The 72089-nt window shown below is 42.4% G+C and overlaps 1 long non-coding RNA gene across 1 annotated transcript; it reads left to right on the forward strand.

The window, feature by feature from the left end:
- The first annotated feature begins 18491 nt into the window (after positions 1–18491).
- On the forward strand, positions 18492–20335 carry LOC147349780 (uncharacterized). The gene is made up of 2 exons (XR_015150486.1): positions 18492–19054; positions 19576–20335. It is a non-coding gene; the product is annotated as an uncharacterized LOC147349780 (long non-coding RNA).
- Positions 20336–72089: the final 51754 nt, after the last annotated feature.

Raw genomic sequence — 72089 nt, forward strand, 5'->3', positions numbered from 1 at the left:
GGTTGCCATTTTCTTCTCCGGAGGATCTTCCCGATCCAGGGATCAAACCCGTCTCCAGTTTGTCCTGCATTGGCAGGTGGGTTCTTTACCACTAGTGCCACCTGGGATGCTTCTGTGGTAAACGCCTACATGCTAACTCATTCCTATTGTCTCTCTATAGGTAGCACTGCAGAGAGTAGCTTTAGAGGGTGCGTTAGAACCCTCCAGTCTCCACTCCCCACAAACACACGAATAAAATGCCTTCTAAACAACAAGAGTATCCTTGTAGAGGAAATAAACCTCTGAACAAGTCTCCATACAGCTCCCAACCCACCTGCACACCCAGCCAATAGACTGCAGGACCTAACTGTCCTACTCCACTCTGTGTTTGGATTCTGAAGTCTCTATTAGTTTCTCTCCACTCTTAATTATGAAGTCGGTTTATATTTCCTTCCAGGGGACACAGCTGTATTCTTTGATCAGAGTCCCCTTTGGTCTATCAATACTTGTTTTTCTCATAAGTTCCCTTCATTTCAGATAATGAGAGGAAAACGTGGGTTTGAAGGATGGGATTTCAGGAATGCATTTGAAGGGGCCTTGAAGGGATGGCAAAGAAGGTACAAAGATTTTTCAGGAAAAGCACAGAGTGAAGGATACAAAAAAGGGTAGGTGAGAATGTGGGATGGATTGATAGACATATTGAGGTGCACATAAGCAGACAGGGTGGGTAGATAAGGCTCTGAAGGGGGTTTAGACCAGGTGAAGGGAGGAGAGGAGGGTGCCTATGACACAAAGCAGGAGTTTAGCCTTTAATATTCAGGGAGACGTGGGAAGGTCCAGGATGCATCCAACGTTTGCTGGGCTTCTCCAACAGAGCTCCGAAGGGTCTGAAGCTTGCAGTGAGCCTGTTCAGGTAGTGACAATCCATGGTGGTGATTGAATTCAATAAGGACCAGAGCTGGATTGACAGGCTTTGGGAGGCCGAGGCCTGAAGTTTCAGATCCCACAGGATGCACTCTCAGGAATTCAGACTTGTGTAAGAAAGCCAAGAGCATTTGTTGACCCTTGTCATTCAAACCTGAAGAAGTCCTCCGTCAATAGACTCAGCTGGAAGCAGGGCCACAAGCTGCCTCCTAGGAGGTGTTCTGTCACTCTGTCTGAATTTCTGCATTTCTTTTGACCCCTTTGCTTCTGAGTCTGTAATATCCATCTCAGAAAGTTTTCATGGTCCACGATGGCCACCACTGCACCTCCAACCTCCCCACCTTCAGAACCACCTTCATCACCTCCGGGGCCACTTCCGTCATCTTCCAGCAGCACCTACCACGACTTCCCCTCCAACCTCCCCACCTTCAGAACCACCTTCATCACCTCCGGGGCCACTTCCATCATCTTCCAGCAGCACCTACCACGACTTCCCCTCCAACCTTCCCACCTTCAGAACCACCTTCAGCACCTCCAGGGCCACTTCCATCATCTTCCAGCAGCACCTACCACGACTTCCCCTCCAACCTCCCCACCTTCAGAACCACCTTCAGCACCTCCAGGGCCACTTCCATCATCTTCCAGCAGCATCTACCACGACTTCCCCTCCATGGCTTCCTCCATCTCCACCTCTACCTTCATCACCACCTCCACCACCATCACGTTCATTTCCATGACCTTCACCTTCATCAACTCTCCCTCTGCCACCATCAAAACCTCCATTACCAACTTCCCCTTCACCTCCACATCTCCACCTCTTTCCCATATCTGTAATGCATTCCAACTAGATGCCAAGCACTGCTCAAGATGATGTAGGTCTAGCAAAGAACAAAGGAGATAAAAATATCTGCCCACACAGAACTTACCCAGTAAGGAAGCATAGTCCATGTTCTTGTAATTCCAACAAGGAAGTCACATGGATTCAAGTGGATGAAGTCAAGTATTTTAAGCGGTGATGGGTGTGTTCTTTGGGAGTCAAGGCTTGACTATTTGGTTTACATTATCCTTTATCTTTATTTATTTCTCCCTTTCTCTGCTTCCCTATCTCTGGCCCCGTTTCCCCACATCTGTCATTGCTTGGGGAGTTTTCATTGGCACAAGACATCTAACAGCTGAGTTGGCCGCCTTTGTTGTCACAATTCTTTGCCCAGCAGAACAGGAGGAAGCTACACCTGACAGGACTCCTTCCAAAGGATTCAGCATCAATTCCACCCGAGCATCCTCCCCAGAAAAGAGGACCAAATATTCCTGCTGCCCCACAAATGTTCTACCTAAAGATGCTGTCAGGCCTCTCTGCTTCTCCCCCGAGACCCTGGCCCACGATGACTTTTCTCTCTCAGAGGAGGATTTCTGTGAGAAGAGAAATCAGTGACCTTATTTACTTGAAAAAAGAGAGAGAGTCTCAGGTAATGGCAGATTTATCACATAAGTGAGCAAGCGATAAAAAGTCAGATGTCTTACACTCATTTTGTTTCATCTAATATCAAAGGCTTCCCTTGTAGCTCAGTTGGTAAAGAATCTGCCTGCAATGCAGGAGACCCAGGTTTGATCCCTGGGTCGGGAAGATCCCCTGGAGAAGGAAATGGCAACCCACTCCGGTATTCTTGCCTGGAAAATCTCATGGACACAGGAGCCTGGAGGGCTGCAGCCCATGGGGTTGCAAAGAGTCAGGCACGACTGAGTGACTTACACTTTCTGACTTACTAAGTATCAAAGGAGAAAAATTGACATAACATTTTTCATAAAACTTTAGATTTTTTTTCCCTCTGATTAAGTGGTATCCTTTGCTCATGGAGGTAACTGAGTACCCAAATAGTGATGTAGTTTAATGCAAATAAGTGACCTCCTAAGAATATATGGATTGGGACCCAGAAGCTGTCTTAGGAAGCACCAGATCTAGGCCCCTTATTTTATACATGGCTAATTTGCGCCCAGGTAGCCGAGTGGTAAAGAGTCGGCCTGCCAGCACAGAAGCAGCAAGAGAGGAGGGTTCAATCCCTGGATCAGGAAGATCCCCTGGAGGAGGAAATGGCAACCCACTCCAGTATTCTTGCCTGGAGAGTTCTGTGGACAGGAGCCTGGCGAGCAACAGTCCATGAGGTCACAAAGAGTCAGACACTCCTGAGCCACTGAGCAAACTGAGGTAGAGAGAACATGGTCCCGTGATGGAAATGGTGATCAGCAGATGTCAGAGTTTGGATGATGTTGACTCCTGGTCTCCATGCTCTTCTATTAGTACAGTGAGGTGCTGGAGCGAAGTTGGCTAAAAGTGATCTTTGCCATCCATTCTGGGTCCCCTGACCACAAGCAGACTGAAGAGGGCAGCTCACATTTTCCCAGCCAGAGCGGGATCTTTGCCAGAGCCTGGAGACCAAGTTCTCCGTGTGTGCACAGTCAGACTTCCCTGAAAACTGCCAAGTGTGGGCACCTTAGAGCCAGACGGCCTGAGGATGAGCACCTTAGAGCCAGATGGCCTGAGGATGAGCAGTCCGCTTGCGCCTCTCCAAACCAGCCTTCTATCAGAAGAGTCCCGCAGAAAGGAAAGGTCTCTCCAGGCAAATGCAGAACCCCCCTGGAAGTTCAACAACCTTTCTAGAGGATAATTAACAATCAGGGGGTCCCTCTTGCTCGACTCCTGCTTGACCTATATAAGCATTGCCCAGTTGTGTGTTCTTAGGCCACTTTGCCTGATGTTTTGGAATTTGTTCCCAGCTCCGATGCCTGACAGGTGACAATCTGGCTGCAACCTACCTGGTAAGACATGCACTTAACCTCTGACCTTTAATTTTCTAGCCGCAGGCCACAGTTATATCCACTCCTAACTACTTCAGAGGTCTCCAGAGAAAAATATGATGAAATCAGCTTGCACTTTACCTAGGAGTGAGGCGCTTGAAATGAAAGCATTTTGTAATTCAGAGTGTTCGAGTTTTGCGCCTTCTCAAGAAGCTTGCTTGGTGAAAAAGTATCACCTCATTCTCGGGCTAATTCTGGGCTTATCGCATATTCAGTGTTCCATAAAGGTTGACTTGAAAGCTTTCATTTAAAACCCAATTCATATGAATTAGTGTACTACTCAAAATGTCAGGCTGCTAACAGGACATACATAGCAACTGGAAATTGAAATAAGTGCATTTTAATAGAGCTCAAAATTAGAATTTCCTCTCTCTGTTTGACATAGTATCACAATTATAATTGAGGGTAATTTTTTTTTTCCTGTTGGCATTTAATGACTTTCCATCCAGAATTATCAATCCACTTGAATTTGTTGTACCATTTTTCAGATGTAAAATGCAAAAAAGAGAGAAACATAAAGCTCTTTAATTGTGATAGTGGTATGTAAGATTGTATCACCTAACAGAGGAAAAAACAAGTGGATCTAGGATTATTCACTTGATAATTCTTCTACCAAATACCAAGTGAAGTCTTACCTAATTATGGTACAGCATAAGTTATTTTCTCAAGTTTTTATTTTATTTGTGAAAAGTTTTATTTCACTTTTTAAAATTTCTAAAATGTGGTCTAGTTAGTTATTGACAAGCTACTTGGAGAAGTTTCCAGAAATATTAAGTCCCTCCTATAAAGTGAATGCAAGGTTTAAGAGAGCTTGGCTCACTTCAATATCGGTTTTTCAGAGAGTTGTGGAAATATCAGAGAAATTGCTTGTTCTTCAATTTAGCCTTTTTTGAACACGAGTCTGGCTAGAGGGTCTCAAACATAAAATAGGACACAAGTCAGAAATGCTGTCCAAAAAATTAGGGATCATCTCACTCAGAGTGATGGGGAAGTCAGATTATTTAGTCTGTAATTACAGTCCTGCTCAAATTTTAATAGGCAAGTAGAAATTCTTTATTACAGATTTTCTAGCAGTAAAGGAATAATCAGTGAAAGAATAAATACTCAACGTATAGGTCTCCACATACTTTCAGGGTGTTACTATTTCTCTTTATATCCAGAAGAGGGCAGTCAGGTTACACGATTGAGAAGTAATCACCATTACCCCAGAAAGTGAGATTTTTTTTTCAATAAATTTCAGTGATCTGAATTAAGTTTTCCTTTAATGCTTTTAAAGGGTATTTAGAATTACCCGAAGATGTTCCGCTTTTTATTAAGAACCTTACCACCTTCGTGAGATGGATACTTTCACAAAAGGGGTGAAATGCTGGTACATATTTATGTGTACGTTCTGCTGCTGCGTGAATTTCTTTCTTTTTTTTTCTGTTCCTATCGGCCATCTTCAGTGTTCGACTGGGGGAGGGGGCGAATCTTACACTGTAGACGGTTTTTCTACTTTATAACTTTGTGACGTTTTATAGGTAAAAAAGAAACACATTGCACAAGGAAAAGAGCCCTCATCAGCACTTTGGCTGCAATTCAAGAAAAGAGAGAGAATTAGAAAATAGAGGATTCGCAGCCATTGAAAAACAGGTATCTGCCCAGGAAGTTCGAATCCAAAACATTTCTAGCAGCATTTACTTGCTTTGAAGAAAGAGATAATTACACTTTTACTGGAGCTTTGCGTTAAACAATGTTGGAAGAATGTAACACTTTTCTCCCTCTATACTTTTTATAGAAATATCTTCTGTAAGCTTCTAAGTGGAAGTAAGCTAGAGCTGAAGACAAAATATCACAAATATTTCTGCCACCTTTTTGTCTTCTTCATTAACAATAATGCCAAAGCCTAAGAAGCCATTAATTTTACCAAAGATAGATATATTTGTGAAGAAAGTGTGAATATTTAAGTATCTATGTAATACATTTATTTAAAATAAAATTGATATGAAATAATTTAGTTATAAATATATAAAATATATTCATTTAAAATAAATCCTTAAAATTTATGTACATAAAAGCATATATATGTCATTTGTTATTCAGCTGCTAAGTCATACCTGACTCTTGGCAACCCCATGGACTGCAGCACACCAGGCTTCCCTGTCCTTCATTCACTGTCTCCCTGAGTTTGCTCAAATTCATGTCCATTGAATTGGTGTTGTTATCTAACCATCTCATCCTCTGCCACCCTCTTCTTTTGCCTTCAATCTTTCCCAGCATGAATTCATTTTAAAGGGCAGTCTTAATTAAAATGTAAGAAAGAGTTGGTTTTAGGGAACTAATGTCAAAGAAATATAGCTGCAGTAATTAACTGCAATTTTGAGTATTTGTTTTTGTCTATGTTTTAAATGTTCGCTCTGTACTAATGGTGCTTCTAATGCTATTTTTAGATGATTGTGCATGAAACCAATGCTATTATCTGATGCAGAAAGTGTTCGCTTGTGTGTGAATCTGTAAGGGTGTTTGTGTGTGCATGCTCTCAGTTGTGTCTGATTTCACAACTCCATGGACTATAGCCCACCAGGTTCCCCTGTTCATGGAATTTTCCAGGCAAAATTACTGGAGTGGGTTGCCATTTCCTCCTCCAGGGGATCTTCCCTACTTAGAGATCGAACCCGAGCCTCTTGTGTCTCCTGAATTGCAGGTGGATTTTTTATCAACTGCACCACTGATACATGCTGTATGTATATGTTATACATACAGCATGGTGGTGTGTTAGTTTCTATCGGCCACCTGCCTATAAGAGAGCTTTCTCAGTGGCTGTGAAATTCACCAGTCCTGCACACGCTCCTCTGAGGCTTGAGGATTAACTGGGAATCCAGGTGATTTTCTACCTGATCCATGCCCCCACTCCCTCTGCCTCCATTCCTGGAGATTCTGCCTTCAAAAAGAGCTGCCTCTGAAAGTGACCTTGCATGGAGCATGCTGATTGGCTCATGCGGAAAGGCCTTTCCCAGAAGAGGTGCTGTACCATGCCAAGTTTTGCTGCTGCAAAGATGGGTATGGAATCGGGGTGGGAAGGAGGGGAGAAAGGAGGAAGCGGCTTGCCAAGTCGCTCGGGCTACTTATAAACAAACTTTGGCTTTGTTTCTCAAACCCTTTCTGATCGGACACACACTGTGTCCGGGACTCCATTTATGTTCTGTGTAAACCTTGGGGAGAGCTGCTTTTAAGAGACTGATTTGGTTTAGAAGATGATTTCCATCAGCCACTTTAAAAAGATACGTACTATTTCAGTACAAAGCTGAAGCCCAGTTAGAGCTGTGCTAGGGATTAAGAAGGCATGTATTTTAATGCGTTATGAATAGGAGTAGCTGATAAAAGAGGCTCTTGTTACCCCTGCTACATTTAAATGTGAAAAGCGGCTGCTTCTAATGGGCCAGGGGTAGGGGAGAGGAGAAGAGATATATTATTTTCATAGGGATTTAATCTTCAGGCTACATTGAAACCATAGAATACCACTGGCCATTCACTTATCGGCCGCTCTCATCGCACCAGATCTGTAAGATTGTGAAGAGGCAGGAAGAGAAGGACCGGGAGGCAGAGAAAGGGACTGTGTGTTGCGATGAGGTTGGCATTTTCATCTCCATGTATGTTTTGAACCTCAGATCAAAACGCACGCGCGGTAGAGTATTTTCTCTTTCTCTCTTATAAGCATTAACCCTTTCAACTTCTCAAATGCCAGCCAATTAAAGAGTCCAGTGCGACTAAGCTGCCTTCAGAGCATGGGCTTAGCAATGGCCCCCGAGAATAAGATGACCACAGAGATCTCATTAGGAATATGGACTGTGTATGTGTGTGTGTGTGCCCAAGGGTGGCTGTGTGTGTGTGTGTGTGTGTGCCCAAGGGTGGCTGTGTGTGTGTGTGTGTGTATGTGTAACATGAAAAAGACTGCTCATGCTTCAGAGACAGCTGATTTCAGGTAGAATCCAAGAGATGTCATGAATGCAGCAGAGAAAGGATCTTTCTGTAAGTTTTATTGCCACAGGAAGTTGATGGTATAAATAAAGCCTAGGACTGTTAAACTAGCACATCTTTGCCAAATGCTCTCAGTGTTGGGAGAAATATGACTCAAGAATGTATATCCTTTGAATGGATGAACGAGCAAACGGGCATCATTTTCTCCCTCTTCAGGTTATCATTTATAACTTGCTTTTGTTTATTCTGATGTTGGGTTTAGTGAAATTGGTCATTTAATTGTTTCTGTATGTTTGACACCTGAGGTTCCTAACAGTAATTCCTGAAAAACTGAGGATTTTGCTCCCAAATACTGTGAAGAAATCTTTTTGATAAGAATTAGACCCATTCCCTACATCCACTTACTTTTTCCCATTTTTCTCAATGTTACCACTCTCAAGAAGTTAAAGGATTAAAAACCAAGTCTGGTAGGAATAAATCGGTGGTTCTTGCCTAGTTTATAATTAAGGGTAATTCACGTGTAGAAGACGGTTTGGCAGCTCTAGCCCCCTTACTCAGAAACTTGCATCAGAATGGAACCAATGAGTCGGCTGAAGCCAAAGCACAGCCTCACCGCCCTTGCAGAAGTTTTGCAGGCGGACAGGCTGCAGTCTGCTCTTTCACAGACCGAGAGGACGAGGAAAGAAGAGGAAGGGAAATTTTCCAGCTGCCCTACCACGCATCAGAAAGCCAGGAACGGGCAGCAAAATGCTTCCAGCTCCCAAGCACAGTCAGTCCTGCTGCCCAGAGACACATGGCACACCTCTCCCACTGCCCAGCTGGTACTTTTCATCCAGCAGGAGATGTCCCCAGCCTGGGAGTTCCTGCACTCGGGGCTCCTAGTGATGGAGTTCCTGGCAGCCTGGCAGAGCGGCCTGGCTTGCTGCAGAAAGCTTCCTTGGCCGATTGATCACAGCAAATGTATGAGCCCGACCAATAAGAGGCTTGCTCAAGTGTGATGGGATTCAATCAATATTTTGATTTCCTGAACCAACATCCCTCCACATAAAAAATAAATAAATAAAAGCAAGAGACCAGCCGCATCAGGGACCGCTGCAAAGCAAGTGGAAGAGGGAGGCGGAGAGAACGCTGGAGCCAGCATCACGGGGCCGGGAGAAGTTGAGGAATCGCGACAGCGGCCAATGTGAGCTCAGGGAAAGTTGCCGCTCCCTGGAGGAGCTGCGTCTGCTTCTCTGCCGGCTGCCTTAGCCCCACATCTCTGCTTCTGAGACCTCTGGCTGGCTTTCTTACCCTTTTTCTCCCATCCCTATCCCCACCCCCTCCTTCTTCCTTTTTTTTTTTTTTTCCAAAAAACTTGGCTACGGAACATTAGGTTTGATGAAGGGAAAGCGATTTAACATCTTTTAACTGAGAGGTTGATTTTCATTTGAGACCAAATGGCTCATTTTTACCTTTTTCGCTCCTGGAAGAGTAAAAAGTGAGAGGTCAGTCTTGTGTCACCATGGCAACCCACACAGCTCGGGCCAGGAGCAGATGAAGGCAGGTGATAATGGCAGGGAAGTTTCTCCCCCTGACTTGGCTCCCCCACCCCCATTCGAGGATGTGCCTGGATGTATGAAAACAATGATGTCTTTTTAAAAGGGTAAGTATTCAAATATTGCTTCTAAATGGTCTGGCCCAGAGCACTGACCTCATGCAGGTCTGTGTGGGGTTTTGTTTGCTTGGGATGGAGCCCATCCTAACTAACCCTCATCTGTAGCCAGAGGATCTTGAATTACACCAGAAAGATCATGTGAGCCCCACCCTGAGGGAATCTGTCTTTCAGTCAGCATCCACCCACTGTGTTCCGGTAGTCCAAAGCCTTCATAAAGAGAGAATGGGCTTGTGGATGCAGTGAGGGAAGGAAAAAGCGGGACGAACAGAGAAAGTAGCATCGACATATATACACTACCATGTGTAAATAGGTCGCTGGTGAGACACTCCTGTGTAACACAGGGAGCCCAGCCTGGCTCTGTGATGACCCAGAAGGGTTTGGGGGGAAGGGAGAGAGGCTCAAGAAGGAGGGGAGATGTGTATAGTAACAGCTGATTTGCGATGTTGTACGGCAGAAACCAACACAACATTGTAAAGCAATTTTCCTCCAATTAAAAAAAAAAAAAAAAAAAACAGAGAGAGAGAGAGAATCTGGTCCTGATATTGAAATCTGGTGTCCAGGACCCCAAACTTGAGCGCATGACACCTTTCACCTTTTCCAAGCTTGTTTGCAAAGAACTTCTTGATCCTATCCCACTCCATGAATGTCAAAGAGGAAAGAGGAAAAAGGAAATCCAAATGACAAATGTGCTAGGAAGGCCAGAGTAAACCCTGCAGGGGTAGCCTGGGCCAGGGCAGGAAGGAATTTCCATGACCTTGGAGCACGGCGACTCAAACCTCCAGCGCATTTCTCCCACGGCCCTTTACCCCACACACTTGCTGGTAAACAGGGAAACCATGAACTTGCCATGACAGAGGGCGCATGGGTGCCAGGCACTGGGTTAGGTGCTGTAGTACCTTATTGCCTCTGATCCTTTCAGGGATCTTCCTGAGGTGGACAGTTTGATCTCTGTTTTACAGATTAAGAAAATAAAGCTCAGGAGGGCTAAGTGATGTGCCCAGGTGAACTTTCCAGCCACGCCCCAGGTGAACTTTCTCTTCAGACTTGTTAATATCATCCAGATGCATGAATAATAAATTCACTTCCAAAGACAGGAGTTTGTGCTTTTTCTCTGTAGTTTGTTCATTTAGTTGCAATGAAACTATCTGCAGCCTGCTGAGTTTTCAGTACAATTCTAGATGCTTGAAAAATATAGCAAGATACAGACACTATTCTCCTAGAAACTGGGGTGGAGTGGCTTGAATTCCAGCAGAGTGAACTTGGATAAGAAATTCAGCAGGTCTGAGCTTTGACTTTCTGTCCTGTGAAATGACATTAATATTTATCTCAAGGGCTGAGTGAGCGTTCAAAGAGCTGCTTAAAAGAGTTCCAGGTTCATGCAAGTGTGTGTTTGTGCCAAATTGCTTCAGTGGTGTCTGACTCCATGCAACCCCATGGACTGTAGCCCACCAGGCTCCTCTGTCTGTGGAGTTCTCCGGGTAACCCCTGGACTGTGTTGCCACGCCCTCCTCCAGGGGATCTTCCCACATCTCTTACGTCTCCTGCTTTGGTACGCGGGTTCTTTACCATTAGTGCCACCTGGGAAGCCCTCATGCAAGTGAATGTTCAGTAAATACTAACTTTTATCCTCTTTTCATTCCTGGCCTCCTCCTCGCCACTGCCATGGTGTTCTCCTCTGTGCCTGGGGTCAGCCCGTTGGCCTCCCTGCTCTCTGGCCAATGGCTCTTTTTTCTAAGCTGCATCAGCTTCTGGGCAGTCAGATCCCCTTATTAAAGCCCTAGTCCTCTCCAGCGGGCTGGAGAAAGGCTTGCAGGGCAGCAGGGATGGGAGCAAACAGAAGAGGGTGACCTGCTTTCTAGAGACTTTATGGAAGCTGTCCCAAAGGAAGAGACGGGCTGGTAACTTTGCTCTCTCCACCTCACCTCTCATCAGCCCTGGGTGTCACCTACAAGCCCAGGGTGGTCCCTTGCTCACCCTCTGCACAGGCTCAGACTTGAAGCTCATCCATGCTGCCCTGCACAGGGCGAGGTCTAAAGCCAGCTCCGACTTAACTGGGCTTTATACATCCAAATTGGAGCTGGTCTTGAAGGACCTGACAAAATTGCATGGACTAAAAGGCAAAGGCTCCATTTAAGAAAAACGAAAAGCACAATGGATCACTAATTTCACTTTAATAGGGTGCAAGCTAATTAAGGAAGCAAAGAGAATGCAAAAATACATAGGCTTGGTTCCATTCTAAGGTGATGCTAAGGGTACTTGACATCAAGAAAATAATATATTGCACTGGCACAAAGACTCTCGCTTGAGTTTCAGAACCCAGTGATAAGCCAGATGCCGCCTTGATGTTGTAATACTCAGAGTCCAATTCTTGGTTTCCCTGCCCTCCCTTTTCCCTTCCCCCTTGACTCTCTGCTCCGTTTCCCCTCTGCCCTCCTGCTCACCCCAAACCCCACCTCTCTCTCCCTAATTCTTCTCCCCCATTTAGGGAGGTGTGTGCAAGGCATAAGTGCTGTGAATCACATGAGAAATCAGTCTTTTAGGAGTTTAAAACCTAAGAGGAAAAGTAGAACTGGCACCTACATATGCTGAGACATAGCGCAGGGAAAGTGAAATTCAAGCATCGTGATGGTTTGCCTTGGGGTTTCAGCTTAATCATCACTTTCCCCATGAGGCCTTCTTTGATCTCTTACTAGACCTAGGCCTTCATAGCTCTTTATTACCTTTTGATGCTGGGTTTTTATTTGGATTATTTGTTTACTGTCTGCTCCTTCTATCCTGTATTCTGAGGATATAAGTCCTCAGAGGGCAGGTGTCACCACAAGGCTTCCTCAGGAAGAGATGGAAACTTGGGTCTTGGAGGGAAAGTCGGTGTTTTAAGGAAGGGAGCACAGAGTGAAAATACCTAGGAGTAGGAATAGGGAGGTCTCTGTCTGGCAGGGCATAACATGAAGGAGACTTTAGGCTGGTGCCAGGGATGTCCCTGTGGGCTCAAATACTGGAGTTCCATGTGTGGGGGATGCAGAGGTCAGGTGGGTGAGAATTCGGATTAGGGAGAATAAAGCTCCATGTCATGTTTTTGAAGCCAAAGGAATGTATTGAGACGATAAATGTTTTAAAACTGAAGGAGAGCTAAAACAATTTGTCATGGAATATTATTCATCCGTTTAACAAATGCTGGTTGAACGCCAGCCATATACCAGCCACCATTCAAGGCTCGGAGGATAGGCCATGAGCAGACAGGCCCAGGCAAGAGATGGAGCTGGTAATCTATTGATGAGAAACAGGCAGTACACACACAATGAAGCCAATGGGCAGCAAATCAGCAAACAGTGTGGCCATTTCAGATAATGAGTAGGCAAGAGTTGCAGGAGATGTGCAGAGCGACAGGTACAGAGGGTGGTGGGCCTTCTCAGCAGCAATGAGGCACGTGAAGTTTATCTCCATTTAAAGGGGAGTGGTTGGGGGTGTTACACAGAGGAGGGACATGATGCAATTTACCAAAAAAAGATCCTTTGGAGGGGTCGAGGGGAAAGACAGAGGTGGGAAGCCAACTGAGGGAAATGGTCCAGGCCAGAGACTGAGGGGTATGGATGCATGCAGATGTGTGGGATGAGGATTAGCTCTAGATAAGATAAAACACCACTCAAGATAAAAGCAGCACCATTCAGGATATAAGTGGAAAAAAGAATCATGAAAGATGCCTCAATTTGGGGCAAGTGTTATTGAGTGGATTGTGGTATCAATTTATTAGATTGGCAGACTTGAAAGAAGTACATTTTTAGTGGAGTGACTTGAGACTTCTGTACGAATATGTGAAATCTGGCTGTAAAAACTACCTACAAAGACTTCATCATATAACACATAAGAGTTATTTTTATTATGTGTGCTCAGCTGTGTCCAGCTCTTTGCAACTCCATGAACTGTAGTCCACCAGGATCCTCTGTCCATGAAATTTTCCAGGCAAGAGTACTGAACTGGGTTGCCATTTCCTACTCCAGGGGATCTTCCCCCACCCAGGGATCAAATATGTATCTTTTGCGTCTCCTGCAGTGGGAGGTGGATTCTTCACCACTGAGACACCTGGCAAGCCTTTCCTTTTTTTTTTTTTTGTAAAAAGGTACAAAATGAAATTACCTATGAAGTATCTCTTCAATAATATTATATATTAATAGAAAAGATAAAGGGAACATTATTAAAGGATATTATTCTTATTTTTGTAGGTGACTATAGCAAATACCGGAGAAGGCAATGGCACCCCACTCCAGTACTCTTGCCTGGAAAATCCCATGGACGGAGAAGCCTGGTAGGCTGCAGTCCATGGGGTCGCTGAGGGTCAGACACGACTGAGCAACTTCACTTTCACTTTTCACTTTCATGCATTGGAGAAGGAAATGGCAACCCACTCCAGTGTTCTTGCCTGGAGAATCCCAGCGACAGGGGAGCCTGGTGGGTTGCCGTCTATGGGGTCGCACAAGCGACTTAGCAGCAGCAGCAGCATAGCAAACACACTCTTCAGTACATTCTCTGTACTCACATTTTTTTTTTTTTACATTAAGCAGTATTAATTTTATGAGGCAAAAAAATGTTTGTCATCACAGAAGATAATTTAGCTTCACTATCTGACTTTTAATTGGTTTCATTTGGCTTTAGACCCTTTTTTAGGGAATATATTGACAAAACAAACCTGAAAGATACAGAAAGAGACAGTGAGTAGTTATACTATATAATGAATGAGTCACATATCAGAGAGATGTTGTGAAAGCTACTACTGGAGAGACCTGAAGTCAGCATGATGCTCTAGAGAAACAACAGAGGCTAGTAAGGCTATAAGTTCTGTCACCACTATCATCCGTAAACGTGCTACCCACCAGGGAAATCTTGAATAAGGCAGAATCAGGATCTCCTGGAATAGAACCACATGACCCCATGGCTATTTGAGCAAGGATGCACTGATAGTTGATACAGGGCTCCTGAAGCTGAGCTCACAGCCTTCTTAACAGTGCTCCAGGCAGCCATTATTACTTGGATCCATAAGGGAGCATGTCTGGCTCACTCACCTAGAGCCAGACATCTTGGAATGAGAAGTCAAGTGGGCCTTAGAAAGGATCACTATGAACAAAGCTAGTGGAGGTGATAGAATTACAGTTCAGCTATTCCAAATCCTGAGAGATAATGCTGTGTAAGTGCTGCACTCAATATGCCAGCAAATTTGGAAAACTCAGCAGTGGCTACAGGACTGGAAAACGTCAGTTTTCATTCCAATCCCAAAGAAAGGCAATGCCAAAGAATGCTCAAACTACCGCACAGTTTCACTCATCTCACACACTAGTAAAGTAATGCTCAAAATTCTCCAAGCCAGGCTTCAGCAATATGTGAACCGTGAACTTCCAGATGTTCAAGCTGGTTTTAGAAAAGCAGAGCAACGAGAGACCAAATTGCCAACATCCGCTGGATCATGCAAAAAGCAAGAGAGTTCCAGAAAAACATCTATTTCTGCTTTATTGATTACGCCAAAGCGTTTGACTGTGTGGATCACAATCAACTGTGGAAAATTCTGAAAGAGATGGGAATCCCAGACCACCTGACCTGCCTCTTGAGAAACCTATATGCAGGTCAGGAAGCAACAGTTAGAACTGGACATGGAACAACAGACTGGTTCCAAATAGGAAAAGGAGTATGTCAAGGCTGTATACTGTGACCCTGCTTATTTAACTTATATGCAGAGTACATCATGAGAAACGCTGGGCTGGAAGAAGCACAAGCTGGAATCAAGATTGCCGGGAGAAATATCAACAACCTCAGATATGCAGATGATACCACCCTTATGGCAGAAAGTGAAGAGGAACTCAAAAGCCTCTTGATGAAAGTAAAAGAGGAGAGTGAAAAAATTGGCTTAAAGCTCAACATTCAGAAAACAAAGATCATGGCATCTGGTCCCATCACTTCATAGGAAATAGATGGGGAAATAGTGGAAACAGTGTCAGACTTTATTTTTGGGGGCTCCAAAATCATTGCAGATGGTGATTGCAGCCATGAAATTAAAAGACGCTTACTCCTTGGAAGGAAAGTTATGACCAACCTAGATAGCATATTGAAAAGCAGAGACATTACTTTGCCAGCAAAGGTCTGTCTATTCAAGGCTATGGTTTTTCCTGTGGTCATGTGTGGATGTGAGAGTTGGACTGTCAAGAAGGCTGAGCACTGAAGAATTGATGCTTTTGAACTGTGGTGTTGGAGAAGACTCTTGGGAGTCCCTTGGACTACAAGGAGATCCAACCAGTCCATTCTAAAGGAGATCAGCCCTGGGATTTCTTTGGAAGGAATGATGCTAAAGCTGAAACTCCAGTACTTTGGCCACCTCTTGCGAAGAGTTGACTTACTGGAAAAGATTCTGATGCTGGGAGGGATTGGGGGCAGGAGGAGAAGGGGATGACAGAGGATGAGATGGCTGGGTGACATCACCGACTCGATGGACGTGAGTCTGAGTGAACTCCGTTAGTTGGTGATGGACAGGGAGGCCTGGCGTGCTGCGATTCATGGAGTCTCAAAGAGTCGGACATGACTGAGCAACTGAATTGAACTGAACTAAGAAGGCATTTGGTCTTCCCAGGTGGCATTGTGGTAAAGAGTCCACCTGCCAGTGCAGGAGGCATAGGAGATGTGGGCTCAATTCCTGGGTTGTGAAGTTAGCCTGGAGTAGGAAATGGCAAGCCACTCCAGTATTCTTACCTGAAAATTCCATGGACAAGAGGAGCCTAGCAGGCTGAATTCCATGGAGTTGCAAAGAGTCAGACATGACTGAGCACACCCACACACAAGACGGCATTTATCTATCATTACTAAAGTTGGGAAACCACTGTTCTTGTTAACAAGCCTTAGTTTTCTTCCATTTGAGATATTAGAGTCACACTAGCAAAATACCTTACCTTTCCTGTTTCCTGCAGCAGCTTATATATCCTATTTTATCATATCTGTTCTCAGGGACTTAATTCCTTCTAACACAAAAGGCTTGTTTTTCAGATGGGAATGGAAACACTAAAGAACAGTGCCCTGTAAATGACGTAGGGTGATGGTAGATGAAAACAAGAGATGCCAGTTTTGGCTAGCTAAAAATAGACTGCTTTCAGGAAGGCTTTGGCAATTATTTTTATTCAAATAAATCTAGCTGAAGGACTTTTCAAAACTCTATGGGAAACAGCAGAGTAGAGTTGAGGGAGCTGGGAGAACAGAGTCAAAACCTGGTTCTATTCTTCTGCTTCTTGAAGAAACATGGAAGATGAGTTTTTGTTTTGTTTTGTTTTGTTTTGTTTTTTGAGCTTCAGAGTATGGGAAGTAAGTTGGGGCTGCCACTACCCAGGTTATCTATCTTACAGTGTTAATAGGAGGATCAAATGAAACAGGTTGTAATAAAGGACTTTGTAAGCCCTATGAAGTAAATATAAATGTGACATGTGGTCAGAGCTTTAGGCAACAATGGCTATTATTGGGAATCTCAAAACTTGTGATACAAAATGGTGGGCTGTCAAAGAATAAGTACTGATAAATTGTTTCTTCTTTCTTTCTTCCCGTACTCCTTCTTATTCTGTCTTAGTTTAATTTCCAAGTTAAATTGTTTGATTATTGTTGTGGGATAGTACCAGTTTTTATACCTCATTAGAGCATTTTGTTGTGACCAATCTAGATAGCATATTGAAAAGCAGAGACATTACTTTGCCAACAAAGGTTCGTCTAGTCAAGGCTATGGTTTTTCCTGTGGTCATATATGGATGTGAGAGTTGGACTGTGAAGAAAGCTGAGCACCGAAGAATTGATGTTTTGAACTGTGGTGTTGGAGAAGACTCTTGAGAGTCCCTTGGACTGCGGGGAGATCCAACCAGTCCATTCTAAAGGAGATCAGCCCTGGGATTTCTTTGGAAGGAATGATGCTAAAGCTGAAACTCCAGTACTTTGGCCACCTCATGTGAAGAGTTGACTCATTGGAAAAGACTCTGATGCTGGGAGGGACTGGGGGCAGGAGGAGAAGGGGACGACAGAGGATGAGATGGCTGGATGGCATCACGGACTCGATGGATGTGAGTTTGAGTGAACTCCAGGAGATGGTGATGGACAGGGAGGCCTGGCGTGCTGCGATTCATGGGGTCACACAGAGTCAGACACGACTGAGTGACTGAACTGAACTGAAAGCATTTTGTAAGCTGATGAATAAGAGATGTTCAATCCCAAAACTTCATTGGAAGGACTGATCCTGAAGCTCCAATTCTTTGGCCACCTGATGAGAAGAGATGACTCACTGGGAAAGACTCTGATTCTGGGAAAGATTAAGGGTAAGAGGAGAAGGGAGTGACAGAGGATGAGATGGTTGGATGGCATTACTGACTCAGTGGACATGAGTTTGAGCAAACTCTGGGAAATAATGAAGGACAAGGAAGCTGGTGTGCTGCAGTTCATGGGATCACAAAGAGTTCAACACAACTTAGCAACTGAACAAAAACAAACCCCAAATCTAGGTCAGGAAAACCAATGATCTTCAAGTGCTACCTTCTTTTTAAACTCTTCCTAATTGACTTAAAAATCTTATTTCTTCCTTTTTTGACTTTCCATAGCAATTAAAAAAAAAAAATCTGTACTTGGTATATTCTTATTTTACCTTTTCCGAAACTTCCTTCCCATTTGATTTTTGGTTGTTTGAAAAGAGAAAACCATCTATCTCATTTTTCTATATCTTTACTGCCAGACACATAATGGGATTATGTGTCAAATTAGTCAATTGAGTTCATTTTTAAGAACAGTTGTCAAGAACCTGAAATCTGCTCAGTTCTGTTCTAGTAGAGTGGAAATAGTGTCTCTGAGGTTACACAGAGATCTTTTCAGAAATAGAGCATTCATAAGAAGAAGTTTGAGAGTTTCCTGAATTCCATAGGAAATTAGTTTTTAGTTTTAGAAAACTAAACCATAATTTAATTTTCAGTTTCTCAAAAATAAAATATGAAAGGCTATGGATTAATCACCTCCTCTATATCAAGCCAAAGACGACACTCAGCGCAAAACTGGTCAAAGGGAAACTTGCTACCTTCTGTCTCCACCAAGCCCATCTTAATAGTTCCAGGTTTGGAATGACCTTCCAGGAGATATTAGGGTTTGACCTGACCCTCTCTGTGCTTCTGTGCTGGGTACTTTGGGGACATTGGTTTGGAACCAGCCTTTCTTTCTGACTTCGGCCTTTCTGTGTCCTTCTCAGAGCCTCAGTGTCCTTGTGTCCATGGTTTGTTCAGCTACCCTGGAGCCAGGAGAGGACAATAGGAGAAACAGCAACTAACCTAGAGTTGCTTATCAGACTGATCAAGGGACTCTTAAGCTAGTCATCTTTCCCACATTCCCCCATTAGATTCCAGACAGCGCTAAGGAGCTGGCTGACCTTTCACAGCATAGTTTATTATGCTTCCCGTCCCCTCTCCTCCTCCCAATTCCTGGGAGATTTGGGGACTGTGCCTCTGCCCCGCAGTGCTCTCCTCTGCCATCACCCTTGCCCCATGAAAGGGCAATGGCCTTAGTCCTGAGTTTGGAAAATCAGGAAGCCAAGTCTTATTCTCATGTCTCTTCCTCTTTTCTCCAGAGCCAATCGCATGCCAAGCATATGCAAGATGCTCAATATATGTTTGCTGAAAAAATAAATCCTTGCAACCAAAGGTAATCTCTTCTTTCTCTCACACTGTCATGCTTCCCCGTTCTGCCTCTTTCTTAAATCTTAGACATTTAAAACAGATTATCAGACTTTTGTCTGCCTGGTATCAGAATCCTGTCTTCTACATACACATGGAGAGAAAGTTGCCTGGGAGTAGATTCCAGGTCTATTTACTTTTAAAAATAAATAATTAATTATTGGCTGCATTGAGACTCTGTTGCAGCTCTTGGTTGCAACACAGGCTCTTTGCTATTGCACGGGGGCTTTTCTCTAGTTGCCACAAGCCGGGGCTACCCTCTAGCTCTGGTGCGAGGGCTTCTCGTTGTGATGGCTTCTCTTATGGAGCATGGGCTCTAGGGCATGTAGGGTTCAGGAGTTGTGGCTCACAGGCCTGCTAACCTCATAGCATGTGGGATGTTCCTGGACCAGGGATCAAACCCATGTCTCCTGCATTGGCAGGCATATTCTCAACCACTGGACCACTATTTACTTTTTAACATGAAAATCTTAACCTTTTCCCCAACAGATCATTATGAAGCTTTCCACACACATCAGAAGTATAGAGAAGCCTGAGACAGTGGAAAATAAGACAGACGCAGCATTCTAGCCCTCAAGGACTATAAAATCTGCTAGAAGAGACCTGGCTGCAGTAGAAAATGAAAGTTCCGAGAGTGAGATGAAGTTAGGAATCTGCTGGAGAACCAAGTCTTGCCTTCGTTCATTCAATATTTCCACAGAGCCTGTGTGTGTGTGCTCAGCTGCTTCAGTGTTGTCCAACTCTTTGCAGCAGGCTCCTCTGTCCATGGGATTCTCCAGGCAAGAATACTGGGGTGGGTTGCCATGCCCTCCTCCAAGGAATTCTCCCGACCCAGGCATCAAACCCACATCTCCTGTGTCTCCTGCATTGCAGAAGGATTTTTTATCCCCTGAACAACTCAGGAAGCCCACCAAAGATCCTGCTGCTGCTGCTGCTAGGTCGCTTCAGTCGTGTCCGACTCTGTGCGACCCCATAGACGGCAGTCCACCAGGCTCTGCCGTCGCTGGGATTCTCCAGGCAAGAACATTGGAGTGGGTTGCCATTTCCTTCTCCAATCAAAGATCCTATGTTTAGCCAATCATGGGTGCTTTCCGGAAAGTACGGCATAGTCTCTGACTTTCTGGTGTGTACAATAGAGAAGAGATAGGTAGCTATGTCCGCGTTACTTAATGATATGTAAAATATTTTAATCCTGAACACATGCAACTGTTGTGCTAAAATACCAAAATTAAAAAAAAAAAAAAAAGAATGAAGAAAGATATCTGAGTTTTTACAGAAACAATGGATTTGCCTTGGAGACCTGAAGGGCCAGACGGTGAATGCTAGTGGGTCTTATTAAAGGTGTTAAGACATGATCCTTTGAGGAAGGGGGAGACACTGATGATTTCTAAGAGGGGAAACAACATGATCAGATTTGTGTTTTGGATCGATGGCTCTGGTGCAGAGATGGATGGGGTCGGGGAGAGAAAGTCACAGCAGTTATAGCAGTTTGAAGGTGGTTCCAATTGTCCAGGCTTCCAAAACACGTTTGTTGTTAAATAAACAAATGTCAGAAGACCCCACTGTGCACTGGGTCCCCTGAGGGTGGAGTCATGCGAGTCGTGTGGAATTTACGTCTTTGCCCTGGTTCCCCCTTTGTGCCTGGTGTCCCACAGAGGAAGTCCCTGAAGGCCAATAAGCTTCATGCCCAGAGGCACTCTATTAGTGGCCTTTTCCAAAGAGAAAATGTAGTTCAACATTCCAGGATGATTAGATAAATTTGTAAATATAATCAAAACATGTTTCTCTTTGGTTTCCAAGATAGAATCAGAAAAATAATGCTCAAGGGGGAAAAAAAATCTGTTCTTTTTTCTGCTTCTGGGCCAATGAACTTAGAATCAAAACACCAGAGGGAAATTATGCAGCCATTTTCATTCCCCAAGGCCTTGAGCCATGAAAAAGCACAGATATATCAGGCCAGACTGGCCACATAGGTTACAATTAGGAACACCCTTGGCTGTTAGAAAAAGGCGGTAATCTTCTTCCACTCTGAGAGCTAGAAAACATTCCTGAAGAGACTTGACAAGTCAGGTATCTTGAGAATTGTCTTACTTTTCAAGACATACACTGCTTTGAAGCTGATTCCAACTTGTTAGAATGATTCTAGGTTCACCTTGATGCAGATTAGAATACTTAGAATGACCTGGCTCCCTCAGGCTTCTGTAAACCATGATTTCTTGACACTGATGCCAAAAACTTGGCCTCTGTGCATAGGTGCTGAACCAAATTTCAGACACAGAGCTTTGAGTGAAGTAGAAAACAATAGCTTTATTGTTTTGCCAGGCAAAGGGGGACACAGTGGACTTGCGCCTCCCATATTCACGTGTTGCAACCTGGGGGGCTTTGATGAGGAGTTTAACAGCAATGGCTCAAGGGTGGGGTTGAGAGTTGTTGATAAGGATCAGGGTGTGTCCTGGGCCCACACTCCTTTAATCTGGCCTTAGATGGTCTCCTGATGCTTCTCTGCTTCTCAAGGTTATCAAACTGTGACCTTCTCTGTAATGAAGACCGTTTCTTCAAGTAGCCAACATCTTCCCTTTGTTGGGAGTTTTAATTTTGCCATGTGTAGCCCTTGAGGTGAAACTAAGACCCTGCCCCAAAGCTGCCTTATTGTTTCCTTACTGCTCCTACCTTGCTCTGCATCCCCTCACTTCCCTGATCACCCGGTGTTTGAACCTGCCCTTTGGAACTCAGAGAGGGTCAGGAAACTGGGGACACAGAAAGGCTTTTGTGCCCAGGAGCCCCATAGTGTCCTGCTTAGTTGCAACATCAAAAGTCAAAGGGCCCTGATTGTGACCTTGACACCTGGAGGTTGATACATGTACTTTAAAAGACCTAGTTCCTCGTATGGAGTTGGCAAGTTGAATTGATGTGAAGGATGGAAGCAAAATAGAAAGCAAATGGTATGCTTCTGATAACAAGACTGTCAAGTGCTTTTCAGGGATAATTGAATTGATTTTTCACGACAATCTGCAGAGATTTTTGCTGCTATAATCTTTTTTTTTTTTCTTACAGTGGAGGATACTGAAGATGGTAAAAATACATGATCATTCCTGTAGTTTATCTGAAGAGCCAGGATTAGGACTCCAATGATCTGACTCTACCACAGTTAGGTTATAAGAGCAAGTTGCCCTCTAATGTGTAGGAAACTGTTAAATTGCTTGGGTTGTAGCTAGTTGAACTATATCAGGAGATGAGACTTAGGGATGGTAGAAGGGGAATCAAGGATATGACTATTGGAGGAACATTTCCTGTTGTTCATTAAGCATAATTATATTGACAAATGGATACAAGGCAAAAGGCTGGAATGATTTCAAAGAGCAGTGCTGTGCACAGCCACAGAATCCAGAACATTTTCATAAAAGCCATAAAATACCATACTAATGATCAGAGTTCTTTCCAGAATTAGTAAAGTGTCTTTTTGGCAAAACTTTTAAAAGTGTTGAAAAATCATTTAGGAATCTGCTGCAGAACGCAAATGAAATTCAGGAGGCAACTTTGACCTTGAGGGTCTCTCACTTGGGCTTAATTAGATTCCATGGTGTAGAATTTCCCTTCAGTTCAGTTCAGTTCAGTCGTGTCTGACTCTTTGCAACCCCATGAACCGCAGCACGTCGGGCCTCCCTGTCCACCACCAACTCCCGGAGTCCACCCAAACCCATGTCCATTGAGTCGGTGATTCCATCCAACCATCTCATCCTCTGTTGTCCCCTGCTCCTCCTGCCCTCAATTAAAGAAACAAGGTGCAACGTGTGAAATCTTAGCTTTTAGTTTTAGGCTCTAGAACTGGGTCCACAAACCTTTTCTGCAAGTGGCCAAGAAGTGCATGTTTCAGCTTTTGCAGTCCACCGGGTCCCTGGTGTGACCATTCAGTTCTGTCTGCTGTTGTAGCATGAAAGCAGCCATACGTCCTACATAAAAGGATGGCCCAGGATGTATTCCAACAATACTTGACTCAAACACCTAGTCAGCAGGATTTACCTTGCAGGCAGTCCATAGCTGTTTCCCAAACTCAGCTCTAGACCATATTATGGTGGGATCAGAAAAGAATTAACCATTCACTCAACAAGTACTTAGGAAGTGCCCAGTGTCTAGTACATGCCCCAGGGAAGTTCACAGTCTAACTAGAGAACTGATACAGAAGAAACTAAATACAATGATGTTCAGGATGCTGTAGGAATGCAAGTGAGTGGGATGATAAATCCTCTTGGGGAAGTTGGAGAAGGTTTCTCAGAGGGGGTATCATTTTATCCAGACCAACCCTTACTCCTTTCCTAATCCTGGAAAGACATCTTTAACCTATTTCTGCACCAATTCCAGACAGAGCATCTTTACCCCACTGAACACAGAAGCTCAGAAATGAACACTACTGAATGACATTGATTTTACCATGTGAAATGTAATGTTTTCATGCCTCTCTTAAAGGATGAATTGTTCTGCCACCTCTCTACTCTCCTGCAAAAAAGCAAGGTACTAGATAAGACAGAGGGACAGGGACACTGTAAGGAGGAATACAAGGCAAGGACAGGCACAGTGTTCAAAAGAAGAGCAAAGATTCATTGAAAAGGGGGCAAGGAATTCAGAGGAGAGAAGGGGCTGAAGGGAAAGGTGAACTTGGGGGCTGCAATCAGGTCATGAGGAATCTGAGTCACACTCAGGTTTCTGATGTATTTCATCAAGGTAGTGTTGTGGTCCGACTTATATTTTAGAATATCCGTCATGGTCTGTGCATGGGTTGGAAAAAATTTTCTAGATATGAGGCAGAATATCATATCTGAGACATGATATTGAGAGGGGAATAAAGCTTATTAAAATGGGAGATGCTGTTAGAACAGTGGGTCAGCTCACGGGAGAGCTGACCCCTTTCATAGGTTAGCAGCCAACTTTTATAAACTCTGCCACCTGGGAACCCCTTTATAGCCTCAAAGCAGAGAAAATTCCTACTGGAAGGGTGGCATTAGGTGATTAGTTAGGATGCAGTAGGATGGGTATTTTACCTAATGTGTGTGTGTGTGTATGTGTGTGTGCTCAGTTGTGTCTGACTCATTGAGACCCTGTGAGTGTAGCTCACCAGGCTCCTCTGTCCATAGAATTTCCAGGCAAGAATACTGGAGTGAGTTGCCATTTCCTACTCCAGGGGTTCTTCCTGACCCAGGGATTGAACTTGTGTCTCTTGTGTCTCCTACAGGTGGATTCTTTACCACTGGTACCCCCTGGGAAGCCTTTGCATAATATGGGGTTTCAGTTTAGATCTGGAGGCTCGTGGCAACAGTTGCTGTGGGGGTTGATCAGTTCCAGAGATTTTTGTCCTTTGACTTTAGTATAGGACTCCACACCTGTGCCCTTGGCATAGGGCTCCACAATAGTGACAATGAATTCTGGGTTGAAAGGGAAAGTTGAGGGAAGTGGGAGGCAAGGAGAGATTGTTTAAAAGCTGTTGAAAAAAATCCCTGAGAAATAAATATCTATACATAGATATCCTAAGACATTGGTCATGAGAATGAAACCCCTGAGGAGAGAATAGATTTAAATTTGCATTAAAGCTGCAAAATTTCCAGTTCTTGGTTATCAAGTTGGATGTGGATTTAAGAGGAAAGGAAGAGACCAGGACAACGTTCCAACCTTAGATCATGAGTGGCCTCTGTCCTGCAAAGAAAGACCAGATACACAATGAGTAAGAAATGTAATCAAGCCAACATGCCTAATGTCCTAATTTAAATAAAAGCCTGAAAAATCTGTGCAAAGTAGGGAATTTTGGAAAAAGGGGACCATCAGCCTTAGATGTTGGGGAAAACCTCAGCTGATTTTAATTTTTAATTCCCACTGCTTTATACCACAGCCATAGACTAGCATGCGATGTTGCATGCCTCCAGTTAGCTCATTAGCAGTGAAGGATCTGTTCTGTACGAGAAAAATTGGGAAATTTCACCACAGATGGGAGTGTCTTGATTGCTTGGTGAGGCTGTGACTGCACAGTCAGCAACAGGTGCTGTTGCTTCTGTAGGACTGTGTGCTTCCAAAGAGAAGCTGAGACTCCAAAATGGTGGTGAGTAACAATTTACACTGATTGCAAAACCCTCATCTTGTTTTTCTCAAATTTCCCTCTTTTGTTGAGCAAGTGGAGGTACTATTTCTTACTCCACCTATTTTACACATGCACTTGTGAATTTTTTTCTGCACTGAAGGTTCTGTCTCCCACGATATCTTTTTACTCTCTTCTCATCTGATGGGCCTGATGATGTGCAGTTCTAACAATGAAGAAAGAATATTCTCCCCGAGAAACACTGGCAACATGAGATGGTTATCTTTAATAATCTGGAAGTGCCTAATTTTCCACTTTGGGGACAAAAAAAGGCCAATAGAAATGTCTATATTTTTACTTGTAGGAAGCTAATGACAAATTCAGAGAGTGCAAAGAGATGGAGTGACAAGTAATGGCCCATCTTGTATATATGAATTTGTCTATTGAGAGCATTTTAAGCTTTAAAAATGTGAATAGAGGTTGAAGTTACATGAACCGAGTACAGAATATGCTAGATGAGTTAAAGAGAGACATCAGGCTTTTGTTAGTTTATAGAGGCAGCTCCTAAATAGAGTAATATTGTTTCTCTTCCTTAAAGAATGCACGTGAAATACAATAACTCTCGAGAAGGGCCATCTCTCTTGGATTTGTAGGGGAAGAAGAATTCATTTGTAGTTCACTTTTAATAGTCCATCCAAGATGTGCTTTTCTCACATATAAAACTTAGTTCTTATGTTTATTTTTGGCATCATATTCCTCAGAAGAGTTTGATGACCATGTTAACTGAAGCTCTGAAAGTATATATCATGCATAAAAGCTTAGACAAAAATATTTTAAGCTATTTTAAAGTCAGCCTCCAACTAAGATAATTGACAAGCAGCTCCATATACTTTGTTAAACCTTCCAGAAATGTCTGTTCTTTAAACTTTGGTTCAGTACTGATGAATAAAGTAGTCTTGGAAGAATTTATTTAATCTCTCCTTATCTCAATTTCTCACCTATAAATGGAGATGATCTTAGTATCTACCTTGAGAGATTCTCAGAAGCAGAGAAAAATATATTTTAAACGAACACAGTACCTAATAGCAAGCAAGCAATAAATAGTAGCCATGATCATGTTCATGGTTCTTGTGATTTAAGCAACAATGAAATTTAACATTAAACAACAATGAAATCAATAGAATCTATAGACCTCCCCAGGCTTGCTAAGTATCTTAATAGTTCACTATCATCTTGTGGAATCATATGTGTTTTGGGAGGATACAGAGCTAAATACAATGACACTTTAAATTTTGAAAAAGGAATAATGCTCTTATTCTTTGCTGCTGACCTTTTTTTCCAATGACCTCTTTACCTCCTCATTTTCCACTTAGACCCATTAGTGGGATGTGCTGCAATATGTTGCTTGTCATCTGTTTCAAAGACACAGTGATAGGATACAGGTAGACCAGATGGATAAACCTAGTGTGACTAATTATTGTGTATTTGCCTTTAATTATTATCATTTATTACCAGAGCAAAGACAATAGAGGTTCTCTGACTTAGAAGAAACTGTTGGCAGCAGCGAAGTTTTTCTTGCAACATTATGGAGCACAATCAAAGTTTTCATTGTTGGTGAAAAGAAAGAAAACAATACACGTAGCGTAAATAAATGGACAGGTAGATGAAATTTTGTTTGCTTTAACATTTAATCTAGTTGGTTTCAATAATATCTGACTTTAACTTTTAAAGATTATTCCAGAGAATTTTGGATATCGGCCCTGCAGTTCTAAGTTCTTCTCAGAATAGTACATCAAATAATTAGACCAACAAATGTGTTATGTTGATTGAGATTTAGGAGAGGAATTTGAACTTGAAATCGTCTCCAGATTTTAAAAGATAGACACTTCCATAAAAGCCTCTAGTTATTTCTATTTTTATTTTTGTATTAAGAACTAGTATTTTAAAAACAGTTTTATTTGTATTAGAATTCCAATCATGAGAGGGATGATCTTAAAAGCATGAAAGTTCCCCTCGCCCCGCCACAAGGTTAAGAACTTTTTTCATAAGATAAAACATTTTATGGGAAACTTCAAGGGGGAAAGTTTGTACTCAAGTAAATTTCTTATTTAGACAAGAATATGCATTATAAAGGAGCTAAAAATCAGCATAAGTGATTTGACATATTGACATGCCAAAACTCCAAAACAGCTGTCTCTGACTTCTCCGTTGTGGGATAATATGTTAAATCTAAACAAGAAAATGCTCCATAATATTATGGGACTTGCATTTGGTGAAGATATTCTTATTCTTTTAATTTTGTAAAGAGGTCTGTTCTAGAGAAACATCTGTGCTATGGAGTTTTATTTCGTGGAATAAAAACAGTGAAGAAGCATCCTTTAATAATGAATTATAGTTAAGGTTAATCCTTCAAAAGACCTTTGAGTCTGTATCTTTCCTTTTCTATTAATAGATTCAAGGATCATGGCTGAGTTGGCAACTGGACAGAGAAGGCAATGGCACCCCACTCCACTACTCTTGCCAGGAAGGTCCCATGGATGGAGGAGCCTGGTAGGCTGCAGTCCACGGGATCGCTAGGAGTCGGACATGACTGAGAGACTTCACTTTCACTTTTCACTTTCATGCTTTGGAGAAGGAAATGGCAATGCACTCCATTTCTTCCCTGGAGAATCCCAGGGTCGGCAGAGCCGGGTGGGCTGCTGTCCATGGGGTCGCACAGAGTCGGACACGACTGAAGCTACTTAGCAGCAGACTTAGCAGTAGCAGCAGGATCATGTGACTACAGGTATAAAGATGGGAATTTGGAGGCTTGCAATAAGAGAAGAAAAGTAGATGTTGAAGCTGTAGTAGTGCTTTTGAAATAAAATAATAGCAGTGGAGCCAGAAGCTGAGATGAAGTACAGTACCACCATAGAATAGCCCAGTACATCTGCTGAGTAGGCGGGAGATGAGCCCGCTTCTAGGGAGGGTGGGCGTGTGCCCCTGAATGCCCCAGCACATTTTTTTCTTAGCATTTATTGTTTGGGATTTCCCAATATCATTTTCCACTTCTGAAGAACTCTTTTATTTCCTCTTCTTCCTCTATGGAAATAGTCTTCTCTTAGCCGAAGGGCATGATTAGATTAAATGGAGGCTCTTGTCCTAGATTGTGAATCTTGGGTAGAGGGATACAGAAACTGAAAGTAATTGGGCTTAATTGCATCCTGATCATACTGTGTGAGCTTCAGAACTCTAAGTGTGGCCCATGCTTCCTAGCTTCTGAGACTGCCTTATGTCACAAAAATACATACACCTTCTAACAGCAGCCACATCTGAGGTCCCTTGGATTATGAGGAGATCAAACCAGTTAATCCTAAAGGAAACCAACCCTGAATATTCATTGGAAGGACTGAAGCTGAATCTCCAATACTTCAGCCACCTGATTAAAAGAGCCAACTCATTAGAAAAGACCCTGCTGCTGCTGGGAAAGACTGAGGGCAAGAGGAGGAGGGGATGACAGTAGATGAGATGGTTGGGTGGTATCATTGACTCAATGGACTTGAGTTTGAGCAAACTCTGGGAGATAGTGAAGGGCAGGGAAGCCGGGCGTGCTGCATGCAGTCCATGGGGTCACAAAGAGTCGGACATGACTCAGCAACTGAACAACAGCAGCAGCATCTGAGGAATACTTGCCTCTCCAACCTTCTTTTGAATCCTTGATGGTCTTTCAATAAACTCCTTCCCTTGGATTAACTAGAATCAGCTTTACTTCCTTGAAACTAAAGCACCTTACAAATGATACTGTGCAATTGTGCATAGTTTTTTCAAAGTCCACTCATTATGTTTTTTTTTATCTTAAATATCCAAGTTATACTGTACTTCTGGGCCCTCAGTGGGTTAGGGTCAACAGAGACTCATCGGGTGATTTGAACATTAATTGTCACTACTATAATAGTAAGATGTATATATATATATAAATATAATCTCATCCTTGTCATGATGCAACTTAAAAATTGTTTTATATTCTTACTATAATATGATGTAGAAGGAAACGGCAATCAATTTCAGTATTCTTGCCTGAAAAATCCCATGGAGAGAGGAGCCTGACGGGCTACAGTTCAGAGTTGCAAAGAGTCAGACACAACTGAGTAACTAAGCATTATTATATGAATCTTTAATATAAGTGATTCTAAACCAGTTTTAGAATACAAAATTAAAAGAAAAGACATACATCATCAGTAAGTATGGCAGAATTGTGTACCTTTCCTTTTTCTTCTCTTTCCAGAACTGTAATTTCCCAGCTGCTTATATTTATATGGGTCCACTGACTTGCACTGACCAATGACATATGGGGGAAGAGATGTGTTTCTTCTTTGTATAAAAGCATCTAAATGCTAGTACTTAACTCTCTAGCTCTTTATTCCCCTCCCTGTAACAATGGGCAATTCCCAGTGATGGCGACTTCATCAGCCTGAGCTGGGACTTTGTAGAGAAGGACCCCTCACTAATCTAAAGTTGGACATGTTATGTGAATGAGAAATCATAGTTGTTAGCCACTGAAATGGGAGAAGGCAATGGCACCCCACTCCAGTACTCTTGCCTGGAAAATCCCATGGACGGAGGAACCTGGTAGGCTACAGTCCATGGGGTCGCTAAGAGTCGGACACGACTGAGCGACTTCACTTTCATTTTTCACTTTCATGCATTGGAGAAGGAAATGGCAACCCACTCCATTGTGGAGAATCCCAGGGATGGGGGAGCCTCGTGGGCTTCTGTCTATGGGGTCGCACAGAGTCGGACACAACTGATGCAACTTAGCAGCAGCAGCAGCCACTGAAATGTATTGTTCTTACTGGAGCAAAACTTAACCTATCCTGACTAGTATAATAAGGCATAATTGAAAGAGGGCAAGATTGGTAGTTAAAAGAATTGAGTTTATTTTATATTCTGTCACTAATAAGCTAAGTGGCCTTGGGTAAATCATCTAATCCACTTAAATTATTCAGTCCAGTTACTCAGTCATGTCCAACTCTTTGTGATCCCATGGACTGCAGCACTCCAGGCTTCCCTGTCCATTACCAACTCCTGGAGTTTGCTCAAACTCATGTCCATTGAGTGGTGATGCCATCCAACCGTCTCATCCTCTGTCGTCCCCTCTCCTACTGTGTTCAATATTTCGCAGCATCAGGGTCTTTTCCACTGAGTCAGTTCTTCGCATCAGGTGGCCAAAGTATTGAATCATTCATCTACTCTCAAAATTTATGGGTGGTGGGGTGAAGTAAACTGAAACACGTATTACATGAAAAAAAAAAAAAAGACAGTGGTTCTCAGTGCCTGAGGGCTCTGTGGAGGAGCTTTCTCAATGAATGGACAGACTTAGAGCTTATGTAGAAGCCCAGAGGTGGGTCTCCATCATGGAAGCCCCACTCCATTTGTTCTGTGTGATGTGAGGTGATGTACAATACTTAACATTTAGTTAGTATTTAGTTTTCCTGGTTGAATAAAGTATCTGAAAAATCCCTGGAGTTGATAATCTTTAAATTTCAGTTTCATTCTCTAATTCTCCTTCTACTTAATCACTGTGAAAATGGTCAGCTATGTCGCCCTATTCACCTATCATGATGTTTTGAAAAACTTTAATTACTTTCTTTCAAAGGGAAGAGTGGGAAAGGGTAAAGAAAACCTATACTAGACATTCTCAGAGATATTTTTACTCTTGATTCACTCAACCTTGCTGAAAGGTAGCTTAATTCATCTGATAATGAAGAAAATAAAGCTCAGAATAATAAAATTCCTTCCATTTTGGAGACAGAACTAGGAATTTAAAACACCCCCTTCTGCTCCCCAAGACAATCCTCCTTTCATTATGCCATACATTTATACAAAATTTTATGAATCTGATTATTGCCCCAAATAATAGAAACTTCATACAAAATTCAATTAATTTGGATGTCTTATGTCTGGAGTTAGTTTTCCTTTTGTGTGAAAATCCCCAGTATTTTATTTTATAAAGAGATTTTCATTGCACATTGATTTTATGGAATTACATGCTTTCCCCCATCTCCTCTACTTTACAAATAAATGAGTGAGTGAAAGTTGCTCAGTTATGTCCTACTCTTTGTGACCGCGTGGACTCTACAGTCTAGTATTCTCCAGATGAGAATACTAGAGTGGGTAGCCTTTCCCTTCTCCAGGAGATCTTCCCAAGCCAGGTGCCAAACCTAGGTCTCCTGCATTGCAGGTGGATTCTTTACCAGTTGAGCCACAAGGGAAGCCCAAGAATACTGGAGTGGATAGCCTATCCCTTCTCCAAGGGATCTTTCCAACCCAGGAATCGAACTGGGGTCTCCTGCATTGCAGGTGGATTCTTTACTAATGAAAATGTAGAAATCCTGGTTCGAGAGTCTATTTTTTCAAATAACAATTGCTTGAGCCTATACAGAAGAATGTCTAAAGGAGTTCATTAGCATACTGACTCATTTGATAGCCTGAGACACCAACTCAGCTATTATATTCTGATGCTCACTTTTCCTATAATTAGATAAATATCTGCCCTCTCGGGAAAGGGAGATTTTTAAAACACTTTCATAACTGTCTGTTCACAATAATCATTAGACTAAAACAGATAAAGCCTGTGTCATCCTTAAATCCACATCAAAGGTAAATTAGAGATGAATGTGGGAATTCTGTGAATGACAGTGGCATCATGAAAGGAACTGGAACAGATGGTGCTGCAAGAATGCGACCTTTCAGAATAGACTGTAGAAATGGAAAACAGTACACCACTGAAAAGTCAGCACTTTAAGAGCATTTATTCATTTGATGAATGTTTTGCTATCAGTTTTATAGATCTAGCACTTGACTTTTCTTGTATGGCAGACATTCAAATGAAGGAATGAGCCTTGACATAACCCCTCAAAAATTAAACTATTCATATACAGATTGATTAATAAATGCACTTTTTCACCAAAGCGTCATTGGATTTTTACTATACGATGGACACATGTTAGGAAATGGATCCACAATAGTGAATATGACTTTGCTTATGCCCATAAAGTCACTCATGATCTGACGGAAGAGATGGACAGACAAAAAATAAACAAAAATCCTAACTTAACATGAGATGCTTTTTAGGGGTTCTATGAAATTAAAAGATACTTACTCCTTGGAAGAAAAGTTATGACCAACCTAGATAGCATATAGAAAAGCAGAGACATTACTTTGCCAACAAAGGTCCGTCTAGTCAAGGCTATGGTTTTTCCAGTGGTCATGTATGGATGTGAGAGTTGGACTGTGAAGAAAGCTGAGCGCTGAAGAATTGATGCTTTTGAACTGTGGTGTTGGAGAAGACTCTTGAGAGTCCCTTGGACTGCAAAGAGATCCAACCAGTCCATTCTAAAGGAGATCAGCCCTGAGTGTTCTTTGGAAGGAATGATGCTAAAGCTGAAACTCCAGTACTTTGGCCACCTCATGCTAAGAGTTGACTCATTGGAAAAGACTCTGATGCTGGGAGGGATTGGGGGCAGGAGGAGAAGGGGATGACAGAGGATGAGATGGCTGGATGGCATCACCGACTCGATGGACGTGAGTTTGAGTGAACTCCAGGAGATGGTGATGGACAGGGAGGCCTGGTGTGCTGCAATTCACGAGGTCGCAAAGAGTTGGACATGATTGAGTGACGAAACTGAACTGAAGCACAAAGTGCTTCAGAAACAGAGAAGGAAAAAAACTAAATTTTCAGGAAACCAGGAAAGAATCCCAGAGGCACTGATTTTGAAGTTGGACTTCATACGTTTCAAAGTCTGAAGTTCTAGTTCAGCATTTATATTTCTGAGATTTGCAAATGATAGGTTAAGAAAGAAGAAGAAGAATGAACTAGTTTCTTCACAGGATTCACAAGTCTGGATCCCTAGAAGTGAGTCAGCTTCCTGTAATGCTGGAAATGAGTACCATAGTCCTCCTTTAGTTCTCATAAGAAATTAATTTTCCCTTGAAAACACGTGAATGCCTCATGATCTTTGATAATGATGAAAGGTTATAGGCACACTGACAAAATGATAAAAACCAAAGGAGAATCTCAGACTCAGGTACTTTTTGGTCCTCATCCCACAAATTCCTGGAACAGGGAGACTGGGGTGAAATAATGCAAAGACAGAAGTGACCTCTGCAACGCCATGGCTGACAGATGGTAGACCAGAAAGACAATGCTAAAGGTCCACTCTCACACTGCACCAGTCATAGTAATGGTGTGCAGTGTACTATATATTCCCTGGCTAATCATATCTTCCTTTGACGTTAGGCATTTGGGTTCTCTATCATTTCAGAAAGAAACTTTCACACTGAAAAACTCTTCTTAAGGGAATGTTCATCATAGAATGCTGCTGTTCTTTGCACTCAAATATCACACCCTTTCCCTTCTTCCCCTACATATCCCATGAGGTTTCTTTATCGTATATTCTCCAGAATTATGCTTTCTAGCTAAAGGAACACACTCTTCAGAGAGAACCACAGAAGTTCTTCTAAGATGAGAAGATGCTTTGTAAATCTGTGTGCTAAGTTGCTTCAGTTGAGTCTGATTCTTTTCTACCATATGGACTGTAGCCCATCAGGCTCCTCTGGCCATGGGATTCTCCAGGCAAGAATACTGAAGTGGGTTGCCACTTCCTCCTCCAGGGGATCTTCCCAACCCAGAGATTGAACCCACGTCCTTTACGTCTCCTGCATTGGCAGGTGGGTTCTTTACCACTAGCACTATTCTGGACATCCATGAAACTGTGTCTTCTTTGGTCAGTTGAAATTGGTAGCTTAGAATCACAGGATCTACCCAGGGTAAGAAATGTCTAATTTCTTTGTAAACTGCACTCATACCCAGAATCATACATCATGGATTTCTGTCCTTTAGAATTCTTAAAAGGCAGCACTTAATCCCTTCCTCTGTCATTCGTCTCAAAGAGAAAGCCCCAGATTTCAGAATTAAATCCCAGTCACAATCAATTTATTTATAAGATATCTTAAATGCATGAAATCAAGATTATCTCACATGCAGCCTCCATCAGATTCTGCATTTTCGTTGTGCTTTCTAAAGTAAGGATAAACATCTCATGTAAACCTTTAGCCATAGATCGGATGATGGGCGGTTCCAAGTATGTCTCTATCTAATGGAGAAACGTTTTCCCTGTGAAAGAAAAATGTTTAACATTAGTTTTGTCTTCTGTTGGCACTGACCTAATGGTGGGTACAGGGTTTGCTGCCAACTTATCATGCACATTGATTAGTCATTCAACTCTTTAATGGATATGTTTTTCTTTGCAAACTAGGCTGAGGTAATGATTCAGAGTCCAGGCTCTACAAACAAACAGGCCTCGTGTCAAGGTTTACATCTGCTTTTCTCAAATTGTGTTACCCAGAGCAAACTACTTTACCTCACTATCCCCTAAGTTCACCTGGGAAATGCAGATGGTAATAAAAATACCTACTTATGGGGAGAGGGCAAGAGGAAGAGAGAAATGCAACGAAAGGACCTGGCACAGAAAGTGTTCATACGTGCTTTTTAAAAAGTAATTTTATTTATTTTTGACGGTGCTGGGCCTTCTTTGTTGCACGGGCCTTTCTCTAGTTGCAATGGGCACGCTTCTCGCTGTGGTGGCTTCTCTTGCTGAGGAGCACAGGTTCTAGGGTGGACGGGCACGGATTCAGTAGTTGTGGTGTGTGGACTCAGTACTTGTGGCTCTGAGCTGTAGAGCACAGGCTCAGTAGTTGTGGCATGTGCGCTTAGTTGCTCTTTAGCATGTGGGAATCTTCAGAAAGCAAGGCTGGAACCCGTGTCTCCTGTATTGGCAGGCAGATTCTTTACCACTGAGCCACCAGGAAGTGGTACCATATATGAGCCACCATATATGGTACATATATGAGCCACCTCATATATGTTAACTACTGTTTTTACCTTCATACAACTCAGTGAAGAGAAGAGACTGAGATGACTAGCTTATCTCACAAAAGACAAAATGGAAGGTTGGAGAGTTGAAAAGAGCCACTTAAGATCAAAAAGCGGGTGCAAGTCAAACTTAATTGTTTAAAAAAAAACCCATTTAAAATACAGTTTTAAATATACATATTTATATGTGTGTGTATATATATATATATATATTCCACTTTACAGTTATATGTATTATATATATTATGTATGTATAATGCCTACAGAGAAGGCAATGGCACCCCACTCCAGTACTCTTGCCTGGAAAATCCCATGGACGGAGGACCCTGGTGGGCTGCAGTCCATGGGGACGCTAATAGTCAGATACGACTGAGTGACTTCACTTTCATTTTTCACTTTCATGCATTGGAGAAGGAAATGACAACCCACTCCAGTGTTCTTGCCTGGAGAATCCCAAAGACGAGGGAGCCTGGTTGGCTGCCGTCTATGGGGTCGCACAGAGTCGGACACGAATGAAGTGTCTTAGCAGCTTAGCAGCATAATGCCTACAAAGTGAACTTTTTAGAGGTTTATATAAAATTGATCATTGAAAATCTATATTATGGTAGAGTAGGTAAAATTTGAGTTTTTAGCTATTTAAATTTAAAGATTACTCATAGATAATCAGCTTTCATTACAAATTAATATTAGGACTAAAAATGAGGTACAAATTTAGAAGCATCAGGAAAGTGAAATAAGTTACTTCTTGACTTATCAAGAACTTTAAATTCACTTAAAAGTTTATAAATGTAATTTGACAGAAGCATTCACATTCTATTGTAGCTTGGGAATATATATTAATTTGTATATATGAATATGTTTATATATATATATATACACACACTGTGTGTGTGTGTGTGTGTGTGTGTGCTGTGCTGTGCTCACACGCTCAGTTGTGTCTGACTTTTTGTGACCCCATGGACTACAGCTCACAAGGCTCCTCCGTCCATGGGAATTCTCCAGGCAAGAATACCAGAGTGGGTTGTGATGCTCTTCTCCAGGGGATCTTTCTGAACCAGGAATTGAACTGGGGTCTCCTGCATTGCAGGTGGATTCTTTTCCAGCTGAGCTACCAGGGAAGCCCTGTGTGTATATACATGTATATACACATACACCACACACACCTTTTTTCTCTTTTCCTTTTCCTCCATATGGATCCTCACTTGAATTTCCCTTGAATTTTTAACAATGATTTTATACTCTAAGTGAAAAGCAATTTCTTGGTTGTTTTTTCTCTAATCACAATAAATCTATGCTTCTTTCTTGATCCAATTTAGATGGAATTTCTTTTGTCAGAAGGGGACTGTCATTTTGCACTGTAATACGCAGGCTTTATAAAATCAGCATATCAGTTCAGTTCAGTTCAGTTGCTCAGTCGTGTCCGACTCTTTGCAACCCCATGAATTACAGCACGCCAGGCCTCCCTGTCCATCACCAACTCCCAGGGTTCACCCAAACTCACGTCCATCGAGTCATTGATGCCATCCAGCCATCTCTATAGACTTGAGTAAATAAACCAACATCAGCTTCATATTTCCAATATGAAAGGAAAAGTCCTACAATTAATTAAAAAAAACTAAAAAGTATGTTTATTGCTTTCTTGTTTACTTTTATCAAAGCTTTTCCTTTGAGGGTGGTGGGAATCTCTCCAAGCATTTTCATCTCAGTGGTAAGTTGGTTTGGAATTTGAATAGAAGCTTCCTGAAAATATTATTTTTGGAAAACTGACAGTAATTGAAAGTCAACCCTAGTAATATAAGGCCATCATCAGCAGAACAGTGATAGGAAGAAACAGAGTTTATAGAGATAAGCCAAAGCATCTGGAACCCTTCTCTGGTTCCTTCAATCAGAGACCCAGGGCTGGATCCTGGGAAGAGAGTCTGGTATACAGTGTTTAAGCCAATTTTTTTTCAACCTTCTTGTTTATTCTCTTGCTTATGAATTACATTCTTTTTTTTTAAAATTAATTCAAGACAAGACTTTATTCTTTATCTTGACATTATAGATTTAAAAAGTAACTATTCAACAAACTTATGTGTTGTGCCAGGTACAGAAGCTATGGCATTGAATCAAGCAGGACTTGGGCGAGGCATGTCCACTGGGTCCTTTGACTATAAACATGGGACTATAAACAACTTTAATTTGATGTGATGTGATCCAGATACAGTAGCAGTATGGAGGGAAGAGGGAACCAAAGATGACTAGAGTTTCCATCAGAATAATGGTCATGTCTGTTAACCATTGTAGCCAGTACCCAACACTACGCCTGGGTCATAGCAGATGCTCAGTAAACAGGGTGGGAGAAAGAATGAGAACGGGAGGAGGGGTGGTCAAAGCTCAAAAAGTTCCAAGCACCTTGGATTTCTCCTGGAACACGAGGAGCAGAAGGAAAGATCATTCTGGAGAAAACAATTTGTGTTAAGAAGTAAGGAGAGTTTGTAAAGTAAGAAGTTCACCATGACCAGAGGGTGGAGTTGGCAATGCATACTAGTAGATGAAATTGTAAAAACTAGAGAATGAAGGTCCTTATGAGCAATGCTAAGATTCAGAACATTAACTTATAGAAAACAAGAATAACAATCAAGCTCAAGGCCATTCTGAGCAGCTCTCTCATCTGTCAAAGTTGACTCTTTAACTTGCTAGGATGAGTTTCCCTTAACCTGAGAAAGTGAAAGTGTTAGTCGTTCAGTGGTGTCTGACTCTTTGTGACCCCATGGACTATAGCCTGCCAAGTTCCTCTGTCCATAGGATTTCCCAGGCAAGAAAACTGGAGTGGGCTGCCATTCCCTTTTCCAAGGGATCTTCCCGACTCAGGGACTGAACCAAGGCTTCCTACGCTGCAGGCAGATTCTTCACTATCTGAGCCAGCAGGGAAGCAAGAGTCAAATTTTAGGTGGCTCAAGACAAGTGGGTAGAATTCAGATTGGCCTTAGATTTAGGGTCAGTCTGACAATGCACAAGACCAGGCTGAAGCTAATAAACAGATTCAAAAAGAGAGAAAGAGGGAACAAAGAACATGGCAAAAATAAAACTTTAAAATAGAGGCAGGTAGCTAGGGTGAACGATAATCAAGTCTTGGCTATGTAAAAACTGCTCTTGGTGAAGTCCCCTTACTCATTCTCTTTCAAATGATGCATACACATGTCAGTAATACTAGGCTTTCTAAATTGTTATAAGGTGGGGTTGTTTGTTGGGGTAATTTGAAATTGGAGTTTGATTGCAAATATGTAATTTCAAAACACTCTAGTAGCAATTACCCTAGTCATTTAGTTTGAAGAAAGGATGCCCTCCCAAGGCACTTTCTTCCCTGAAAGGCTGAATCTGAGATTCCAGATGTAGGAAGCTCCCTGGGAGGGAGCTTGTGCCATATGAATAGGAATTATAATATAGATTCTACTGTTTCTGTATCAACCATATTTAGGTAGCTTACCTTTACGATACTGAAAAAGAAAAGACTTGTGTATGAAATAAAGGAAAATGACATGATTAACCTGGTGGAGAAAAGACTTATGTCTCCCCTTAAAGATGCAAAGATAAAGATAGAGAAAGCTGAGCGCCAAAGAATTGATGCTTTCGAACTGTGGTGCTAGAGAAGACTCTTGAGAGTACCTTGGATGGCAAGGAGATCCAACCAGTCAATCCTAAAGGAAATCAACCTTGAATATTCATTGGAAGGACTGAGGCTGTAGCTGAAGCTTCGAAACTTTGGTCACCTGATGCAAAGAGTCAACTCATTGGAAGAGATCCAGATGATGGGAAAGATTGAAGGCAAAAGGGGAAGGGGGTGGCAGAAGGCAAGATGGTTAGATAGCACCACTGATTAAATGGACATGAATTTGATCAAACTCTGGGAGATAGTGGAGGACAGAATAGCCTGGCGTGCTGCAGTCCCTGGGGTCCCAAAGAGTTGGTTAGTGACTGAACTACAACGAACAGAGATGCAAAAGCAACTCTTCCACATTGTTGATTATGTCTCACAGTCTTTCCCAGGTAACATTTGAGCCCATAACTTTCCAAAGGAGAGAGAAAGATACTGTCTTAGTTTCAGTAGACACCTCTTGGCTCAGTTGCTAACCCAGATGGTAACTTCTTTGGAGACAGTCATGATTATCAGGGGAGAACCCTTACGGTTGTGAGCATACTAGGCAATTACCGGCCAAACTGTGGGATCCAGTTGTATGATCTCAGCTGGAATTTTTCATTTTCTGTCTCCAGGAGCCACCAAAGGAAGACACCAATAATTGTGTGGGAAGTGTTTGTTGACTGATTAAGAACTGATTCCACATTTCTTGCAAACTTGTTTACATCCAATTCATGACTTTCCTTGAAGATTTACTCCCGTTGTTTGGAAGCAGAATTCTTCTCTGTGGTTACCTGACACAAATAACTCAAAGTGAGACTTGATAAATCCACCTTTAATAAATCAATAAAGAACTGTCAGTAAGTTTTATACATCCACAAGGGCTCATGCAAGGGAGGCCGGGAGGAAACCACCAGTGAAATAAGTCAACTAACATGGCAACAGTTGAAGGCTGCTTTCTGTTTCACTCAGGACAGCTCCATCAGGTTACTTTCTTTTATTCTCTTTCTGTCTACAAAGTAGAATGGAAGTGGCTTGATGAAGGAATTCCCAACCTTGTAGAGGCTAAAGCTTTTTTTTTTTTTTTTTGAGTAATGCAGAAAGTGCAATCTCTCCTCCCAATTCAAAGAATTAGGACATTTTCCAAGATCATCAGACTTTCAGGCTCCCCTTAGAATCTTTCCAGAAGTATTGATTAAATGCATGATTCAGTTTCCTTTAGCTCCTGGCATTTCCCGTAGTGTTGTTTTGGGGCAAATCAAGGAGCTGCAGACTTGAGACCATTTGATCGCTTGACAGATTGGTCCTGGGTCCAGGGTGAGCTGGGTTTGTGTTCAGCTGAGATGCTCCATAGAGGTTAACACCACTTCTGGTGCAATGTGGTAGAAAAAGCTCTGGACAGGGACCCCCAGACCATTGGGTTCTAGCTGCAGTTTGACACCAACTTGAGGCAGAGAAAATGTCACTGGACTTCGTTCTCTGCTGCCCCTTTTTGCTCCAGGGCTCAGCAGCCTGCCCTCAATGACGGCTCTCGGATGGGATGCCTTTAGTCGTTGGCCCCAGGCAGCGTGCCACCACACAGAACTCTGGAAAGCTCGCCTTGTTTTCAGAGTGTTCCCTCTTTATTTTCTTTTCAATTAGTTTTATGTGTCTATTTATTTTCCTCAACAAGTTCATAATTTCATTTCTTTTTTTCTGTTTATATTCCCCCTCGGTTTCTACCCAAACCCTGCCATGCTCCACACTCTGAAAATCTGCTTGCTTTTTAAATCCATCTGCATTGAATTATTTATAGGTTTGATAAAGTCCTGTTTTGTCTGATGTTTATTTTCTTTCATAACAAGAAACCTGGGTGAACTTTTCCAAAAGACCAAAAAAGGATTCTAGTTTTTAAAGATGCTAGGCAACCGCTGGCCAAAATGTACAAAACAAGACTTGGGTACCCTTTTTTCTGTGATTTGGGTTTTTTCCCCTCTATTAAACATTCTTTCATCCAAATGTGTTGCAGGGAGGGGAAAATAAATAAATCCCTTCAGCATGGACTCTCTCCAGAAGGCAATTACATGCCTCTCTTCACTACCCAATCCCTGAGCTTCAATCCCTTCTAGACCAATCATGAGACTTTTGAATCCATGAGAGGAATTCTGGGTTGTGATTGGCAGGTGTGGTCATGTGATAAAGATACTCAGTTGTTTATCCTACATCTCTTTCTACTCTAAATTCTAAATGACAACAACTCTGCAGTTTTGCCATCCTGATTCCTGTTGACTTCTGTGGCTTTTCCATTGTTATCTCTCTAGCTAATTTTTCATGTCCCTCATGTGTCATCAATGACTTTGAACCTTTGTAGCTGAACAAGTTTCAGATTCATGCCCCTTTCCTTTCTCCCTTCCCTCTTTCTCCAACATTCTTCTGCCTCCTTTACCCAGTCCCATCCCATCCCACGTTTCCTGCATTAAATTAATTAGCTCAGGCATTGGAACTGTGTCAAAAAGGGATGGAGAGAGATTTTTAGCCTTTAGTGCTAGATAAAAGCACACCACACCCACACACACTCAGCTACATCACACCTGCACATGCACACACAGAATTGAAAACAGGATGGATAACCAGCGTTGTCAAAATGACCAAAGATGAGAAAGAAGAACACGGCAAACACACAAACTACGGGTGTGAGTTAGCTATGCCCATAAAATAAGAGGGAAAAAACAAACGGAAGCCTCATACCTTGAATTAGGTCTCGGGGTATGATTTTTTTTTTTTTTTTAATTCTGTTAGGTGAAGGGAGAAAGTTTTATTTCTTCACCTTGCTTTCTATTATTTCTTCTCTTCTTTTTCCTTTTGCTTATTTCATATATATATATATATATATATATATAAAATATCTCCCACCCCACCCCCTCTCCTCTTTCCAATCCTTCCTTTAAGGTTTAATTTAACAATAACATTTGCGATCGAGGTCCTGCGCATCTCAAGGGCATTGCGCTTGAAATTGCACACACTCTGCACCATTTATCATAGGCTGACATGTGTCATGTTCCAGACTGCGGCTCCGAGAGGTTACAGCTCACGACTGCTCCTTTGTTGATCAGCTGCCGAGACAACTGAGGCACCTTTCTTCCCTTCTCCTTTCATTTTTTTCCCTTATTATTAAAGCTGCCTCATCCCCTTTTTGAAGGTCTAACTCACCCCTTTGCAGGAGAAGAAACACAGAAGAAGGCGTGTTGTGTTGAACGCTGTGTCCCTCATTTCCTGCGGTTTCTGATGGGGACCATTCGGTGTTTAATAAGATCGGAATGCACCTCTATAAACTTTCATCTTTGTCGAGAGAAAAACGGAAAAGGCCATTAAAAAGTCAGCACCAACCTGGCTTTGTTTCCAAGCAGACGGCATCCTGGGCAGGATGAGAACATTTGGAGCCCTAACTGGCCCCCTGCCACACGGACCGGGGCCACTCCATGTCCTTCTTGCAAAGCACACTCTTCCAAAGCAGAGTCCTCCTTTCATGCCATCGTCTAAGCCAGATGGGATTTGAACTTGGCCCTGAAAACTTTTTTCTCTGCAGTTTACTGTAAAAGACCTGGGACCAGGGGCCGCCAGGTAGCAGCCCCTGACCTCAGTAGGCCTCACCTCCAAAGGCTCAGCAGTTCATGAAAACTTGGGCTGAAGCATTTGCAAAAGTTTTAAGAATAGGTTAGCTGCAATAAATAGTTATTGTGACCTTCCCTCGTGGCCAGTTTTGCCCTCATGCTAGGTATTTTTAAACCAGTATCCTTGACTGTATATTTCCTTCTGTGAAGAAGAGTCAGAACTCTGGTTTTAAAACTACAGACACAGAAAACAAACTTCTGGTTCCCAAAGCGGAGACATGGGGGAGGGAGGGATAAAGTAGGGGTTTGGGATTAACAGATACACCCTACTATAAGTACAACAGATAAGGAACAAGGGCCTACTGTATAGCACAGGAAACTATATTTGATATCTTGTAATAACCTAGAATGGAAAAGAATCTGAAAAAGAACATATTTATGTATACCTGAATCACTTTGTTATACCCCTGAAACATTGTAAATCAACCATACTTCAGTGAAAAATTCTTGTGAATAAAATAAATAGAATTTTAAAAATGTGTTTCCCTTAAAAAATTTTTTTTTGAAGTATAGTTGATTTGCAATGCTGTGTTCATGTCTGCTGCACGGCGACATGAATCAGTTATACACACACGCATAGCCACCCTTTTCTGGATTCTTTTCTTGTATAGGCCATTACAGAGTATTGAGTAGAGTTCCCTGTGCTAAATTTTTTTTGTTTAAAAGTAGATTTCTCCTACATTCTCCTCAGCCTCCCTCCTCCTGCCCACATGTTTACATTTGGTCTCTCCCAGCTTCCCTTCCTCCCTGTGGCCAAATAGCTGAGCCCCTCTCCTCCCACCATGCCTCCCACCACCCCATCAGGGCAGCTCACACTTGCCCTCCTCGTCCTCCCCTGTACCTTGCATGGCCACCTTTTCTCTACGGGGCTGACCACAGTTGTACCACAGTATTAATTTTCGTAGCTTATTACGTTATCTCCCAAGACTATAATCTTCTCCCTGTCTCGCTCATCACTGTTGTCTCAGCTCACAGGAGCCCTTCAAATGATTTGTTGAGTGAATGAATAAGAGACACCATTAAAGCTCTTCCTTAGGGATTCTGGAAGGAGTTGCAGGGTGGCAATTTTGTGAGCGGCTTTCCTGGACGATGCTCAGCAGCTCTGGCACTGGCTCTTTTTTCTTCCCCTTCACACTCATCCAGCCACTTTAGGTGAACACTTCCCTCTTAAAGTGAGGCACACCTTATGAACTTGAGACTGGGAGTGTGTATAATATACAAGCACATATACAAACCATCTGTCATCAGCTGCTGAAATTTATCCATTTAGCTGCTGAAATTTATGACACAAAGGAAGATTGTCAGCTTGGGGTAAGAGGAGCATTTAGTTAGCACTTACTAAGACTGCCTAGCTTCCCTGGCAGTTCAGTGGGTAAAGAATCTGCCTGTAGTGCATGAGACCCAGGTTTGATACCTGGGTCGGAAAGATCCCCTGGAGAAGGAAATGGCAAACCACTCCAGTATCCTTGCTTGGAAAATCCCATGGACAGAAGAACCTGGTGGGCTGTATAGTCCATGGGGTTGCAAAGAGTCAGGCAGACTGAGCGACTAACACTTTCACTTTCAAGACTGCCTAGTGGTCATGTCCTGGGCTAAATTTCAGGGCTCCAAAGATGGTAAGAGCTTCCCTGGCGCCACAGAGTGCCTGCAGGCTGGCAGGAGCAGTCGTGAATCCATAGCCATAGAGGTCGGGACCAGAGAGTGATGGGAAAGCAGAGGCTGACCATGTGCTGAGACTTTGAGGAGGTTTGACAGAAAAAGTGAGGCTAAGTCTGCAGGGAGAAACTGAAGCTCTGGCCAGATGGATAAGAGTCAAGGGTGCTCCTGGAGGACGAGACTGCCTGGATGAAGGCAGGGCAGTGTGAAGGCAGATGAGTGCTCTGGTCCTTACTTCCTTGGCACCTCCTGCAGCACTGGAGAATCACTTGGTGGTCAGCTTTGGGATCCTTCCAGACATAACTATTAAGTAACCTGGGGACTTCCCTGGTAGTGCAGTGGCTAAGAATCTGCCTGGCAATGCAGGGGACACAGGTTTGATCCTTGGTCCGGGAAGATTTCACATGCCATGGAGCAATGAAGCCTGCAAGCCACAACCACTGAGCCATGACCCTAGAGCCTGAGCACCCCAGAGATGAGTGTGCCCACTCACTGCAACTAGAGAAAGCCTGTGTGCTGCTGCTGCTGCTAAGTCACTTCAGTCGTGTCTGATTCTGTGTGACCCCATAGACGTCAGCCCACCAGGCTCCCCTGTCCCTGGGATTCTCCAGGCAAGAACACTGGAGTGGGTTGCCATTTCCTTCTCCAAGCCTGTGTGCAGGTACTAATTATTAATTTAACAATTAAAAATTATCCATAAAAAACGTACGTTGGGCTTATCCAATCCAAACCAGCATCTATTTCAGAATTCTCTAAGGGACCTTCACTACAATGGACCCCTGAACCTTGAAATCAATGGACTGGTTCCCCTAATGAATGAATGAAAAAGCAGCAAAGAAAAGAAATGACTTGTGTGTGAGAGAGAGAAAGAGAAAGAAAGATACCCAACAGCTGGTGAGCTTTACATTATCTTAAAACCAGGCAAAACTCCTGAATAAGACCAAGAAAAGCTGTACTGTTACTGAACTTCTGAAGTCATCCAAAAAGAACTCTGGCTTTGCAAACTTCTCGAGGTCGACTTGAACAATAATTGACACTGAAATCACAGCTCAAGGCCCACTGGAGGAAGAGGTGATTTGAGGAGGGTCCTTGTGATGCCAAAATATTTCACGGAAAAATGAACAGTTCAATTGTCAACTGGTTGTTTTGTTTCTATGACACCAAACAGCAGGGTTGTTTCCAAACATTTCCGTGTTTGTCATCATTTAGACAATACCTTGAGATGATTCACTTTTCGTCTAGATATGTAAACATCCTGAAAGATATATCCTAATTATCATTTAATTTGAGGTCAATATGTTAGCATATGATGAGTGAGAAAGTAATATATTGGCGACACTTGGAAAAGAGGTTAAAGTACAAAAGCTGAAACACTAAGGGTATAAGAACAACTGAATCTCTTTTTTCCCCCTGCCATATATTTCTTTTCATAACTGCAAAGTATAATTATTATTCTTACTGTCCTAAAAGAGTGTAATGTTATACAATGGGATAATTTTAGAAATTGATAGAAGACTAAAGCAATCGTTAAATTGAATATATCACCTTTATCAAGGAGGAGGGGATTTTTATTATTATTGTTTTCCTGATTTTTATTGAAACCTTAAAAAACAACCTGGAACCAATCCACACTCTTTGATTATTAAAAGAGGGTCTTTGGAGGATTTCCTTGGCAGTCCGATGATTAAGACTTTGCCTGCCAGGGCAGGGGGTATGGGTTTGATCCCTGGTTGGGCAGCTAAGAGCCCACTTGCCTCACAGCTAAAAAATCAGAACATAAACAACAGAAGCAATATTGTAACAAATTCAATGAAGACTTTTAAAATGGTCCACAATAAAAAAATATATATTAAAAAAGAGGGTCCTTGTTGAGATTTGAGTTAAGAGGGAGGTGACTAAAAGCTTAAAAAGGTTATCTGATTCTTAAAAGGGGAAGGTGCCACCAAACCAAATAAGCAAAACCAAAAAATAGATAAGACATCATAATAAGCTGAAAGTATTTAAAAGCAATCAAGTGAAGATGTTGAGAGTATTGTACAAAAGAATAATGATATTTGTACAGTAGGTAAAATATAGATTCCAATTTATAACAGGAGACAGGAAGGAGACAGGAATTGTTTATAGGACCTTGTAATAGAATTTCAACAAATCTCTTTTAAAAGCTTTCTCTTTGCCTTGGCATCAAATCTGGGCAACTCTGGCAGCCACATCAGATGAAATAAAATGCCCAGACTGGCAAGCATCACAGCATCTGAGGAACAGAACTTGAAGTCAATTCCAGATTTGGCTCTGCTCCTATCTTTTGTCCCAGTTCAGCTACTGTCAGAAGCCTCATTGCTTCTCCAGCTGAGGACATTGATCAGGGAGAGGTGTGCTTGTGGAAAGTTTTCTAATTTTTTTTTTTTTTTAATATCAAGTGGTTCATGTGAACTTTAAGTTGACCTTTTCAGTCTCCATCCTGATGTGATTATTTACTTTAAGGTTCTGGTTTCAAGATACGTGTCTAAATTAAGATAATAGTTAAAGAACATTCTCCCTGAAGTTTTCCTACTATATAAGTAGACCTTAATTGAAATCTAAGGAATGGCAGCCCTGTTATTTCCACTGACTTCATAAAGTTGCTGTGAGGATAAAATGGATTAATATATGTAAAGGGCTAAGAACAGTACTTGGCACATAGTAAAGGCTACAGAATGATAGCTGTTGTTAATAATAATATTATTATTACTATTATTTATCCACCCAGCAAGTCAGCTGGATGATAAATTAGGCTGCCATGTATATTCCCACTCTGTTTGATGGGATGTCGCAAGTTTTCATTGCTTTATCCTGTTCTTACTTCCATCTCTCTATCCCTTTCTAGGTCAAGTCTCATTGAAATCCTTGATCTCTTGTCTCGTTTGTGAATGTAACATTTTATAAATATTAATGTGACTATTAACATTTATCACACTCCACCATGGGCTGGATGTTTAAACGTGCATCATCGCATTTATGATGAGAATTTCCCTCAAAACTTATGAAGTAAGTACTATTCTTTTTCTCATTTTACAGATGAGGAAACCGAGCTCCATAAAAAATCTAGAGGTAAGGACCAAGCTGTACCTCGAGAATGCACTGTTATGGGGTTTGATTCCAGGCGTCTAATGTCAGTGCTGAAGCTCTCAGTCAGTCTTGTTCTTATTTCTGTCCCCAAGATCACGGATGGACTTGGTGACTGAACTGCACACCTGAAGTTCTCGCTCTGTCTTCCTTGTGGACTCAAGAAGGAAGTCCTCACCCTCAATAGCCTTTATCTTCTGCTTGGGTTTCAGTCCCCTGAACCTGGACCCAGTGCCATGTGGCCTGGCCAGTATCCCAGTCTGACCATCCACCATACCTTCATTTTTGTATTCCTTTAAGTGAATAACATCTCTCTACAGGGATCGGGAAAATGTTCCATCAAATTCACTTAGAACGAGAGAGCTTTTCACACTGAGGTAGAGAGCAGTAGTAAAATCTACCTCATAAAATTCGCATGTGATTAAGTGGGTGGATATGATTTTACAATGCCCTGCGTCTCCTTGGTAGCATTCCTTTTGCTCAAACATAGTGGAAAACGTCCATTAACCTGAATGCTTAGGGAATGGGGACCTCTGGGTAAGTTGGGATTTTTGTTGTTGTTTATTGATGATGAAAAAAAAAAAAAAAAACACAAAACCTCAAAATATCTTGCTTTCATTGTCACTATTATCCACATTTTTCCCTCAAAAGAGATAAATCCACTTCCCTGCTTCAGCAAATCATAGTGAGCTGAACTTGCCTTGTGCTTTATTTGATGGTTTGGATTCTTATAGTTCTCCAGGGTCCATTTTCTGAATATGAAATCTTGATACTTATTACTATAAACATAGACTATGTGGGAAGTTAAGCACAGAGAGGGGTTTCTCTGATTTTTTTTTCTATGTGCATAAGTCTATAGTTTTTCTTTCTCCATTAAGGGTGACTTTTCTCCTAAAAGTAAATCAAAGAATAAAGGAAGAAATTCATAGACATTTGTTGGTTATGCTCAGATCAACTATTTCACGGTTTAATTTCAACTTCCTCTTTCCCTTCTGTCTAGTTAGCATGATTCTGTTCCATTATTCTTTTCCTTCTCCAGCTCTTTCGATTTTCCTCTCCCTCACCCCCAGGCAAAATGCTTTTTCCTTCACTGTGTCCTCATCAACTATATGCAGCCTTTATAACCTTGTCTCAAAACCCTGGCCTATAATCCATTTTCTGCCCTCCCCTTGCTTCTTCTCTCCCTCCTCTGATCTGACATTTTTGAAACTTTTAATCCTCAAACATCATCAGTGGTGCTGGCATACTCCACCCTGATCTTGACAATACTGTCAAACATAGTAAGGATGGCTGCTAGGGATGAAGACACCAGATCTCTGATGGGGACTCTGCCTACCTTTGGTTACATGACCTCAAGTGAGAAAAGAATGTTGGAGCTGAATGCAACTTGAGAGAACTTGAATACTCTCATTTTACACATGAAACCTAAGCCAGGTAGGTCTACTTTCTCACTTACTGTACCTGTACCAAGATTTGAACTTAGAACTTCTCATTTTATGTCAATCATGTTCTCCTACCCATCCATCCTAGGAGTCCCTCCTTATTGAGACATATATTGACTTTGGGCACAAAAACAAGACGATATTAAAGTTGTGAAGGTGCTTTGAAAAGTATTGAACGCTAAACACCTGAGGAGGAGAAGGGAGCGACAAAGGATGAGATGGTTGGATGGCATTACTGACTCAATGGACATGAGTTTGAACAAACTCCAGGAGACAGTAAAGGACAGGGAGGCCTGGCATGCTGCAGTCCATGGGTGCACAAAGAGTCGGACACAATTTAGCAACTGAACAACAGCAAACCCGTAAGCACCACTACTCTGTAAATGAACAACAGCAATAGGGTTGCTCACAAGGCTGTTACCTGACTCAAACCTGTGCAAGGAATCTCAGCAAAGGGCAACCTACTAATAGCTGCCAGAATATTGAAGTTCTTTTCGTACTTCTAAAATACACTTTAGCAAACTTCTGTATTGGCCCTACGACAAACCAGAAGGGGGAAGCTTGCTATTACTAACCTAAAGATGGATTACTTTTCTTCCCTCCTATTACAATATATGTGTGAGAAAAAAATGAAAAACAGAGCTAGAGTTCAGTTCAGTTCAGTTCATTTGCTCAGTCGTGTCCGATTCTTTGCAACCCCATGAACCGCAGCACACCAGGCCTCCCTGTCCATTACCAACTCCTGGAGTCCACCCAAACCCATGTCCATTGAGTCAGTGATGCCATCCAACCATCTCAGAGCTGGAGTTAAATACACACAAAAGCACAAGCTGATGAAGAATCTTTCGTATGGTATATCTGTTTGTTAATCACTCTAAGGAAAACAGTACTTCAAATAAATATGCCAAAACAAACAAAGCAAACAATAAATTAAGGTGAGCAGTTACCAGCAGTAGGTACTTCAGGGAGGTCAGCAGGATGCCCCAGCTGCAGCAAATTGAGCATATAGAGTCTGGTGCTGCTCTGAGTCATCTATAGGCACAAAGAGAGTTAAAATGTGAGTCCTGGACTAGCCTGATGGTCCAGTGGTTAAGAATCTGCCTGCCAGTGCAGGGACATGGGTTCAATTCTGGTCCTTGAAGATTCCGCATGCAGAGGGGCATCTAAGCCAGTGTGCCACAGCTCCTGGGCCCCCACACACAACAACAGAGGCCACCCCCAAGAGAAACCTGAGAAGTGCAACTGGAGCACCGTCCCCACTCATCACAGCTAGAGAAAACCTGCACACGGCAAGGAAGACACAGCCGGAAACAAGCAAATATTTTTAGAAACTGTGAGTACTGAGCAATGTCTGAAAAGAAGGCTGGGAGGGTAGATAGAACAAGCTGACTCTGTCTTCCTATCCAAGGGATTAGAGTGACAGTCACAGGGACCATGTGGAAAGTGAGAAGTCAGGATGGGAACAGGGTCGTCCTCTCTGGGAAGACTAATGTTCACCTCTCCCTCTTCCTGGGTGTAGAGTATGTGACCACAGTAAAGATGCCTGGATGTAAAACTATAAAGTGTTAGTAGCTCAGTCGTGCCTGAGTCTTTACGACCCCATGGACTGTAACCTGCCAGGCTCCCCTGTCCATGAAATTCTCCAGGCAAGAATACTGGAGTGGGTAGCCATTCCCTTCTCCAGGGGATCTTCCCAACCCAAGGATCTAACCCACGTATCCTGCATTGAGGTGGATTCTTTACCATTTGAGCCACCAGGGAAGCCTGTAGAATTATAAGGCGGCAAGCAAATTCCCAATACTCCTTTTGCTTAATTCTCATAAGCTTCAGGAATCTTCCATGATATCTAAATGAAGTATCTACAGAAACTGACAACATTAGTTGTTTTTTCACACTTGCATCCAATTGCTATACGAAGGGCAAAGGGACACCCACCAACCCCTGGAATCTCTAGAAGAAAAATACTTAGATATTAAAAAAAAAAAAAAAATCTGATGACATTATTGGACACAAACCAAGTTCTTGGTAGGAGTCTTTTGTCATTAGTGAAAAATCAGTTGCCTATTAATACTGTCATTTTCTTTGAATACAATCTGCTCAAACAGGCTATCGAGAAAGATCTCCTTAATTTACTTCCCTGGTTGGTGGCCACCTGAAGGAGGGAAGCAGAACTGCTGGTCCCAGGAAAGTGAGAGAGGCTGTGTTCAGGAGCTCAGTGGGAAACTGATCTGAGACCAGAGTAATTGCCAAGATGATTAATTATTCCTCTGAGGCACACACACATGTCCCTTTCTCTCTTCTTCATCAGCAAGGCTGACTCGAGAAGAGGGGCTAGCCCACCCTGGCGGGTCCAGCTGCCCGGGCGGGGACAGTCCCGTGGCCTTGTTGTCCCCTGCAGGGCGAGAGCCAGGGGACAAGTCCTTTTTTTTCCTCTGCAGAGAACTGAGATGTCACCTTGTCCCAGCTCATGCTTCCGTTCTTCTAGAGAGTTGCCTGCATTCCTCCATATTTCTTGTGCCTTTGTGAGGGTATCTTCACTCCTCATCTGGAAGGCTTCATCTCATCTCAAAGTGTTACTTTGCATGTGAACCTCCCAGAAACCCCATAAGGTTGTTTACATTGCCTGTATTCTGCAAATGAAAGGGGCTGAGTTCAACAAAATAAGGAGCTGAGCGCACACAGCTTGGAAGGGGCTGGACCAGAACCCAAGTCTCTCGGACCCAGAGTGCATTGCCTTTGCAATCTACGAGGCCCCCTTGCCACCTGAACACACAATCGAACACGGAAGAGCCTTACAATGGCGCTCACATACATCACCCTCCCCCAGAAAAGCATTAGCAAGTGAGCAGCATAGAATGACCACAAAGGTATGTTTGGAAACAGTTTTCAGTTTCTCGACTGAATAAATTAAAGGAAGGTCCATGACGACTTTTTGTTAAGTTTTGATTCTATAAACTATGAAGTTCTATTTAAATGGCGAGATGAATCAAATATGAATCCAGAGATGATATATTGTAGTGGCTAAGAGCTCTGTACTTGGCACCATCTTGCCTGAGTTTGTATCTCTCATCTACCAGTTGCTACATGGATGACGTTTAGGAAGAGACTTAAATATGCTTTGCTTCAGTTATCTCAGCTGAGAAATGGGTATGTGAAATAATACTTATCTCACAAAATGGTAATAAGGATTAAATAATCCATGGACAATGCTTAGCAGTGTTCCTGGTACATGGTAACCACTCAGTAAACATCAAGTGTCATTACTGTCATAGTGACAAGATACACCAAACTAATTAGCCTCAGATGAATGGACACCAACACAAGTTTTTGATTGAAAATCAGTGGCACAAAAGACACGGGAAAAGCAAAGCAGAAAACAAGAAACTCGGCTACAATTCAGGAAAAGAAGAATTGGATGTTTGGACTGGCCATAAGTCAACAATGAGCCAAAAGTCCAACGCAATTATTATGGAAAGGTAAGTGAATACAATAAGAAACCCATGAACACAAGCAGAGTGTCCTGACATTCTTCTGACTTCTGCTCTTGTTGATCAACTCTGAGCCAAATGGTTTCATTTCCAGGCAAAGTCCTTGAAGGGGAAAATTAACAACCCCAAACTAGAGTGTGTCCAGAGGAAAAAAAACAGGAGGAGGTGGGGTCTGGCAACCACTTCATTGAAGGAGTCCTTGATGAAAACAAGAAGGTGGAATTTAGAGCCATGAAAAAGGGGGAAAATCCTCACTATTCTAGAAAGTGTTTTAACTATCCCCCCATTGTCCAACAAAGAAAGAGGCTGTTTTGTTAGCTCACGAGCACACTGCCATGAGAATATACTTGAATGGTTGAAAACAAATCGTGGATTTTGCTAAGAAGATTGTTGTTGGAAAGGTGAATTCCATAAACTTTCGGAAGGCTTCCTATTTTCTGATTCTGTGACAGAAAGAGATGAGTCTGCATAGCCACCTGCCTCTAGGACCCAGCCTCCACTTTTATGACCTAACATAATAACTGGTACTCTCCATGCCCTCATATTTCTGTAATGGATGGAGTTGTCCTCACTGGGGAATATGCTGCTCACTAAGATACCCGCAGACTTCTGCTTCTTTCCATTGCGCTGGATGCTTTCCAAGAACCAGGTGTATTTGTCCCCATTTCTATTTAAACCAGTTGCATCTGTTACTGTAATTGCTTAGTTTCATTAAACATTATGTAAACTGGTGAAATATTAGTGTTAGAAGAAAGCAAGATGTTGTGTCTATGAAAACGAAGTTGAGTGCTTTGGAGAGATTTGATGAAGGCGATTTGCTAAAAAGTAATTGCTGTTAAATTAGGTGTGAGTTAGACAAATGTATAAGATTGGGAAAGATCATTAAAATTTAGATGGATTCTCTTCTAAGATTGCTCTGCAAGTCTTTAAGCTCTTGCTCCACTTTGTAGCAACTAAAAAATCATGGATGCTTCTTCATGGGTGTAATTTATGCAAAATGACGCCACAGAACTCTGACAAGCAGGCCCATGTGTGAAGAGGATGCTTTGGCCTTGTATCAGAAGGTTGACAAGTTAAAGATATGTTTTTGCAGGTTTAAAGTTTGAAAGTTTAATATATGGTGTTTCTTTTTTTATGAGTTTCTTGTGATTGGAGTTTGAAATTCATCACCAATAATTTAGTAGCCATAACCACACAGATTAAAGGACTCCTTTTGTTCAGGCAAGTAACAGCCAAGTTACAAAAAAAAAAAAAAAGTGAATCTGCTGTAACTGTAGGAAGGACTGACATGACAGTGTGTGACTCCAGAATTCCATGGTGCGCCGAGGCTGGGGCAGGCATTTCGGATGTGGAGATGCAGTGCAGTGAAGGCAGGCAGAAAAGGAAGGCTGGTAGTCCCGGGTCCAAGATGTGGGTTTAGGATTCAGTCCATGAGACAAAGAGGAGTTGGGTGAAGCCAGTCAGTGTAAGATATATGGATGTTCTTGCCACCAGATAAGCAGTGGAAGTGTCTGAGATGTAGCCAAGACAACCATCAAGGCAGGAAATACAGGTCTGGGTTCAAGGACAGCTTCCTCATGTATAGGCATTAGGCCGAAGGTAAAGCCACCTCCCTGTTTTGCACTTAATGAGGCCATGAAGCGTGGAGGAATGGCATCTAACACAGAAACCCTGTAGCCTCCGAATAAGGCACTGACCGTGAAAATTGTGGAGCAAGAGCAGTAAAATCGCACAGGTTGCTGACGACCCTGCATGACCTTCCACGTGTGGCTGCTCGAATAGTAAGGACCAATTTAAGGGAAGGGCTTCCCTGGTGGCTTCGATGGTAAAGAATCCGCCTGCAATGCGGGAGACCTGGGTTCGATCCCTGGGTTGGGAAGATCTCCTGGAGGAGGGAATGGCAACCCACTCTAGTATTCTTGCCTGGAGAATCCCATGGACAGAGGAGCCTGGTGAGCTACAGTCCATAGGGTCGCAAAGAACTGGACATGACTGAGAGACTAAGCACAACACACTATTAAAGGGAAGACTGCTCTCAGAGCACAAGGACTGTGGCTTCAGGGCACAAACGTGCAGGACCGAGAACCGATAGAGCTTGGTGCCATCCAGGCCGCACCTCAGCCCCACTTACAGAATGCTCAACCTCTAATCAAAAAGACCCCACGCATTCGAAGGGCTAAAAATAAGATTAAAAAGGGATCAAAAAACTTGGGGGCCCAAGGATGCCCACAGGCTTTTCTGAATGTGTAAATTTCACTTTTGTCTCAATAAACTGCTTTTTTGTTCTCTTTGCTACTTACCCTCAGTGTTTTTTGTTTGTCTGTCTGTTTTTCTCTTTGTGTTCTCATCCCAATTCTTTTTGGATGAGTTGAGCAAGAGGCTGGACTTTTGATAAAGCTTTTCTCATATCACAAAGATCTGAGAGGGGAGAGAGAGAGAGAGAGAGAGAGAGAGAGAGAGTGAGAGAGGGGCAGGAAGCAGGCTTGCCTAATCTGGTGGGGAGTTGTAGCCCATACTGGTCCAAATGGCCTCATGGAAGTGTCAATGTCTCAGAAGTTCCACTAAGTACCTGTCAGCAGGACCAGTTCTTTGTCTTGATATACGAAGAACATTTGATAAAGAGGCAGCAGAACTTGACACTGACCAGGGTTCTTGGCCTTCCCTGATAAATAGAAAGTGATATGAGGCCAGACAAGAAATTCAGGCAAGGCTTTATTGGGGCCCCTGCTGCAGCAGTGGGGAGTGAGACCAAGTAACAGGTTCCCTTACTTGCTTACTCCACGACGTGGGGCAAGCTGATTCCTTATGTGGGGTGAAGGTAGGGGAGCATATAGGGGTCAGGCCAGAGGGTGGCTTAGGTGGTTGCCCACTGCTTTGTTGGTGTTGAGTGCAGGCGACATGCAGGGTAACCCGCTTTTGCTCCCAACACCTTGTTTCTGCCTCAGGCCCTTCAGAAGTGGCAGTGGGAGTTTTTGGGTCTTTTTGTGTCTTGCTGTTCATAATTCACCCCAACTGTGCATGCATATAGTTGTTTTTAGTGCCTTGTAGTTTCTTTGTATTTTGTTGTCTAGGAGACGGTTGTCCAGCTGCAAGCACTGCAGCTAGGGTCCCAGGTCCCAGCCTGTCTCTGACCTGCATGGCCCAGCCCTGCCATGATCATAGGCACATCCCGAGACAAGCCTGGACCTCACTGCCTCTCTCGAGGTCCTCGTCTATCAAGTGTACATCCTCATGTTTCTTAAGGTGAAGCCCCAGGAAATGACTGAATCACATACATAAAATCATTTTGACAGCAAAAATCAAATGGAGATTTTACTAAGAATGTGGTTTGCTAAGAATTTGATAGTGGAACCAATATTTTGCAATCTGTTTGCTTCAATCAGAATTGCCTTCCTGGTGTGGAAAATGTGAATGAATTCCAAATCACTTATTTGTTAAATTATTGATTTGCTGTTGTTCAGTCACTCAGTCATGTGTGACTCTTTGTGACCCTGTGGACTGCAACATGCGAGGCTTCTCTGTCCTTCACCATCTCCTGGAACTTGATCAAATTCATGTCCATTGAGTCAGTGATGTCATCCAACCATCTCATCCTCTGTCATCCCCTTCTCCTCCTGCCTTCAATCTTTCCCAGCATCAGGGTCTTTCCAATGGGTCAGCTCTTCGCATCGGATAGCCAAAGTATTGGAGCTTCAACTTCAGTATCAGTCCTTCCAATGAACACCCAGGACTGATCTCCTTTAGGATGGATTGGTTGGATCTCTTTGGAGTCCAAGGGCCTCTCAAGAGTCTTCTCCAACACCACAGTTCAAAAGCATCAATTCTTTGGTGCTCCACCTTTTTTAATGGCCCATCTTTCACATCCATACATGACTACTGGAAAAACCATAGCTTTGACTATACAGACCTTTGTTGGCAAAGTAATGTCTCTTTTTAATATGCTGTCTAGGTTTGTCATAGCTTTTCTTCCAAGGAGTAAGCGTCTTTTAATATCATGGCTGCAGTTGCCATCTGGCATGATTTTGGAGCCCAAGAAAATAAAGTCTGTCATATGGTGAATTGGTCACTGCTTTTAGAACTAGTTTAATGTATATTTAATTCTTCCAAACCAGAGAGAGATTTTCCTTGAATGTTCTTTTGTTGGTTCTTTTGATTTAATAAAAATATTTCTATTTGATCTCATTAAATATAATGCAAGATAGACAGCAGGGTGATGGAATATTAGACAAAGCTGGGATTCCAAACTCAACTTCAGCACTATTGGCTGTGAGATTTTGAGCAAGTAAATGTCGTACTAAAAGAGGCAATACCAAAGCTAACCACAAAGGTTTTATAAAGATTGAATAGGGCCATAATAATGCATGTAATTTGCCTAGTTTAATACCAGGCAGCAAATAAGCAGGCATTAAAATTAATTTATATCAGTATTATTCAATTTACAAATAAAATTTTATGTATTCTGTGTTATGAAGCAGGATTTTCCTTGAGAATTTAAAGTTTAGGGAAATTAGTCACTTTATAAAATGCATTCTTATTTTCTATAGGGGTTCATCATCTTTGAGCTTCTTTTAATATAAAGCTCTCTTATAGCACTTTGAATATCATTTGTCATACAATATCAGAGAAATAGCAATTATATACAATGATGTACAGTGTGATAGTCTGAAGACAGTAGACATGAAAACCTGCTGGTCTGTCGTTTCGGCCTTCTGCTGGGTCCTCTAGGGCTAGAAAACCAGAGAAGGCTGGCGTGGCTACTCAAACTCATGATCCCAGGGGAGGAGGCAGGATGGACACTGAAAATAGAAACAGCTCACCCTGTAAGACAGCCTCGAAGTAATGGTCTCACGATGTGGTGCAGATTTTAAATGATCCATGTAATCATTCACACATAGTTATTTAGCACCTACTATGTGCCAGGCACTGGGATTGAAGCAAAGAATGAAGCAATTATACCTGCTGTCAGCAAGTTTCCTTGTAATTGTGGGAAGACATAAAGCAACATGGTAAAATACATGCATGAAGTAAGTGCAAACGGTGATCAGTGCTACAAAAAAAAAAAAAAGAATAAAAAGGGCACAAAGAGAGTGACACAGGGCTCAGTAAACAGGTCAGGGACAGCCTCTCCTGGAAGGTGACATATAAGTTGAGTCTGAATGATGTGATGGGACCAGCTATGTAAGGATTGGAGTAGGGAAGAATATTCCAAACATGGGGAAAAGCAATGTCATAGAGCCCACAGCAGGACAACGTTAGATGTGTTCTAGTGATGGAAGGAAGGTCAGTGAGGCTGGAGCACAAGATTGAAGGGGAAGGGACAGGAGCTGAGGTGGGGGAAGCAGGCTGGGCCCAAGTGCTTCTTTAACAGGAGTTCTGGACTTGGGTGCTCAGTGAGACCAGAATGAAAGAGTTGGGATCTGAACTTGTGTGGGGGACAAAACAGAGAATAAAGAAGAGCAGCATAGTCAAAGGCATAGAGACGGTGAATGAGCAAATTTCACAGCAAACACGCATGCTGACTTTAAAAAATTAATTTAAAATTTTTCATTATGGTTTATTATAAAATATTGAATATAGTTCCCTATGCTGTACAATAGAACTCGATTTTTATCCATTCCCCTGTGGCTTCCCTGTGGCTCAGACAGTAAAGAATCTGCCTGCAATGTGGGAGACCCACGTTCGATCCCTGGGTTGGAAAGATCCCCTAGAGAAGGAAACGGCAACCCACTCCAGTACTCTGGCTAGGAGAATCCTAGGGGTAGAGAATGGGATCACAAACAGTCGGACACGACTGAGCAACTGACACTTTAACTTCATTTTTCATTCTATATATAATACTTTGCACTTGCTAATCCCAGACTCCAATTCATCCCTCCCCTATCCCCCTCCCCACAACTCACTGATTTGAGTATCCTGAGGGCAGAAAGATACTAAACAGCAGTTGAAACAGGGAGAAGCCTGCACTGTCAGCAGTTTGGCCTTCACAGAGCAGGGGATGGAGACTGACTCTAGGTTTCTGAGCAGAGAGGGATGTGATTAAAATGATGTTCATGAAGGAAGAGCTTGGCAAGGCTAAGCACGTTGTTAGAGGGAGAAAGACTAAGGTTAGGGTGGTTAGCTGAGATGAACTGAAGTCTTAAGTCTGAGTGAGCCTCTGGACCACCTGAGGGCTTATTGAAACTCAGAGCTGGGTCCTGGCCCCGGGGTGGATGAGTCAGTAGATCAGGGTGGAGCCCAAGAACCTGCACTTCTTGCAAGAACTCAGGTGAGGCTGAAGAAGCTGGTTCAGGCACACATTCTGAGGACCACCATCCAAAACAGGGTTTCCCTCATAGCTCAGTTGGTAAAGAATCCACCTGCAATTGCAGGAGACACCGGTTCAACTCCTGGGTCGGGAAGATCTGCTGGAGAAGGGATAGGCTGCCCACTTTGGTATTCTTGGGCTTCTCTTGTGGCTCAGCTGGTAAAAAATCCACCTGCAATGTGGGGGACCTGGGCTCGATACCTGGGTTGGGAAGATGCCCTAGAGAAGGGAAAGGCTACCCGCTCCAGTATTATGGCCTGTATAGTCCATGGGGTAGCAAATAGTCAGACACGACTGAGTAACCTTCACTTTCACTTTCATCCAAAACAACTCTCATGGGCACAGCATCCAGAGTTAAGGGACTGAATGCAGAGCTTGACATCATGACCAGAGGCTGCGTCAGCTTCCCTACCTTGAGCTTCTGTGTTCTCATCTGAAAATGGAGATCGTAACAAATTTGTTTAAGATCCGGTGATGTTTAGCTGCAATGATGTGTTTAAGACACCTAGCAGTGTGTCTGACATAGTAAATGCTTTTTAGCTGAGTTGAATCTGACATGAGGAGGATTTGGACTATTTAACAAATGGTGAGGAAGGGATAAGAAAGGCTTTTTATTTATGTTGTTTTGTTTTATTAAAGCAAATGGCCTCATTTAGCGTGTTCTATGCCAGCTGGAGTGCATCAGAGTGTGTTTCTAAGTTAATGCTGTGTTGAGGTCCTATGTGAAAATTAGGTCATGAAAGCAGCTAATAATTTCATTAATAATGACAAAATTCTTTAGCTAATCATCCAGAATAGTTCTCAAAATATCATGAATCTTTTGGAGAGAAGATCATGCATGGTGGATTTAAAAGACTTTGAGACAGACCTAGAAAGGGTCATACTGAGTGAAGGAAGCCAGACAGAGAAGGAGAAATATCAAGTAACATCCCTTATATGTGGAATCTAAAAGAAATGATATGGATGAACTTACGAAACAGAAAGAGATTCATAGACTTAGAAAAACGAACCTGTGGCTGCTGGGGGGAAGAGATGTGGGGGACATTGGCTAGGTCATGGTCACATTGCTGCATTTAAAATGGATAACCAACAAAGACCTTTTGTATAGCACAGGAAACTCTGCTCAGTGTTACGTGCCAGCCTGGATGGGAGAGGGGTTTGGAGGAGAATGGATACATGTATGTGTATGGCTGAGTCCCTTTGCTGTTCACTCAAAACTACCACAACATTGTTCATTGGCTAGACCCCAGTACAAAATGATTTTGGTGTTAAAAAATAGGAATAAAGACATTTGAAAGCATTCTGGGTGTTCCATAATGAGGAGCTATTTGGACCAGAGCATGTATCTCAGGGAGGTTACTTGTTCAGTTACTACTCCTACGTGGGAAGTTTGACTTAGTGTCTTGTTCCTGCTTCTCTTGAGGTTACCTGGAAAAAGAGACTTCACTTCGCTTTTAAAAATTTTATTTAACAAGCCTTCTCCATGTGCCAGCCTCTTTTCTAAGCATGTTCAAGCATTAACTCTTTTAATTGTCGTGACTTAGGGACCCTTACCATCTCAGTGTAACAGGTGGGGAAACTGAGAAATTGAACGATGCGGCCAAGACTGCAAGGCTTATGAAAACCACAGCCAGAGTTTAAACCTTCGCTGTGCAGCTCCAGATATGTACCTGCCTTCCATGCCGTGTTCCTTCCCCTCTGCTCCTGGGTCTTCAAATCAGAAACTCATATGGCATAGGTCTCTCTAGATGGGAGTTTAAAAACTCAGAAGCTAGAAGACAGGAGTGTAGAGTGGAAGCCTAAATTAGGAACAGAAACTCCAAAACTACAGGGCAATAAAGACTATGGTGAAATGGAGAAAAACTGACCTGTCTACACAGGGAATCGCTGTTTTTCTCTAGATACACTTCCACTGGAATGGAAGCTCCATGAGGACAGTGACTTTTTGTTTGTAGTTGTTTCCTCCACTGATTTATGCCCATCACCTAAATGGATTATCCAGGAAACAGCATCACTCAAGAAATATTTGCTGAATAAATAAATGTAGAATGAAAGAATGTTAATCAAGTATAACTAGGTTCTTCATTTTAAAAAAAAATAAAATTCTGGGTATCCAGAATTTATATGAAATTTCTGTATTTATGTATTAATCCATTAAAAACAAACAGCTCTGTGGAAAATCATAGTATGCTCGTGGACTGGGTTTGAACAATGAGAAGGATTTGGCCCTTGGGTGGCTAATTTGAGACCTAATCCTGCAGTAAAAACCCATTAACTCTTTGCAAATGGCAGACACTTGAAATGGTGGGATACTGATTTAAGCATTGTTCTGGAATTCGATTTAACACTGGAGAAAATCTCCAGATACCAATTTAAAAAATCCATGCAGAGTGCATGATTGGGTGGAAAAAAATATTGAAGCTGTGTAGCTGCATTTCCAAGTTATAATTCCAGTTCTTGTACGGCTCTGCTTAACTTTAATTTGTTTGGCATAGAAAACTACTTCCATGCCTTTGATTATATAAGTAGTTTAGAAGATATATTTAAAGAGTACTAATATCCCTTGAGCTGTATCATCCTCTTTTTAATTTCAAATGCCAGTGGCAAGGGAAGGAAGCCAGTTTCTGCCTGAAACACCAAGTTCTAGAAGCAGAACAGGAATGTTTGGTGCAATTTATCACCCCAATCCAACCAGCAGGAGACTGCACAGCCTTGACTATTTTTCTAGGTCAAGTATTTTGACAGCATCCACAGCCTTGAACTTTAGAGTTGCAGAGGAACAAAACAAAAAATTCCCTAGAAGCTGTGGTTTTACTTCATATAAAAGTAATGGCAATTGACTAATAAACCAAATAAGCATGAAAGGGAAAAAAGAACATCCAACTTCAGATGAACGCCTAAGAAAGAAGATAGACTTTTCTTAGTTGTAGTCATAGAGTTGAAATATTTGTAAAATAAACAAGAGAGGAAGGGTATGGCAAAGACAGGGAGTCAAGGAGGAGGCAGCCAGTGAAATCTTTCCAGGCGTCTGGAGGTGAATCTTTTCATTGTTGAGCAAAATCCTTGTTTGACCCGAAGATATCACATCATTGTTGAAGCCTTGGTTCATGGATACCAAACTTCTTCCTTATGTTTTATTCGGTTTGGCTCCCTAACCTAACCCTTTTTTCGTGGCTTCTTCTAGCAAAAGAGCCTCTAACATCCCAGAAGCTCCATCATCATTACTTGCTTTGGGATGAGATTTCTTGTGACATTTTTGTTGTTGTTGTTCAGTCACTAAATCGTGTCTGACTCTTTGTGATCCCATGGACTTCAGCACACCAGGCTCCCCTGTCCTCTACTCTCTCCCAGAGTTTGATCAGATTCATGTCCATTGAGTCAGTGATGCTATCTAACCATCTCATCCTCTGCTACTTCCTTGAAAGTGAAGTCACTCAGTCATGTCTGACTCTTTGTGACCCCATGGACTGTAGCCTACCAGGCTCCTTTGTCTATAGGATTTTCCAGGCAAGAGTACTGGAGTGGGTTGCCATTTCCTTCTCCAGGAGATCTTCCTGACCCAGGGATTGAACCCAGGTCTCCCGCACTGTAGGCAGATGCTTTACCGTCTGAGCCACCAGGGAAGTCGCTCCCACCAAATCCTCCAATGAAGCCTCCAATGCACAAAGAAGAATGAATGTCAGCATCAAGAATTATAGGAAGTGTATTAACTTTCCTGGCTGATTATTCAAAACAAGCATATTGGGGCTTGAAATCCAAATGCTTGAGTTTCACTTTAAGCTTTGATAACTATTCCCAGTTGGTTACTTACTTCCGGATGTACTGGTTACCTCAACTGTAAAATCAGTTGTTTTTACAATAATTGTATCTACATATAGAGTTATAGGGGCTCCCCTGGTGGCTCAGATGTTTAAGAATCTGTCTGCAATATGGGAGACCCAAGTTTGGTCCCTGGGTTGGGAAGATCTCCTGGAGAAGGGAATGGCTACCCACTCCAGTCAGAATTCTTGCCTGGAGAATTTCATGGACAGAGGAGCCTAGTGGGCTACAGTCCATGGAAGCACAAAGAGTTTGACATGGCTGAGCGACTAACACACATACATAGGGTTATAAGTGTTAAATGAGATAATGCAAGTCAAGTACTTGGCATAGAATATTCACTCATTAAAGTTCATGTATGGTTGCTATTACATTACCAGATGAGGAAATGGAGCAACAAATTCATGCAGATTTAAAAAGAAAATTCCTTTGGGAATTCAAATCTGTTGCCAAGGGCTGCCTAACTGAACACTGCCCAGGTTGAACATCGTAGAACCATCCACATTCATGCCGCTTGAACTAGGATTTATTCCCATGCCATCCACATGAACTAGGATTTGAATGGTAGCCCCTGGAATTGTGCATTATGGTAGGTCACCATTCATTCAGATTAAAAACACAGAAATGGATACTGATGTATTGAACCATTAGAGAGCACTGAAAAGTAATCTATGGCTATAGGAGGTATTAAGAGGCTTGTAGTGAAAAAAGAAGGCGATGGCACCCCACTCCAGTACTCTTGCCTGGAAAATCCCATGGACGGAGGAGCCTGGTAGGCTGCAGTCCATGGGGTTGTGAAGAGTCGGACACGACTGAGCGACTTCGCTTTCACTTTTCACTTTCACCCATTGGAGAAGGAAATGGCAACCCACTCCAGTGTTCTTGCCTGGAGAATCCCAGGGACGGGGGAGCCTGGTGGGCTGCCGTCTAAGGGGTCACACAGAGTTGGACATGACTGACACGACTTAACAGCAGCAGCAGCAGCAGTGAAAAGAAAAGTGTGCGTAGAACTGAAAATTGCTTTCCATTTTCATGATGGTCTCTGCCCTGAAGATAAATTGTTTAGATTCCATTCATAGAGAAGAACATTGAATTTGGGAAAAAGAAGGTAGAGAAGGCATGAGAAGCCCAGCATGTTCTACTGTTGTGACGACTAGATCCTTGGAGCAGAGCCGTGGTCATAATAGTGTTAGTCGCTCATGTCTGGCTGTTTGGGACCACCATGGACTGAAGCTCGAAGGGTCCTGTGTCTGGGATTTCCTAGGCAAAAGTACTGGAGTGGGCTGCCATTTTCTCCTCCAGGAGACCTTCCTGACACAGGGATTGAATCTGGGTCTCTTGCATTGCAGGCAGATTCTTTACTAACTGAGCCACCAGGGAAGCCCCAGTTAGCTAGCAAAGTTAGTAATAGCGTGATTTTTGGCCTATTTCATTGATGTTGAAGAGAAGAAATTGAATGTACAGCAAACAGATACACAGAATATTTTTTGAGCGCAACAAAACTAAGCTTATATATTCTCATGTAAATACATATTGCATCTCCTGCTCCTCTTTCTTCTGGTACCTTCTTTCTAACTATGCCTTTTCACCTCCAGAATCTCTATCCCATACACACTGCCAAGAATCATACATGCATATGAATAGGCATTTGTGTGAAAAAGCAAAAAACAGGACAGGTAAAGCTGATCACATCTTAGTGACCAGGGGTGTGCACACAGAGTTGGATTTTCGGTTGTCATGAATGGGTCATATGAGCCAACTGATAGATTCACTCATTCAATTTTTAAAATTTACTTGGCAAATATTTTTTCAGTGGCTGTGTATCATGCCAGGCTCTCAGGATATCAGGATAAAATGGACCCAGTCTTTGTGCTATACTTAAAAGAATCGTGTGTTGGAAAAAAGAAAAGAAAACACCTGAGTCTCCTCCTTCCTGTGTTTCTCCTTCATGCTCATACAAATACCGCATGATGCTGACAGTCGTGACACCAAATGTGTATGGGTTTTCCCCACCAATCAGTACTCTGTGACACCAGCAAGTGTCCTACAACCAAACTCCATTCTGAAACTAGTTACTCGGACGTAACTCCAGACCCCACATGTTAAGGGCTCAGTCCCACAAGATCACCCTGCCCCCGCTTCATATGCCAATCAGAAGTGGTAGGTCCCCTGGTCACCCAGAACTTCAGTTCCACTTGGCTACAAATTGGAGGCTCCCATGCCTCCCTCCCTCCTGGGTTTGATTGACAGAACAGCCTACGGAACTCAGGAACCGCTTGCTTATGTTTACCAGTTTGTTCAAGGATGTGATAAAGGATACAGATGAACATGCTAATGCATAGGGTTGTCCAAGAGCCCTCTCGGAGTCCTCTCACTAGAACAAAAATGCTCCTGCTGCTTTCATCACTTAGGAGTTTAAAGGGCTTCAGAAGCTCTGTGCCAGGAATAGGAGTCAGAGACCAATACATATTTTCAATTATCTCACTAATCCCTATTAAGTGAATCAGTTTATATTGCAAAAATCTCTATTTTCTGAATGAAGATACATCACTATCATTCTAAAAAGAAGATACAGTGTGTCTGTATAGAGGCATCTTCTCTGCAAAAAACAAAAAAAATTTTTTTACACATATATCAAAAATAAAATATATTAATTAGAATTTGAACTGCTTTCTGTATAACATATATAACATACATATTATATGAGTTGATATTATATATGTGATATATAATATGTATTATATATAATTTATTGATTATTTTTATATATTTTATACTTACTGTATTCATAATGGTGGTGGTTTAGTCGCTTAGCTGTGTCCGATTCTTGCGACCCCATGGACTGCAGCCTGCCACACTCCTCTGTCCATGGGATTCTCCAGGCAACTGGAGAGGGTTGCTATTTCCTTCTCCAGGGGATCTTCCTGACCCAGGGATTGAAACTGTGTCTCCTGCATTGTAGGCAGATTCTTTACCAACTGACACTACAAGGGAAGCCCCCTATATATATAATACAAATACTACTATATCATAATATTATGTAATAATATATACATATATGTGTGTATAATAAAATAATATATAGCTCATAATAATAATGCATACATAGTATACATTTCTCTCTTACATCCTCTGATCAGAATTACAAGGCATAGTCTGTGGTTTCCAGGTAATTCTCCTCTTCCCCCAAACTTCACTTCAACCTGAAATGAGTTGGTCCATCAAATGGAGTTGATCTTTCCTAGAAGATGATTTGGCCAAAAGTCCTGTTAAAGGAATGTTAAAAAGAAGGCTTACATTTTAAAAACTTAAATGAAGTGATTCTTTCAGACTGGGAAGTCATATAACAGCTTCTTTGCAAATAGGATGATCCGTACCATTTTTCTAGGTTCCACAAATATGCGTTAATAGACAATACTTATTTTTCTCTCTCTGACTTACTTCACTCTGTATGACAGGCTCTAAGTCCATCCATGATTCTGTAAATGGCACAATTTCATTCCTTTTTATGGCTGAGTAGTATATGTGCCATATCTTCTTTATCTATTCTCTGTCAGTGGACACTTAGGTTTCTTCAATGAAAGAGTAAAGCTTTGGTTTGGGGGTGAATGAGGAGCAGATGTAAAACATGGCCAATTTAATTTATTATGCATTGATTACATCCTATTCTGAGCAAAGTGAAAAAAAAATTGCATGTGTTAGTCATTCCGCCTGACTCTGCGACCCCATGGACTGCTGCCTGCCAGGCTCCCCTATCTATTGAATTCTCCAAGCAAGAATACTGGCGTGGGTAGCCATTCCCTTCTCCAGAGGATCTTTCTGACCCAGGGATTAAACCTGGGTCTCTTGCTTTGCAGGCAGATTCTTTACCGTCTGAGCCACCAGGAAGCCAAGGTGCTGAATTAGCAAGAGGGTATGAAGGTGACTAGGACCGGCTCTTCCAGCTCAGAGCTCATTAAGGGGAAACAGTCAGATAGGTGCTAGTGAAGAGGGAGAACCATCATCAGGAGAACTGAGAAAAGAGGAGTTAAATTTAGCAAAAATTCATGTTCTCATTTAGGTAAACATTAGGATGTGTCTTCTATTTCTATCTTTTCTTTCTCCAATGCCTTCTCTAAAATGGGATTTAGTCCTTCAAAACTTAACATGAGAGAGAAGTGATAAGACTTGATCAACCTACACAGATATGTAAGGACCACCACAAACTTGGTACAGAAGAGTTTCATCATCCTAAAATGTTCTAACGTGCGTATCTGTAGTCCATACCTCCCTCCTACCTACTGGCTTCTAATATTCACTTTCTAGCTTTAGTGCCTTTTATAGAATATTTAAAATAAATGTTACCATAGATATTCTTTTGTTTCTTGTTTTTTTTTTTCAGTTAGCATAACATTGTTGAGATTACATTCATACTGTGAATATCAGTAGTTTAAATCATTTCATTGATGAGTAGTGTTCTGGGGCTTCCCAGATGGCACTGGTGGTAAAGAATCTGCTTGCCAATGCAGGAGACATAAGAGAAGCAAGTTCGAAACCTGGGTCAGGAAGATCTCCTGGTGGAGGGTATTGGCAATCCACTCCAGTACTCTTGTCTGCAGAATTCCATGCACAGAGGAACCAGGTGGGCTACAGTCCATAGGGCCGCAAAGAGTCAGACACAACTGAAGCGACTGAGCTGGTATGCATGTTCTGTTGTATGGATATACAGGAATTTGTCGATCCAGTCACCAAATGATAGACATCTGTCTGCCTTCTACTTTTAGGGTTTTATGACTATACTGCTATAAACAAATTCAGTTCATATACATGTCTTTATGGGCTTCCCACGTGGTACTATTGATAAAGAACCCACCTGACAATGCAGGAGACATAAGACCTGCAGGTTCGATCCTTGGGTTAGGTAGATCCCCTGGAGGAAGGCACAGTAACCCGTTCTAGTTATTCTTGCCTGGAGAATGCCATGGACAGAGGAGCCTGGTGGGCTACAGTCCATGGGGTCTCACAGAGTCAGACATGAATAAAGTTACTTAGCACACACATACGCATATATATGTCTTTATATGGTTGTAAGTTTTCATTTCTCCCAGGTAAGTGCCTATGACTGCGATTACTGATCCTACTATAAGTGCATATTTAACCCTTTGAGGAACTGATGAACTGTTCCACAAAGTGGCTCAGTTCAGTTCGGTTCAGTCACTCAGTCGTGTCCAACTCTTTGCGACCCCATGAATCGCAGCACGCCAGGCCTCCCTGTCCATCACCAACTCCCGGAGTTCACTGAGACTCAGGTCCATCGAGTCAGTGATGCCATCCAGCCATCTCATCCTCTGTCGTCCTCTTCTCTTCCTGCCCCCAATCCCTCCCAGCATCAGAATCTTTTCCAGTGAGTCAACTCTTCACATGAGGTGGCCAAAGTACTGGAGTTTCAGCTTCAGCATCATTCCTTCCAAAGAAATCCCAGGGCTGATCTCCTTCACAATGGACTGGTTGGATCTCCTTGCAGTCCAAGGGACTCTCAAGAGTCTTCTCCAACACCACAGTTCAAAAGCATCAATTCTTCGGCACTCAGCCTTCTTCACAGTCCAACTCTCACAACCATACATGACCACAGGAAAAACCATAGCCTTAACTAGATGGACCTTTGTCAGCAAAGTAATGTCTCTGCTTTTCAATGTGCTATCTAGGTTGGTCATAACTTTTCTTTCAAAGAGTAAGCGTCTTTTAATTTCATGGCTGCAATCACCATCTGCAGTGATTTTGGAGCCCCAAAAAATAAAGTCTGACACTGTTTCCACTGTTTTCCCATCTATTTCCCATGAAGTGATGGGACCAGATGCCATGATCTTCGTTTTCTGAATGTTGAGTTTTAAGCCAACTTTTTCAATCTCCTCTTGCAGCTTCATCAAGAGGCTTTTTTAGTTCCTCTTCATTTTCTGCCATAAGAGTGGTGTCATCTGCATATCTGAGGTTATTGATATTTCTCCCAGCAATCTTGATTCCAGCCTGTGCTTCTTCCAGCCCAGCATTTCTCATGATGTACTCTGCACAAAGTGGCTACACCATGACATATTCTTATCAGCAATGTGTGAAACCTTCTGCTGTTCCACAGCCTTGGCAATATCTCATATTTGTCAGTCTCTTATGTGTATTACTATACATGCCATTCTATACATGCTATTACTATACATTGCATGTATAGTAATATTTTATTGCGGTTTTAATTTGCATTTTCCTAATTTGAATGAGGTTGAGTGTCTTTTCATGGGCTTACTTGCCACCCATATATATTCTTTGGTGAAATGTCTTTTCCAATCTTTTCTCCATTTTTCAATTGGGTTGTTTGATTACTGTTTAGTTTTATGTATTCTGGACACAAGACTTTTATCAGGGAATATTTTCCAAGTATTTTCTTATGGGATGACTTTAATGGAGGAATGCTTTGAGCTGGGACATGGCGAATAATAGTTCTCTGATATGCATGAAGGCAGTTTCTGTGAGAGCACATAACGTCTGTCTCTTCTAGTCAGACATGTGGTGTCTGCTGCTGACTGTCTAAAGCCTAGCACAGTATCTGGAACATTAGTGATGCTTAATAAATACTTATTCAATAAATGAGTAAGTGAATAAGCAAACAAATGATTAGTGAGTCACCGGTGCAAGCTGTACTAAAGAGAGGGAAAAGAGATTTAGAAAGAACAGATAACGTTGGCTAGGCAGCCTGGGACCTGACAGTGGGAGGCAGTGAATGCCAATCAGATCGGGTTTGGGCTTTATTTGTTAAGCAAATGAATGGTTTTAAGATGTGGACTGAGACGGTCTGAGCTGGGCTGTCTGTGCTGTGGTTGTCTGATGGATGCATTTGAGAGGATGAAACCTGACAGCTGGAAATCTGTTAGCATGCTGTACAGTATTCAAGGGGAGAGTTGATGATGATCTGATCTAAGGAGATATAGTAATGTGATAAACGTGATATGGAGAGATTATCTACAGAATTTAGAAGCTCACTGAATTGAGAAGAAAAGGGGGATATCTGAAGTAGAATAATAGTCTCGAAAATACTGTGTAGGGTAGAAATTGTGTAAGACACTATCTATGGACTGATTATGCTCCTCCACCCCCCATTCATATGTTGAAGCCCTAATGGAACTGTATCAGGAGACAGGGCCTATATGGAGATGTGTTAGTCGTTCAGTCAGGTCTGACTCTTTGGAACCCCATGGACTGCAGGCCACCAGGCTCCTCTGTCCATGGAATTCTCCAGGCAAGAATACTGGAGTGGGGTGCCATTCCTTTCTACAGGGGATCTTCCTGACACAGGGATCAATAATTAAGGTTAAATGAGGTTATAAGGATGGATTCCCAGGTGACACAGTGGCAAAGAATCTGCCTACCAATGCAGGAGACCCAAGACATGTGGCTTCAGATCCCTGGGTGGGGAAGATCCCCTGGAGAAGGAAAGGGCTACCCACTCAGCATTCTTGCCTGGGAAATCCCATGGACAGAGGAACCTGGTGGGCTATAGTCCATGGGGCTGCAATGAGTCAGACACAACCAAACACAAGCACAGACACATGTAAGGGTGGGGAGCTGATCCAACAGGATTAGTGTCCTTAAACAAGATGAGACAGATGACTCTCTCTTCATCATGAAAGGACACAGTACGTACGGGGCCATATGCATGCCAGGATCTGAACCCTCACCAGTAACTAAATCAACTAGTATCTTCATCTTGGATTTCACAGACTCCAAAACTAGGAACAAATAAATTTCTGTTGTTTAAGCCACTGAGTCTATGGCATTTTGTTATGGCCTCCCAAGCAGACTAAAACACAACACTGGAAACGCTGAGGAGTCTGACTGCTGTAGTAACCAGTTCAACTGAGAAAGATCCAGATATGAATTCTGGTTCTTAAAATTACAAACTGTATGAGTTTTGGCAAGTTACTTATTTATCTGAGCCTCAATGTCCTCATTGGTTCAAGTGAAAATATGTCTGCTTCTAGTGTTGCTAGAAAGAATTAACAAAAAGTTATATTGACATCTGGTGTAGCACCTGGCATGAGTCACTTTGTGGTTTTTGCATGTGAGCTCAGGCATGTCCAGTTCTGTGTGACCCTATGCACTGTAGCCCGCCAGGCTCCTCTGTCCATGGGATTCTCCAGGCAAGAATACTGGAGCAGATTGCCGTTTCCTCTTCCAGGGGATCTTCCTCACCTGGAGACTGAACCCGCATCTCTTGTGTCTCCTGCATTGGCAGGCGGGTGCTTTACCATTGCACCACCTCGGAAGCCATTATATCTTCTCCAATGTACAAATGGGGAAAATGAGGCTGGGAGAGGTTAAGAGAACTTCTCAAGGTCACAGGACAAGAACATTGCCTAATAGGAATGAAAGTCAGAGTCCGCTTTGTGGCGAAATCCCCCATCTCTTTCCCAACACAATCCGTTGGAAAATTTGAAGGACATAGTCAGAGAAGGAGGGGAACGTTTGAATGAGTCAGACTCACAGATGTGTTCAGCAGGCTTCCTAGGTGGGTTTTCTGCTCACCCGGCCTTTCCTTCAGCAGGATGTTGTGAATCAGCCACAATTTAGCCCCAGGTGCTCCTGGTGAGAAGGAGTTCTTAGAAAGCTGGCCTTGGATGTTTTCTCCGTGTCCCTCACTTACTGCAATTACAAATAAAGGTTACTTTATGTGGTTGCTCCTACCCTATAATTTTGCTTTCAGTTGCCAAGATTAGTAAATTTGAGGTCTGATCACTGGGTTGGATGGCAAGCTTGGAGTTATTTTTGCTGTAACTTCCCTGAGGTTAAAAGTAAAGATTTAAAATACTGATTGCTGCCATAAATCAGTTTAAGAATTTGTTAGCCTAATTTCAAGTCTTCCTCTTCTATCTCTCAGTATAACTTTGGAAGCCTTTGTAGTCAAGATCTTTGAGTTTCTTTTCCCTTCTTCCTCCCTTCTTCTTTCTCTCTCTCCCTTTCTCTCTTTTTCCTTCCTCCCTCCCTCTACCTTCCCACCCTCCCTTCCTTCATTTCTTCTTTCTTTTAAGGTTGAACTGAATTGTATAAAGTCTTAAGGGCTAATGCTTGCATCAAAATAAACAAAACAGCTATCTATATCATCAGTCACTAAACTACATGTGTTTAGAGTGGAAAATGTTATTATTACAGAGATGAACCTTAAAGTGAGAGGGGATCTGTAGGTGGTAAAACAGAACTGTGTTAGCCAGATTTGCAAAGAAAACCTTGAAAAGGAAGATACAAGATATTCACTGTAGTAAAAAACCGCATAAGGTGAATCTTTGGACCATCATGTGTTCATCAAGCACCAAGAAACCTACCCCAGATTTAGTTCTGGGCAATGAGGGATGTCAGATAAGCAGCCAAGACCTCAAGGCCTCTGTGGATATAGTGGTGGTGAGCTTATCTTTGTTTCTATAAAGGGTCACAGAAAAGACATTTAATAGGTGTTTGTTGAATGACGGCCAACTTGGTTGCAAAGATAAAAATTATATACATACAGCAAAAAAAAAAAAAAACATACATATAGCAAATCTTCTGGGATTTGTATCAGTTAGAAAGCTTCCCAGGTGGCTCCACCTGCGAATCCACCTGCCAAGGCAGGAGACAGGAGTTCAGTCCTGGATGGGGAGGATCCCCTGGAGAGGAAAAAGGCAGCCCACCCCAGTATTCTTGCCTGGAGAGTCCCATGAACAGAGGAGTCTGGCGGTCTACAGTCCATGGGTTGCAAAAGAGTTGTACATGACTTAGTGACTAGACAACAACAAAAACAACAATGGTTAGAAATACACTCGTTGCAAACAGCATAAAAAAACAAAATTTTTTTAAGTAAAGAGAATGTGTTACTTCACAAAAAGCCCATCTCTATAGCCCTATAAATAAAATCCAGTCTTAGCCTGGATCACTAACTCTAACTCTTGAACCAACT

The sequence above is a fragment of the Bos grunniens genome, chromosome 21, assembly GCF_055505025.1.
Source record: "Bos grunniens cultivar Pamir isolate PY7600 chromosome 21, Bosgru_T2T1.0, whole genome shotgun sequence".
NCBI lineage: Eukaryota > Metazoa > Chordata > Mammalia > Artiodactyla > Bovidae > Bos > Bos grunniens.